General features: G+C 40.3%; 2 protein-coding genes across 2 annotated transcripts in view; both read right to left on the reverse strand.

Annotated features, from left to right (window-relative positions):
- Positions 1–3,240: 3,240 nt before the first annotated feature.
- On the reverse strand, positions 3,241–48,793 carry LOC140544358 (SH3 and cysteine-rich domain-containing protein 2-like). The gene is made up of 12 exons (XM_072667873.1): positions 48,605–48,793; positions 43,993–44,107; positions 31,832–32,210; positions 31,341–31,435; positions 20,463–20,547; positions 19,202–19,314; positions 18,432–18,501; positions 18,171–18,226; positions 16,949–17,037; positions 13,449–13,500; positions 10,728–10,865; positions 3,241–8,648 (listed from the first exon to the last, which is right to left on the reverse strand). Exons 2-12 carry the CDS (start codon positions 44,083–44,085, stop codon positions 8,550–8,552), a joined length of 1,269 nt encoding a protein of 422 aa, XP_072523974.1. The 5' UTR covers positions 44,086–44,107; positions 48,605–48,793; the 3' UTR covers positions 3,241–8,549.
- Positions 48,794–66,568: 17,775 nt separating this feature from the next.
- Positions 66,569–72,089, reverse strand: part of med1 (mediator complex subunit 1) — a 14,574-nt gene continuing 9,053 nt past the window's right edge. Inside the window, exons 14-16 of the mRNA XM_072667664.1 lie at positions 71,947–72,042; positions 71,196–71,301; positions 66,569–71,097 (exon numbers count right to left, since the gene is read on the reverse strand). Coding sequence (XP_072523765.1) covers positions 67,263–71,097; positions 71,196–71,301; positions 71,947–72,042 — 4,037 coding nt within the window. The 3' untranslated portion in view covers positions 66,569–67,262. The remainder of the gene's footprint in view (positions 71,098–71,195; positions 71,302–71,946; positions 72,043–72,089) is intronic.

Raw genomic sequence — 72,089 nt, forward strand, 5'->3', positions numbered from 1 at the left:
CCTGATATGCCACAGCAACCACCTAGAAACACCTAAGCATCACCATAGCATACATTTAGCAACACCTTAGCAACCCTCCGAAATAGCCATAGCAAACCATAGCAAACACTTAACAAAAGTTTTACCATAGTGACAACGTAGAAACAGCAGAACAACTCCTTAGAATGGGAAGCACTTGAACCACTCCACATTTTCTATTCACCATAGCATCCCCATTGCATACATTTAGCAACACCTTAGCAACCACCTGAAATCCCATAGCAACCACTTAATAAAACAGTTTGTCCTTGTTACTCTAGGCAGATTAAGTGACTGGACCTTCCAGACAGTCTCTTTATACTGCACTCCAGTGATTTCCATTTCACTAATTGTGAGACTACTAGCACAAATTGTCTGCTGGACCTCTGTTGAATTAGGTCAGTCACTTCAAAGAGGGTGCATATTTATTCAGTCACAGATTTTATTTGATATATTTGAATTAAATTGACATTACTTTGTAGTTCTGTTTTCATTCTGACATTTTTGTAAATTCTTGTAAAAAATAAATAAATAAAAAAGCCAAATTATTATATTGGCCATGTTTACATTTTTATTTTACTTTCTTTGTTATAAAATGCACAAAAATCTGAAGCAATATTTACGTTGCTTTCCCTACACTACAGTGCTTGTGTTTTAGCTGAGGATGTAATGCGTCTCTGCTTGTTTGCCTGTGTTGTTCATGGAAGTCAAAAGGGTTTTATTTATGAAGCAAGACAGCTCGGGGGTAGAAACTATTTTTGCATCCGGTGGTCAGTGTTTTGATGTTGCGGGTGCCTCTTGTCAGGCCCAGGAGGCTGGAGCTGTTTATGACTGTGGCGGGTGGAGCGTGGTGTTGTTTCCTGATCTCGGATAGCGCTGCTGGAGGTCATGCTGCTTACTAAATATAGATTTTTATCCCCTTTATTACAGACGACACATGGACATTGTTTTATCAGCACAAACAAGGCTAGGTGTTCACCTTTCTAAGGACATCCTATAGGGAAATGTGCATGGAGTGGAGATGCTTGGCTGTGTCCCTTGCTCAAGGACACAATGTCCGTATCCACTGGGCAGAGACCTTTGAGGCCATTCCACTCATGTCACCCTGGACTGGACCAGCAGTCCTGAAAGTGGCAGCCTACAGTATGGAACTAAGGGCATTCTTGTTCTTCAGAGTGGTCTACAGCCTTATGCTTAGTGCATTGGAGAGACAATGCACAAATCTAGGACCATAAAGTAAAAAAAAAAATCCACCCCAGGATTTGCCACTTTTACATTTAGGCATGCCCCTAATTCAGACTAATGGTACAAAATACAGGTAGTCAGGCATATGTCCCGCGTATGGGATCCTATCAGTATGTTAGCACTAAGCTAGACTTTCATCTCGCACCATAAATGTCAAAAAAAAAAAAAAAAAAAAAGATAAGAAATAATCTTGGTTGGACAATTTTCTGTTTATCCTTTCACAAATTTAACCCCTTTGTTGCCAACAACTACATAAATAAATATATATAACCACAAACACCATCCTTATTCTTAAAGGCCTAAAGGGTTCTCCACAGGAAACACATACACAGTTGATATCAGATTTGAAGGGTTTTAACATTACCTGCACTTAGAGTTGATTTTCTGATTCAACACAGATTCAGTTTAGTACTGGGTGGGCTAGACTGCATCCTGAATGAAGACTATGTCTAGTCAAGGAATGAGCTTAATCCTAAGGGCCAGCTTCCAAGACCTAGGTTAAGTGTATTTTTGCAGTGGATGCATATACATGCACTCAAAAATCAGTTCATAATCTGATTTCTGCAGATATCTGCTTATTCAAGTGCTCATGCAAACATCATACAGTGTAAAAAATAAACTCATCAAATTAAGCTTCGTGATTTCAACTGGAGTTTGTGAGCTCTATGTTTCAACACAAGTTTCTGAAATTTGGAAAAGAGTGGAATTATTTTGACACTGTAAATTATGGCTATGGCTGCATGTAGAACTGGACTGAACTATTTTAAATTAGGCAAAAACATTTGTGATAATTGTCCAGATCTTCAACTTATAAATTTGAGTTTAGTCGGTTGCCATTGGTATACTGGGCCTGTTTCCCCCGAATCACTGCCTGTGTGTAGTTGTTCTCTCAAGGCTACCTGACCCTGGGTATTTAGTTCTGTACATATCCTACGTAAAGCTCAACTGCCTGGCTTCAGCGAGTTATTTCTTTTTCTGCTGAGTTTGACTATAAGCTTTACTTATATGTAAAATTTGTATTCATATTTAACATTCCATCCAAGAAGTGAGATGTTGCTTCAGAATTGGCTTTGTTGTTTTAATCATAATCATTTAAATAAAGGTTCAATCAATCATTTCAATAAAATCATGGAAATCAATATATGTTTTACACAATTTTGACTTGAAAAGTAATGTCTAGACTTACTTTAACTAAAATAAGCAAACTAAAGCCAATTAGTGGAACGAGTGAATAAAACTCATAGCAGTAATCTTCATTAAACTTGTACAATATAGTCAAATCAACCTGCAGAGGGGTATCCAAAGACCAACTATATAGTAATTCCGATTTGATTAGACTTTAAACGGCTAGCTTAAGGCAGCTTTTAAACTTTTTGAGTTAAAAAATAATTGATTTTTTTTTTTTTTTACAGCATACTCGATTTACGATTTCTTAGATCAAAATAAGGTCTTGAAATCCAATTAAGAAATCAGACACAGAAAGCTGTTTTTTAACTCCGTAATTGTATTTCTCAGTGCATATAAACTCTTAACTGGAGTATTCTTGTTTTTCTCAGTCTGTGCATGCATGAAAATCGACTGTGGTACAAGAAATAAGCAAGCAGCGTTTAATACATGAGACGGCGACACATTGCTTTTGGAGTGAAGCTGAAACTGAAAGATTTAAATATTCTTCATCTTCTAGATGATGTATGTTTATATTGTGGCTTTGGGTTTTACAAGACATTTATGCCACATCTTATTCTGTGAGATTACTGGATGGTTGCAAAGCAGAAACACAATTACGGCCTGACTCATGTAGACTCTGTGGTTGCTTTTATCTGATTACTCAAGTACATGTGAACACGCTGATCGGATTACTGATTTCTGCAGTTACCGCATTATGAGGTGCATGTAAATGCACTCACTGTGAAGATAAAAAAAAAAAAGAAAAAGAAAAAAAAGACACGTAATCCAGCTTCTTTGCAGTACCTTTATTGAAAGATTTCAGGTGGATTCACATTCGGCATTTACATGCACACAGGGGAAGGTAAGTGCTTGCTGATTTCTGATTAGAATTTGTGATAAATACAGCTTACAGCAAGGTATGAGTATCTTCTGTCCTAAATTTCAGGCCACAGACATGAAGATCAGAAACATCAGCCTTTATCCGTCAAGGTTGTACAGATTCAGCTCAAGCTGTTGCCATGCCTGTTCCATCCCTGTGTGATGCTACATGCTAAAATACTGCAGTTGCATACAGTAAATACATTCTCCTCCAAGCTTAGCAGAAATTCACACAGTGCTTTCCACATGGGAACGTTATATTTGCAGAATCGTGTGCTTTGGAAATTTAAACATCTGTGGCGCAACGGTGTAAAAACCCACAGTGGCTGATTTATTTTTAAAAAGCATTTTTATGCTAGACTGGCTTTTTCCACGACAAGAAATGGATTATTGCTAAGTCTCAGGAAGAGGGCTGTATGCCACTGAGTACAGGTGTGCATTATATATACTGTCGTTTGATAAGAACAAAGGACGCACTTTCGTTTGTCATCCAATCCAAAACAATTCAGTATTTTCTTTGACAGAAAGCTTCATCTTGACTTTCCAGTGATTCAGCCGTTAAAAACCTCCTAATGGCAAGCATTCATTCCTGACATTTGGCAACAGCCTTAAGGCTTTCATAAGCTTGCTGTTAATATGAATTGTGGAGTTTTCATGCTGCGAAGGCCAAAGCCATGCAAGTGCATTTGGCACTACTCATTAAATGTAGATGCAGGAGGTGTCTTCTCTCTCTACAGCTGCATTTCTTTGCTCTCTTTATAGCTACTAAAGTTGCTGGGTACATTTCTCATTTCTCCCGTTGCAGTTCCCGTGTTGTCATCCTTGTGCGAGGTTACGCCATACATATTCAGGCTTTGAGGGATTAATCGTTTTGTTCCCTGCTCCAGCTGCTCAGATACACAGTAATTTGTGCCGACTGCTGCTGAACTGTTCAGACAGCGCTGAAATGTGATAATCCACTGCAAAGTACCAACGAGATCTTCCAGAATTTAAAAGACAAACAGGAGCTCTCATCTACTGATTGATTTTCTAAAAGCTTGCGTTTTCAAATGTATTAACTGCACATCAAACACAGTCTCAGTACTGTAGCCTGACTTAGTACTGTGATTACCAATGGAACAAACGTACATTAGCAACAGTCACAGTTTTAGTATCATAAATTAAATTCTTCATTGGTAACTGTTTGCATTCTGTACTAAAAAGACATTGCAAAAAAGTATGTGTACACGTCTGATATAATCAGTGTGTTAGGGTGGGAGGCCCACTGATACTCTCAGCACACTAAAAAAAATGCACATTAAGGGATTGATAACAGGCTTGTGGATGTGGGGCTTACCGAGGAATGGGTGGGGTAGAACAGAGATAATCAAAGACTGATTTATAAGTCACCGTAGCAACCAATGGGAGCATCAATATTGGAAGATCGCTTCCCACCGCTATGTAAAAGAGGGGGGAATCAGTTGAGGCGGAGTTACAGACGTAGCAGAACTGAATTTTTATTCTCTATGTTTGGAAAAGCAAAATAATTATTTATTTATTAAAATATTATTTTAAATCATTTCAATATTTATTATTAATGATTTAAAATCCATTAACATTACTTTAACATATTTTCGCTGATGCATTTAACCAGAATTACACAAATGGAAGAATGTAGTGTTAGTCCTGCCCAAAGACTCTTACTGGTGTAGTGTTGTGTGCTTGTATAGCTAAGTAATCAAACCTTAGTGTGCCATGGTCAACGCAATGTGGTTAACCACTAAGCTACATCAACCAGACCAAGTTATCTACCTCAATGTTTTGACACATTAAAGAGTTAGATGGAAAACCCTTAACAATGCCAATAGAATGAGTACTAAAGAGCTCAGTGATGTCCAGTGTGGACAGATGTAGCCCTAATCAGCTGTAAGTGCTTTTACTTTAAAGTGCAAACATAACAGAACAGCTGAATGCTGAAGCATACAAAATGTTTGCAAACACAAGAGATGGACTTGATGGGTCTGGTTTCCATGGCTGGAAAGCCAATTCCGAGCCTAACATAATGCGCAATGCATTGGCTGGAGTGGTGTAAAGCACACTGCCACTAGACTCTGGAGCAGTAGAAATGCCTTTTAAGAAGATGGTTAATGGCAACTACAACATTTGGTGGTAGAGGAATACTGGGCTGGGGTAATTTTCCATGGATTTCAAGGGAAATTCTAATGCTACACCTACACTGACAGACAGACATATCTAGTGGAAAGCCTGCCCAGAGAATTGAAGGCTGTTATAGCAGATAACAGGGGGGATCTTTTAATGCCCATTGTTTTTGGGGACAGACTAGAACATATAATTGCATGTTTGGATTTTTAAGACTACATAGAGTGGCACTGAATAAACTGTTTGTATTACTGTAACAAACTGTATAGTTACTTGTAAAACTAGCTGCATTTATCATAATTAGTCACAGTTATGGGGTAATTTGTAATGTTAGGACGCAGTTCGCTTTTGACAGAATTGTTCATAGGTGCTGACAATGAATTACAATTTCTTTTCACACTTTTATTTGTAGTATATACATGTAGGTTATTTGTATAAAATCATTAGAAATCTTGCTGAAATACTTCTACAACTATTTAGCAAAAATCAAAATGGGTTTATGATCAAAAGGCTTAAGATAATATTGAATGGGTCAACCTGTAGCAATTTCCCTTGACTATGTTATTGCACTGTTAAACGCCTACAAAGAGCAGTGAACTGGAGCGCATCTCCAGTGGACAGATCTTATCTAGTTCAGTTGGAACTGTACCCAGCTCCTTCTAGCTCTGATTTGGTCCAACACTTAACTTCAACATTAAAAAAAAACAGTAAAAAGGTCTGACATGTTTTAGAGGTCACTTTGAACGGTAATTGGCTTCAAGAAATGGATCAGATTTAGAGAGCAGGGACCAATAAATAAAGCTGACAGATGAAGAGAGACTCTAATGCAGTGGTAGAAAGATATCTTTGTAATGCTTTTGGGAGAGAACACACTCCAACTAATGCACAGTCAGAACAAAAGCCCCTGTAGGCAGAGCTACATACAGAAAAAGACCTGACTTAACAAGATGAACATGTTTCAAAATTACTGTTTCCAATCCTACAAGTACAACTCATCAAAAGGGGTTATATATAATTTGATGTGCACTGGCAAGCAAAGGTTTGGGCACCCCTGGTGAAAATTTCTGTTACTGTGAATAACTAAATGAGTAGAAGACAAATTGATCTCTAAAGGACAAAGAAACATGCTTTTTAACTTTTAAGCAAGTGTATTATTTTGTTGTGAACAATGTTAAAGAGAAAAATGAAGGAGGCGTCATGCAAAAATTTGGGTACCTCGAGAGATTTGAGCTCTCATGGGTTCAGGCCTGGTCTCAGCTTTTTAGGGCTATGGCTTGTTCACAAGGATCTTAAGATAAACACTAAGAAGTTAATAAGAATGTTCTTAAATGCAATTCTCCAAACAATTTGAAAAAGTTCTTTCTGGAATAAGTTATTTCTTAAGCTGCTTGTCTTCGTTTTCTTTTTTAGGTCTTTTATGCTGTATTTCACAGCTTTAGTAAACAAGAGAAAGAAGTTATTTTTCCTTCTGTACAATAACAGCACTTTAAGAACAAGCTCCACTTTTAATCCAGTTAAATTAAATTCTAGTAATTCATCCATTTAAACTGACGATTTTAGAGGCTGACCTATTAAACTCTTACACACAAGTGTGAGGCCAACGTAAGATTAAGACAATATTAAGAACACAGGCTATAAAAACATGGCAAAGCATTTTCAGTTAGCTGTATCCACAGTCCGTAATGCAATTAAGAAATGGCAGTTAGCATTGGCAATGGTGGAGAAGTTGCCTTCTTAAAGAGAAAGTAAACAATTAAAGGAAACTGCGTGGGATTGAAGGCAAATCAAAAACCCCTTTTGCCTGTTAATAACCTTCAGGAAGATTTAGAAGGCTACAGAATGGTGGTGCACTGTTCGACTGTGCAGCGACTCCTGAACAAATAAGAAAACCTTTTCTATGTCCTCACCACAAATTTCAGTGTTCAGCGTTTTCAAAGGAACATCTGAACAAGCCTGATTCATTTTAGAAACAAGTCCTGTGGATGAACCAGAACCAGAATTAGAACTAGGACTGCAATGAGCAAAGGTATAGCTATCAAACTGTTAAACAGAAGGGTGGATCAATCTTGCTTTGGAGCAAGATTGCAGCCAACGGCACAAGGAACATTTCATTTGTAGAGGGAAGAATTCTATAAATAGGAAAGAATGAAAAGATGATAAGTAGCAAGACGGCCCAAGATCTCACAGAACTTTTCAGAGGAACAATAGCCCCCCCAAGCAAGCACTAAAGTCAGTGCTAAAAAAATTTAAAGGGGTGTTATAAAGTACTGAACATAAGGTGCCAAAACTTTTTTTTGCCCCTTTTGCCTCTGTTTTGAAATTGTAAAAGATGGAAATAAAGTAAAATATTAAAACAAATGTGTCATCTTTAACTTCAAGCCTTTTGCCCAAACCTTTTGCCCCACCCCTCTGTATACTCATCCAAAATTTAGGATCCTCATTTAGAATCATCCAAAAACACTGGTAACAATAAACAAAACCATTATGGACGTGACCTCATGCAAGCCATACCTCCCCAGATTCCTCCAGATCATTTCTTGAAAGCTATGCTAGCTTTTGAAACCAAGTATCCCTTTAATACAGAAGATGGCATAATGAAACAGACATTCGCGCAATTGACGGTGTGACACTGATACTAGAAATCTGGACAAAAGTCATCTACAGTTTGCTATTCTGCTACAATAATGGTTCTCCCAACACAAATACAGCAGATTGGTAGATACAGTGCAATTGGTCCAACAGAGGTCATTCCGTTGGTGAGAGAGGTCAGAGCAGCCGGTCATATATGCCAATACTTCGGCCTCCTGAAAGCCTCATCTGTCTACTTCATCTCTTCACTGCGTCTACAATCCAAATACTCTACACGTCGACTTGAGGCTGAGGTGCATCCTCTACTGAGCAGGATTCATTTGCTCCCTCTCTTCAGTGTATGCGCATTTGTGTGTATGTGTGCACAGGTAATTTGTGTGTATGTGAGTGTGTGTATGTGTGTGTGTGAGTATATGCATGTGTGGTGCGTCCCTGCCGTTGGGGTGTGAGAGGTGAGGAGGTGTGATTTCTCTTGAAGGTCCCCAATCTGGGTAGAGGAAGATAAATATCGTTCATATCTCCACCAAGCACTGCAAGGGCACCAGGCCTCGCTTCTTTCCACTGGTCAGTTTCAGAAAACCGTCCGTCTCGTCTCCTTTGCCGACACAGATCTGAGACGAGGTGGAGAAGAAGAAAGAGAAGATTTAAACGGCTGACGACTTGAACCCATATTTGAACTACTACTTTGCAGTTGCTGTTCCAAGGGGTTGCAAGGGTGTTGGTTAGCAATTGATGTCCTCTTGCTAGGCAGTTGCTATGGTATCCCTGGCGGTCACTACTGAATTGCTGGGTATTCGCTAAGATGGTTGCTGGATTATTACTACATGGTTGCCATATCATCCTAGGTGGCTGCTAGGGTGTCACAAGGTGACTGCTAGATGGCTAGTAGGGTGCTGTGATGGCAAAGTAGCTGTTGTGTCTTGTCTGAAGGTTGCTCTAAGTAGTTGCTGTGGCTTCCCAAGTGGTTGCTAAGGTGTTGCCACATTGTTGCTATATTATCAAGGTAATTGTTAGATGGTTGGAAGGGGAGTGCAAAGCAGTTGCTATAGATTCTTAGCTGGTTAGGTTGATACCACATGGTTGCCATATTTTATACCAGGTGGCTGCAAGGGTGTTGTTTGATGGTTGGCATGATGCTGCAAAGTTGTTGCTATACCTTGTCTGAAGGTTGCTTGGGTGTTTCTAGAATTTGACCGTATGTCAAATCAAAAAGCTGTGTTAAAGCAATGTTCCATGCTGGTTCAGTGTTGATTCCGTACAAACTGGATTAGTAGACAAAAATCCAGCAGAAAAAGAAGACCAATATACTATACTTTTCTTCCCATTCTACAATGACTTATTACAGCAAACTGATTACATGTCAATGTACTGGTTTCCGCCAAACAAGACTGCTTGTTAGGCATGTCCATTCTGATTAAGTTTGATCTTCAAGGATTCAAGGATTCAAGGAGACTTTATTGTCATTCGCATCACATGTGGTACATGGGGTGGAACGAAATTGTGGTACCCAAGGACCCAGTTTTACCCAGACAGCAGTACTTAAATAAATAAAATATACATAAATATATAAAAATATATGTAAAAATGAAAATAAAATTTAATTTTCCATTTTTTAAAGCCGCATCTCCAAGGTCCCCACAGTGTTTAGACATGAAACACCTCCTCTTGCATTTTGTTTAATTATTTCTTGCAGGTAGCAGGGACATTCCTAGTGTTTATCTTGAGTATTTGTAACAGTTAATAGCTTAAATTTGACCACAAGGCAATAAAGGTTAAATAAGAAAAATGTATATGAATATATTTTCCCATTTTTATTATTAAAAAATAAACAAGAGAAATCAGTAGGATTTTGTGTTGGATGAGTAACAGGGACTGTCTCTTCAGATGTGCTAACAGTGCTAACATTTTGCAGGCTCACGAATGAAGTGTTCAGTTTGTTAGTTTGCCTGAGAATACTGAGAGCACTGCTAGTTAGCTTTTCAGAACTTTCCGACTTCTAGTTAGATTTGACACCACGGGTCTCATTTTGTTTCCTGACTTTGTTACTATTTCCTCCACAATCACTTCTAGTACTTTTTACTACATTTTCGCATGCTTCATTTGATTCAGTTTTTTCTTAAAATTTTGTGCAGATTTAACAGAATAATGGAAAATTAGTCATTTATGATCAGCATAAAAGGCCACATTATGTACGGCTACATAACAAAAAAACAACAAGACTTTGGCACTGGGCCTCATTCATCAATAAATTCCTAAGAATGTTCTTAAATTTGTTCCTGCTCTAATAATAAAGGAAAACGGCATATGCAGGTTTTAAAGGGAAATATGTTCTTAAGAGCAGTTGGTGAATAATGCCCATTCTTACAAACTTCCTAGTGTTTATCCTAAGAATCTTTGTAAGTTTTTGTTTTTAGGAAAGCTTTTGTGAATCTAGCCACTGCACTTTTGACAAAATGTCCCTGCTACCTGCAAGAAATAATTAAACAAAATGCAAAAGGAGGTGTTTCATGTCTAAACACTGTGGGGACCTTGGAGATGCGGCTTTAAAAAATGGAAAATTAAATACATCTACTGTTGGTGTATGAGTCTGCATGAGTCAGATTTTAAGTCTGCCTGAGTCAGATGTTCCTGTGTGTGTGTGTGTGTGTGTGTGTGTGTGTGTGTGTGTACGCATCAGTACATCAATATACCTGCAAGTCTTTCACGGTCATTTGACCTTTCTCGCGGCTGCCGTGGTACATCTGAGTGACCCTCCACACTCTCTCTCCGGGACGCACCCTCTGGACGAAGTTTGCTGGGAAAAAGCCAACTTTATCGCGACTCTTTCCCTAAAACATACAGACACAAACACACACACAAACTCATGATAGTTGCCATAGCAACCCCAAACAAAAAGAGGCTTTTCACTCAGGGCTCTGTTGATTTTCGATGACTCACAAACACGCTGTCAAATGAAATATGCAACAAAGGTTCATAGATTAATAATTATATTATATTACATTGTAATTTTTTTTCCATTATCTTCTTGTTTATGTATTTAAGTTGTCTTTAGCTTGTTTAGCACCATGAAAAACGTAGTAAAAAAAGAGTTTTAAGCTCTCAAATAACTTTGACCTTATTTGGCTTGTTAGGACTATGGTCTGGTTCAAATCATTGTTAGGAAAGACCAGGTGATGCAAATTTCAAAGCTTTATAAATGACTCCACAAACCTTGTCTCAACAATCAGCCTCCATCAGCTGCCGAACACTCTGAACTAACAATAACTGATAGCCCACGAAGTAGGATTGATAACAATTGACTCGAACGATTAATGACTTGAAAATTATACTGACCATCATTTTCCTCGACCATTTAGGAAAATCAGGAAATTAAAAAGTGATCTTGCTTTAAATATCAAAGAAATACTTTAACAGGTTGATAAGATGCCCACATATTTTTGCATATTTTGCACCTACAAGCTGTACCTGATTCTGGCATGTTTTCTCCAAACTCACATAAATAATTATTCATTTAAATTACTCTGTGAGTGACTAAGATGTATTAGTAAAGTAAGATGTTAAGTATGAGATTGTACCTAAAATGTGCGAAGAGAGTACAGAACATGGAGAAAGTAAAGGATAGGATAGTGTGTATGTGTGTGTGTGTCCACAAAGCTGCATCACTTATGAGTGCGTGCATTGTCCGTTTTTGTTTATTCCGGAGTGAGTTGGCATTTCGCTTTGCGCTTGTTCAGGGCCTCTCTTCCATTAGGGAAAGGAAAGCTTATTAATTTTTCATTAAACGCTGTTTCCTCCCTGTCAAAGCCGTCCACCACAGCCATTACGCCATTACATATTGTGGATGAGGACTCTATGAATAGCAGTAGCAGCATGTGCTTCAGCTAAAAAAAACGGAGTCTTGTGCCAGTATTAGCTTGCGTTCAATCAGGACTCCAAATGATGGACGTGGAAGGGAAGGTCGTGTGGATAGGAGAAGGGAGGCAGGGACAGAAAAAAAGAATACAGTGATTAACTGACCAAGTGAAATTTAGAGGGTATAGCAATTTTTTGTGAAGTTTATTTAATCCATTCCTTTCCTCCTCACTGAAAGGGAGATGCAGTAGACCTATGCAGTAGGTTTTAATGGCTGATGTCCCTGGGAATGAAGATGTAGAAAGAGTAACAGCCTCCAAAACAGCTGTAGAGACTCCATCAGACTCCATATCTAAAAGATGTTGTAAATTAAAAAAGTATGCCTTCCTCAGCAGGATAATAAGGACTACCTTAAGAATTACCAGTTTTGCCATGGCAAAAATAAACATCATTGGACAGCTGCGGGTAGACCTCAAAAGGCGGTCCAAGAATCTGACAGAACTAGAAGGCGTTTGCAGGAAGAAACAAGAACTGAAATAATCTTAGCTGCTACAAAAAAAGCGCTGACAAGTTGTCATACTTGTCAAACAAGAACATCCTACCATGCAGGTTGTAACAGCTTTCCCCTTTTTTGTTATTTTAAATGGTATAATATAAAAATAAAAAAAGGAGTAGATCTTTGCAGTAAATCTTAATGGGTGATGACCTTGGAAAACAGGGGTGTAGAAATAATTAACAGCCTCTGAAGCCTCTGAAGCAGAGATGCTTTGAGGATCCTGAGACGATGTCATATCTACATGATGTGGAAAAACTGGAATTTCTCAGTACTAGAGCTGTATAAATGTGAAGGTGGTGAATCAAATACATTACATTTGGATGCAGGCTATATATAAAAAATCTCAGTAACAGATCAGTGGTGCAACAGCATCTAAACATTCAGATTATCAAGATACTTTTAATGAAAACGTTGACTGAAATCAGCTGTTCTTCACTTTATTTGGAGAGTCCTAGTTCAGATCTGTATGTTCACCTGAGTCATTTAACAGGTCTAATACACCATCCCAACATTCCCAACAAGCTGCTATAGACCTGCTGCTGACACCAGTCTGGAACTGGAGTTTAACTGGATTAGGATTAAATTAAGGGGCCAAGGTGAGGGTAAGATTAGGTTTTGGGTTGAGGTTAAGGTTGGAATTAGTGTCAAAATGAGGAATAGGATTAGGGTTTGAGCTGAGGTTAAGGTTAGAGTTCGAGTCAGAGTGAGGGTTAGGGTTAGATGTTGAGCTAAGGTTAAGGTTAGGGCCAAGATGAGGGTTAGGATAAGGTTCTGGGTTGAGGTTAAGGTTAAGGTAGAGGGCCAGGGTAAAGATTATGTTTAGGATAAGGCTGAATTATGTTTTGCCTAATGGAAGTCTACTTACAGTAGTTACTGTAAATCTACCCAATTTCAGTACTGCATCAACAGAACACCTTTAAGATATTTACCTCCTGCCTCACCGCTGCTACTGCACTGATAGGCTGTTAATGGTACTCTGTTAACAGTTTATTAATTATCTCACCTTCCACCAGTCTTCATTTGAGTCATCCGTCACCTGCACACGGTCACCTGGCCTGCCGAAAGAGTAAGCACAAAGAGATGAGAGAGCAGTAATAACATCTTCAAACTCATCATAATCAGCTTTAATTACAAACAAATGCATCTGGGAAACTGCACATAACAGCCATTTTGCCAGTTAAAGTTGTAGGGAAAAATGATTTACAGTACAATAAATGTGTGCATTTGATGGGTCTTTTAAAAAAGCTGTAAGTCTAGAATACAGTGCACCTACACGCTTCAAGGTTGGCTGTATTTGAGGGACTACAACCCCGAAATTAATCATGGTGTCTGCATAAATTCACAAGCTTAATTTAACACTGTTCAGAGCCATCCTACAGAGCTGTAAAACAGGCCAATTTTGAAAGCCCCAAAACTGTTATCTAACAGTGTTCATTCATTGAATTCCACTGTAGGTTAAAAGTTAGCCTAGTGGCTTTTACCATCATCCACAGGAGCTACTAGAGCTAAACACACAGAAGGTCCTTAATATTTAACAAAAAGATTCGAGAAAGCCAGACCTGGGAAAGTGAATGGGGCTAAAAAAAAAAAAAAAAAGGCAAAACGCTAACCAACTATGATGTCTAAAACAACTTAAAATTGGCAACTTAATAATTAGTTATGGCCAAAATCTAAAAATTTACTATGATGCACATTTTTTGTCAGTATACCATACATAACATCTTAATTTATTCATATTATTTATTTTTGACAGTTAAATTGATTAAAAATTGACTAATGAATTGGCTTCTTTTTAGCCAGGAATCCTTTCAGAAACAGAAGGCCTATTTTTAGAGGCATACTACAGTGGCATACTACTAATACGCATATTTAACAACTAAAGCTAAATGTGTCTTTTTTGCCTACATTCTGTGACTGTAGTTGTGGATCAAAATCAGTACAGTCCAGTTCTGCCTTGCCGCACACGTTTGGTCTGCAGTACTGCACTGTGCTTTATTGTCCTGTGCTGCTTCACACTGCGGTGCGGACCTTGCTGCATCCGAACAGCATGAAACCCCCCCGCCACCCCCCGCAGCTTCAGCAGATGGTGAAAAGGAGCTTTTTGCCACAATGCTTCTTTGTCTTTATTCCACTCTTCTTCTTTTATCTCTTTCTCTCTGGTAAGGATGATGTGGCCCCCTTGCAACCCCCTCATCCACAGCCTTTCCACAAATCACATATCTGCTCTTCCATTTTTTCTTCTTTACCCTTTATCTTCTCCCCCCCACCATACTGCTTTGCTTCTCTGTCCAGTGTATCCAGTGCAAGGCTGCCTTTTCCATGCATATTAATGCTCTTTTCAGAGACCGTCACATTTCACTTGAGCATACTGGATCTCCCTTCCTGCCTAAACCATTTCAAAACCAGCAGGGGCAAAGCCTGCAAAATAGACAGTAATTAGCAGGGCATTCAGATCACAGCCTTTGAGGACAATGTACTACAGATTTGCTACCCTTTCTTTATTGAAGTCAGGAGTGATGAAAAAGTTACACTAAAAGAAATGCTTCAGCATTTTCCAACCTAATCCCTGTCTCCAGCATCTTTATTGCATGGTCAGTTGCCAATAGTACATTACTGTAGGCACAGAAACGGAAGACCTAAATACTCAACAGGCACGGCAAACTGAAGCCATTGGGCAGCTGCTGGATTACATCCTTAGACACTGATGTAAAGCTCACCCATGGATTCTTCTGTCAAAGACCTTGAATCCAGTTTCCAGTCAATTAACTCAGCTGCTTTAAAGGTGTATTTGTGAGTGCAGACCACACTCTGAGATGGAACAGAAGGGCTTTCATGTATTCTGCGTGAGCAGGCAGACCAACCCCCCCTCCGCTGGTTTGCTGAGTGATAAAATAAAGGGAGAAGGAGGGTGGAAGTGGGTGCGACATTTGTTCAACTCTGAGTTGAACTGAGAAGCGAGGGTATATAAAGGGGCTTGAGGGGCCACAAGGAAGAGTGTGGGGTATGGTCCTTCTCCACTTGTTTCAGTTTTAGAAACAGAATAGGTTTTACACCTGGTCAAATTTTTGTCACTTTGAATACTTTAGCAAGTAAAAGACTGCAAGCCGGTTTTCAACAAGATCAGCCATAACTGGTGACCTGCTGATATGCCACATATAACCGATTCTGCACCAGTCACTGGCACACTAGTGCACCGTTCAAGGGTGCCAACAGCAGCCACAGCTGTCACAGAAATGGCTCCCTATAGACCCTTTCTCACATTCACTGCATTGTCACGTTTAGCTCCAAATAGTAGCACTAACGGACTTCCATCTGCACCATTTAACAGAGCGCTCACCGATGTTTATCCTCTGTTGGAAATATTCATTGGACTTCAACAGCCAACAGGAGGGCAGTCAACATGTCTGAAAGTCCCTCCAAAACATTTGAACTTTGTATGTAGTGTATGAAGTGTATCGCAAGGATCGAGTAATGAGTAATGAGTTTTGCAAAGCAGAGTGCTTATGTTCAACACCACAATCACATGTCTGAATGGACAGACTGAAGAAACTAGCACTTACTGTGCTTCAATCTGAGAGAAGAAACAATCTGGCAGGTTTAATTCCTTCTACTCAGTTCGTGTAAACATTAGCAACATTAGGGAGTTTAGCATTTTTAATCACAAACATGAGAAAATCTCATATAATGCTGTTGACTTCACAACTACCTTAAGCTAATCCACCAAATTTCCGATCTTCTTCCGATCTTTCTTATGTGCACTGTACGGTGTCAATTTGAATTTAACATGCTTAAACGGAATGAAGTGACAAGTGTGTTTGGCTGAGTTATGGGTGTATTTAAAAATGGCCAGTAGCCTCAGCCATTACAATATTAACAGAACAAATATCTAGAAAAATTTCACATTTTTTATGCTTTAAATGTCTTTGCCTAATCTAGAAAAGCTAAAAATGTTTAAACACAAATCCAAATCATTAACAAAAATGAAGGAAATTGAAATTACAAATTGGTGCATCTGTAAATATTAAGATTATGCAGAAAAAATAATTATTTAAACTGCTAAATGAACAACCAGTGATTTTAAAACTTTATCAAGGCACTCAACAGCTAAGAGAAAGTGGCTATTAAAAGTACGCTGGAACTGAACAAGGGCTGCTGTTAATTAAACAGCTTGAATGGCTCCAGCTATCTCTGGAAAACAGTAATTCCAACCAAAGCCCAAGATTGAGTGATCCGATGCTTCTTTGCAGGGAGGCACTGACATTGGACTGCTCTTGAGACACTGGGCATCTGGAAAAGAAACCCGCAGTCTGCTGGGATTAGAGTTTGGTGTCAGTTTCTGCTTCCTCATCAGAATTTCATACCGCAGTGGGAACCGATGATGACTGAGGGAGGAGTGTATGTGTGGGTGTGTGTGTACGAGAAGGTGAATGAGGAAAAAAGTGGCCACAAGGGCATAAGATACAAACACACACACACAAAGAGATGAGAGAGTGTGTCACTTACTGAAGTTCCAAGTCATTTTTCTCCTGAGGGAGGAACTTGTACAGCGCTACGTAAGTGTGAATGGAGTGAACTTCGATGCGTCTGGGGGCCTAAAAACACACACACACACACACACACACACACACACACACACACACACACACGTGTTACAGAGCCTTTTACTGAATAATCTCAATCTGGACAATCTGGAACTGGACAAACACAGAGAAGGTAAGATATTACTTGCTGGATATAAGTGCCAGTGAAATTTCAGACGTCAGATCTCATAATCTGTGAGCAGCAGGTTTTGGCGACATTCCTAGGAGTGATTTCAACAACTATGCAAATTCAAGTCTGTTCAAAAATCTCCTTTTGAGAACATCTATTTCAAACAAAGCTGGCCTAAAAACACTGCCCATCATTTGTGCTCTACTGGTTATGTAATAGTGAAGAGCGCTTGGACCCCAATGATTGCCATTGGCAGTGTAATTTAAAAAAGGACATAATGACTCCCATAGCGTTTAGGACAGTCCATAGAATGGCAATTTCAGGTGAAATCTACATATCAACTTGTGGTCTTGGTTGCCAACAATGATCATTTACAAAAATGAACCTTTTGTCGTCCACCATTTGAAAACCGCAGAAGAAAGAAATCAGAAACACATTATCTTTGTTCTGATTGGCCATAAAAACAATACTACATCTAGGTATTGGGTAAACAGAGCTGCTGCTGTGTTGTTCTTTTTTTAAATGAAATGGGATGTCCAGATCCAGTGGTGCAATATTTTTGTTTGTATAAATAATACAACCACACAATTCAGCTTAGATGAGCTGCTGATTAAGGATGACCTTAATTAAGGTTCAGTAAAATCCTTAATTTATTAGTATCCATTTCTATAATGAGACATTCTGGACTGACTGATTTTGTTTAGTAGAGACTTTTCTTAAAATGTTTTATAGTGTTTAATATCTTTTAATTCAGTCTGACTTTCCTCCCTGACCAATTAGCTCCCAGCTCCTTCACAACACTGCAGTCTAATCACTTCCTGTGTGTGTAGTGTTAGAAACTGAGTGATATGACAAACTGAGTTTAATAAAATGGCCTGTGAGTGGAGGAACAAGGTGGGTGCTTGTAATAAAGTGGCCAGTGAGTTGGTAGCATAAGGTAGTGGTTTCTAATACAGTGGATGAGCATGGAAATCCATTAATAAGTAAAACATGAACAATATCCACAGTCTCTCACCTTTAAACTGACCCTGTCCTCTGTCTCACCCTTTTCACTGTCAGCCAGGGACGCCACTGGGGAGATCAAGGGAGGAAAGATTTTAGCAGCTACAAACAGGCAGAAAGTCAAATTTAAGGTGAGACATAAATTTCTTTCCCAATACATCACATCTTAATTAGAGAAAAAAATGGTTATAATTAAGTATCATACCATAATTCATGGACATGCAATGTTCTTCGAGAATTTCTGTTAGCCCTGAAAAGGGTTAAAACATCTTACCCTCAGACTCAGGAATGGACTCCTCTTCAACAATGGGTTGGCTCTCAAACTTTTCTTCTCCTCCGTTGCTCTTTACAGAAAGAGTAAAAAAAAAAAAAAAAAAAAAGAAACCACATTTATTGCACTTGTACTTTAATCCCTACTTGTATTTTCAGTCACTGGCCACTTTTTGAGCTCCACTTACATTATAGGTCCATATGTGCACAGGCACAGAATTACAGACTGCAATCGATCTTTTACTGCAACGTTTATCTGCTGCCTTTTTACACATTTATCACAAGGTCACTGTTGACAAGATATCATTTGATTGGTGGACTGCCTAGAGCACAGAAATGACACTGACGTGGTAGTGTGTCTCTGTGTGTATGTGTGGTGCTGATGTCAGTGTATTAGGCACAGCAGTGTTGTTGGCATCCACACCTGAAAATATTCAGCCATGAGCAGCTCTGTGGTCAGAAACAAATCACTAATAAAGAATGGCCGACATTAATTGTGCATCAACAGTAGGTATTTCTAATAAAGTGGCAACTATGTAAAGGCACAAGGTAAGGGAATGCTCATCATTCTACATGACTACCCATTTTTTGATCCCTTAACCTCTAGGCTTATTAAGCCAATGTGTCAGTTTTGTAAATATGAGAGTCAGTAATTACATGAGTTACATTAAGCTCCTTGTATTTTAAGTCAGTCTACACTGATATGATAATTAACACAGTTGCAGTATTGTTAAGTAACCACTGTCGTCCTAAGCGAGATTCATGGCGGATTACCTGGTGGCACGGCGATTCCGTGATGCTGCCAAAACTGGAGCGGCTCATGTGTGCAAGAGATGTTCCGTATCGCAAGGCTTCATACACGGGGTCCACCGTCCCTTTCACCTGATCTACACACAAACAATAATGCATTATTATACTGGTGTACAGTGGTGGAATATAAGACTTGATGTAAAACAGAGTAGACAAGGGTCAGGCAAAGGGTCAATACACTGCATGCAGGTTTATCCAGAGCACAATAGAAATCAAGAATACAATCAGGACCATAAACAAAGCATGAAATGTTTTACGTTGCACAGAGCAGATGGCAAGATGTCGCAATGAGCGGAAAGAGAGACGTCCTGGTCACATTTTTCAGTGTACACTGAGCTAGAACCATTATGAACTCACTGCATACCTCAGAGTGCCACCATGCACATGGAATTGTACAGCTGGTTTAACTGTGTTTTAACAAAAGGTGGCAAGCTTAACCAGCGCTGAAACACGATCAGAATGGGCAAGTAACCACTTTAAAGTTCCACTTTAAATGAGTTCCAGCTACTTTTCTTAAGCCCTGAAAACATGCCTCACTGCTGCAGGTTATGGATATGTGTGGGTGTCTGTATACTATAGCCTTTCAGGAATATAAGGCATAATTTCCTGCCGCTGTGGATACATTATTAGAACCCCCTCATTTGTAGATCCTCTTTAATTTGTGTACAGTTCTACACTGCAGCCTATCTGTTGTGGACCTGTGAAATAATAAAGTGGCCAGCAAGTGTAAATAAAAGGCAGGGATTTCTAAACGCTCAGCTAAGAGAGAATGTTACACAAACGTTCAGAAACAATTTTGAAAAGGTTCCAGAAAAGTTAACCTGTAACACTACAGAAATTACATTCTAGGAACGTTCTGAAAACATGTGATTTAATACAGTTGTATATGATGTTTAATGGATGTGACAATGTTTTTTAAACTAAAGAATTGGAGCATATATTTAAACGTACAATATACAAAGAATTTACAATGATAATAAAAAAAAAGGTTGTATGACGAACTTCCATAACTTTGAAATATTTCTACCAAAATGTTAAAAGCCCATAGTCAATTATGAGAATAAATAGATAAATGTTACTGGAACAACCAATAACTGTTAGCCAGGAAAATGGTTGGTAAGTATAGAAGGTTTTAAAGGTACATCAAAGGCTGGTGACTGTTGTAGCCTGCAGGAAATCCATTTTTTCTCTCGTAAAACAACATGAAAGAAACCACAATTCTCACCTTGGGGGGGTGGAGTTTCCTTAACGACCCCCAACAGCTCATTGGTGAGCAGAGGTGAGCTGAAGTTCCGTTTGAAAGCCCCTGACTGGCGAACAACAGAAGACAGGGGAAGAAGAGAAAAGAGGAGGTGGATCGAGAGGGAAAAGGGGGACGAGAAGCAGAGTTATAAGTCACTGTGCACAGCCAAGAATAGCAACGGTAATAACGAGCAGACGGGGAAGAAAAAAACAACACCGAAAAACAGGGAGACTGGGGGAGTGGAAGGAATGACAGACTGATAAAAGGAAGAGAGAGAGAGAGAAAAGAGCAAAGAGGAATTCATAAATAGATGCTTCTTACAATGTCATTGTTACTCCAGCTTTAAGGTGAAAAGTGCTGCTGCAACAGTCTATTTTAAGACCCTTCTACTGAGGATGTGCACAGAATCTCAGCGTTTTAGGTGGCATCTGTTTTTGGCGTGTTCTCTGCATGCTAAATGCTGAGGGGGTCAGGCTGTGTGTGTTTTGCTTTGCTCTTACAACCTGCAATACTGGTTGATGGTAGGTTTTTGTAAGCGCTACATTTAGAAGCAGACGCTGTCCGTTGGCACCTAAACCAGCATGCCACCGCTATTTGTCAATAATTACGTGTACATGTACACAAATATAATTAACTGACTAAAAAAATAAGCATCCTACATGACACATGCATTTCAATTATGTGACTGTAAGAAACTGCATTACTCAGTTACTCAGTTTTCCTGTTGTGTACCAAATATGTACCTCTACTAAAGCTTTGCAACCCACCTATTCACCCACTGAAGACAGACATGGCTTGCTGCTACAGATGTAGTACAAATGTAATACCCAAATATAGTCACAATGTCTGTCGTAGGATTTCCTAGTCAGGCACTTACTGCCTGGGTACACACCTGAATTTTACCAAAAGACGACAGGTTTGATTGTACAGAACACTACATACAACAGACTGGATTGAATTGCTTGTTGTTAGTGTGCTAGCTTGTTCTAGCATGTTAGCCCAAAAACAGACATTTATGGCATTAGTTTACAGTTGGCACATTCATTTTCGAACCTGAGAATAGCATATTAGTTTGCGGATGGTACGTTAAGTTCATGGTTATCCTTAGCTTGTGGTTAGCTTATCTGACAGTCAGTAGAACAGTGGAATGAAAAACAGTAAAATACAGAACAAATGAAAACTCAATACAGTCTTCTGGTTGTTAGTGCCATTCCACAGTATCTAATATTGTACTTTAATAACACTGAAAAAAAATATTAAAATCAAAACATTAACATACCCTTCAGCAAGTTCTACAAGATTCCAATAAAAATCTAACAGCAAATTCAGACTATTACTATGCTATATTACAGGACAGGACATAAATATATTAAGTAATTAAAGTATTATACAAGGCTTATAACGTATTTACAAGGCTCTAATTATAAAGTATTATACAAGGCTCTCAATTTGGACATCGGACATAGGCATAAAAATTTCAACAGTGACATAGGTGACAAGTGTAGAAACCGTCGTTCTGTTCACATGTCTACATCTGGTATTGATCCTACTTATGTGTTGGGAATGGTCCATCAGGGGGGGCTGAGAAGTCTGAGGCTACAGTTTGCAATTGTGTACCAATATAGTGGTGGAAGATAGATCAGCTATGTCAGCATTTAGCCGATCCTGAGAGCTGGTCAGATCATAGGATCCATATTTTGAGAGTTATGCTGCAGTTCCTCATTCAACTGCTAAAAGGAAACAATGAACTGCCTCACACACATATTTGTAGAATGTGTGAAACTAAGTCTGCCTCATGGGGGAAGCAGAGTAAATACTTTGAACACCACTGAACAGATACCCCTTTCGAGAGCACACTCAGCCCACTACAGTGAGTATCAGAACACAGCAGAGCTAGCAAAGATAACTAATGACACTGAGCTCCACAGAGCAATTCTGCAAGAGAATTCAAGGGCTCCCTCAAGGAGTGCTCGGAGTTCGACAGGATTTCAAATGTGGTTGATTCCCAAAAAAAAAAAAAAAAAAGTACATTTCATCTTGAGAAAGAGTGCAGGAACTTGCAGGGCTTTTATAATGGATTACCAAGTTTGCCTGGAAAGCTGAATGTGGCATTCAGCCCTGCCCTCGATTGGCTGATCATACTGGAAGATGATCAGCAATTTGCAATCGGCCCCCAACAGACTGATCGGTCCATCTGTAGTACCAATAAATATGGGCTTGGTGCATTTTTGGATGTCAGCAAGAGGACGTGTATGTGCTATCCCTGTGGCAGTGAATGAACCCTGTGTTCGCTCGCTGGTAATATTAGAGTTGACGTCTGTCATTTGGAGCCTTGTTCTTAAAGGAGGTCTTGAAGAAGATTCATAAAATCACTGCACAGTACCAGTTTTAATTAATAAACCTCTTAGTAATATATCACCATCATCGCAATTATAAACGCTGACTATCACCACATAACACCATTAAGAACATATCCTCCACATCCACAAGAAACCCTAGTGTAGACAGCAGCCGCCTCTCATTTTATGAAGATGTGTGTTAACCATGCTTTATCGCACTGGTTTTCAAACTGTGGGTCGTGTGAGGGCGAGTGGGTTGCAGGGAAGCTGCATCAAGGCACGTCGTTTTTTCCCCCTCAAGCTTGAGAACAGCTAAAAAAAGCACACTTGGATCTAAACCGGTAAAAAGCAACACTGCGTTATAATTATATAGGTGGCAATCACAGCCACATGCATTCAGGGTATTTCGTGGGATTAAAGCTAATTTTCAATACTTCAAGCAGCTTGCCCCTAGAAAAACGTGCAAATACTCCATAACTTTCCTGTATTGCCGCATTGTTTTTGTCAATGTCAGGCAACCTCAGACATGTATGAAAGGCCTCAGACTCTGGAGGGTTAAACAAGCTTGCTTTATCACCCGTAATCAGAGTACAGAATCGAGAGATCAAATTTAAATGAGATGCAGTTAAATATAAAGTAAGCCACAAGTTTAAAAATAAAATAAAATAGAAATAAATAAATAAATAAATAAATAAAATATGATCTGCAATAGTGTAGGCCTATGCCTGCTTTATTACTTTAGTATAGAGTTTGTTGATGTAAAAATGTTATACTGATTATACTGAATGTAAAAGAGAACTTTTTGTGGGTCATGAGACAAAACATCACCTCTACATGTGGTGTTTTGCAAGAAAAGGTTTGGGAACTAGTTGACCATCATCTGGACCTTTTCTCAACTTAGCTGTGACACTAAGGTGTGTAAAAAACAGCAGCAACCATGAGGGTTGTGTAAATACAAAAAAGCCCATTTTTACAGCTGCATATTATATTTTCATATATATATATAAGTATATGACAGTTAGCACCACTTACTATAAAAATTTAAGATACAAAAATTATTTTTTTTGGCTGCGCGGAGACTCTGCCGATGCTCAACACATCAAAGTTGAAAACATTTGAACTGTATATGACCCTGTCTGCTGTTGAGCTGAAGTGTTTTGTCTTCATCGTTCTCTCTGTTAGAATTAGGTTCTTCACTGTTGATGTTATGGTAATGTAACAGGGCATGATGCAAATGTGTTTTCTTCCTGTATGCTTTATGGTTTTGTACGAGGAGAAAATAGCTTAAACCTATAAATCATTATTTATTCTCTTTGCACTACGCTGGTGCATAAATCCATGTTATAGTATATTTATAGTTGTAAGTCTAGTAAAGATATTGATATTGATACTCCATTCAGGTAAAGGGTTGCTATGGCTTAAAACAGAGGTTACTGGAACGCTTGGGGTGAGGAGGCAGAAAGCAAATGCAAATACATCAATGTAAAGCACAAACACCAGAAACACAGGGGTACAACAACACAAGACACAAGGAACACCTGGAGGAATAACGAGAGGGCGGAGGCACAGGTGGCACAAAGGAGGCACAGGTGAGCTGCTTGGAGGGGGGCTAGGGCAAAGACAGGGACAAAACACAGAGTTGCACATGGTAGACCAAAACACAGACACAGAGACCAGGAAGGGAAAACAAAAGAGTGACACAGTCAGAGCTAAACTACCGGTTTACAGGGAGGTATATTTTGTTGTTTTTAAAAGATGATTAATATTTAAATATTAAGAAATATATTATTATTAAATATAATATCACATTACTGATCAATTATTTGTTAGATTAAACAACTAATCAAAAAAAAATCCTATTTTCTTTTCGTTTGCAACACTTTTGTGCCTGTGAAAAAGGAGGGACTGTGTAAAAAAAAAAAAAAAAGTTTCTAAATGGTTAAAACTATAGTTTTGGTAATCTTTTTGAATTAAAGCTGAATGTCTAAACTGCAATGACATGTTTCATGTTCTAATCTGTGTAATCGGAGGCCAAATTACAAAAATTGTGTCATTTATACTTATGGACCTGACTACATGTTTGATGACTGACATGATGACTGGCATTTTCTGGCGTGCCTAATATATACTGCAATATGTATTTTGATGTTAACCCCTTAACACAGAAAGGCACACTAAAGTTTTATTATATTACTTAGTAACTACAGGGACTTCTGTACAAACTGGTGGGGCTATTCTTTGGTAAATTGTAGTAACACTCTCGGCCCACCAGGTTTCACCAGAAGTTAGTAATTAATGGCAGGATATTAATTATGTGCACTGTTTATTCAATACTGGAGAAAAATTTTGGGCAGATATTATTAGAGATATATGCCATGGAAAATGAGAATAGTGTGAAACTTTATGTGAAGACATGCACATGATGCTATGTAACTGTTGAGCATGTGAACATACCGATACTGAAACGTTATATTGTGCAGCCCTAATGCCCAATACAATTGGAGAGTGAGTTTATGTGCCGACCATTTTAAACAGATCTGTTGTGTTTCAGTGCTTCTAAGAAAAGAAGTGGAGAAAACTGCTATTCTGTGACGTGTGATCTATGCTGGCCTAAACCCAGTTGTGATTTGATGGGAGAGGAGCGAGATAATTGCATCACTTTTCATCCACTCATCGCTGCCGCATCTCCCTGCCAAGAGTAGGGGGGTGGTCAATAAATGAAGGCTTTCTATTTCCTGAGCGTGTGCGCGTGTGTGTGAGCTATAGGAGTAATTTCACTGCTCATTACCTCTGCTGAGCGCAGACGATTGAAGCGCACAGCCGTGCTGCTGCCTCCACTCGCTCTACTCACACAGTCTAATGTAATTGCACATATCAGGTCCTGTTGAGTCAAAAACTGTCCACTCACAAGACAATGAGTCAGTTTGAGGTGGACAAACAACACAGAGGGACGTTTTTGTTAACAGCACAAAATGCTTTCGGGTAAAAGTCTATCTATAGATTTCCAGTGATGTTTAGGCTGGGGGACTGTGAGGGCAAAGTTAAAAATACTTTGTCAACTGAAAAGTTACTATTGTGGATGTACATGTTTTTTCTGTAGACAGTGACTGCATGCATCTACATTTAAATGGATTAAAATGTCCAATTTGCTGAGAAAAATGAATCCATACGTAATTCTCCTACATTCTCTCAAGACATTTTTATTCACCAAGTTTTGACTGAGCTCTCTCAGGATATTCCACTCTGAACTTCTCCACTGACCGAATTATTGTAAACTTGCAGTCATTAGATTTATCTGCTCTAAAAGGAGAACGCCACCAATGCACAGAGAGGTCCAAATCCCCAAGTCTCCAAAACGTTCAGACTATCGCTTTAATTACTTAATGCAATGAGAACAATGCTGTCTAAAAACACTTTGCTAACTTCTTATATCCTTCTGCTGCTTTGAGGTAGGTGTGTAACAGTACATCAAAGTCACAAAAGAATCAACAAGACTGTGGTTACCATAGTGATCCTCCACTACAATTCCCTAAAGGCCACACAGATCAAAACTTGACCTGCTAATGACTAACAGCATAAGGAATGGAAGTTGTAAACTTACACGCTTGTGAAATTGTGTTTTCATCCACTGCTTAGCGTGTACTGTGTTTTCTTTCTGTGACTGCAAGCACTGTACCATGACATCCTTACTGTGACAGTTCAGTACAAATACCCATACTGTTATTGCCTTGTTTTAGTAGTAGTGTAGTAGTGTTAGGCAGCTGTTTATAGGAGCCCATGATGGCTGTTGGGACAAAGAAAAATTTGCATCTCTTGCTCTTCCATAAGGAAGCCACAGCCTTAGCAGGCTAATTAAGGAAAAAGTTCTCTGAGAGCTTAAATCTCTTTGGGTGCCCAAACCTGTGCATTTTGTGCCCATTTTCTTATTTTTAAATTTGAAAAATATCTACTGTAATCTTTACAAGCTTGTCTTTTGAAGATACAGTAACTAATTCTGAGGAGTTCAGGTGTACCCACACCTTTGCATTCCACTGTGCATACATACATGTATAGAACTGTATTAAGTATATACATCTATGTTTATTTCTATTAAAATGTGTACATGGATATTTACAATGAATGTATACATAAATATGTAATTAAACAAAAATAAGAATATCACAAAACCTATTAAAACCAGAGGAAAAAAAACAAACAATAAAAACAAATGAGATGATGACCCCTACAGCCAGTCCAGGAGGTCGCTGCTAAAGCTGTCCTCTCCAAACCTCTCGCTTAACAAATGGCCAACTTGGCCATAAGGGACCTGATAAAAAATGCATGGTGTCAAAAGTGGAGGTCAGCAGTATCGGACCCTTGGAACACGAAGGTCTCATAATTGCTGATATTGACAGAAAAGTGGACGACAATGCAGCAGCCGGAGCCCTAGAGAGAGAAATCTTGGCTCTATGATGTGAACTGGAACTTTTTCTTAACTGGCTCATTACATCTCTGACACACACACACACACACACACACACACACACACACACACACACACACACACACACAGGCGTGTGAGAGCGTGTGAACAAGAACAAGCGCAGAATTCACACTGAAAGCTCTAAATAATGGATTCAAATTGGCAGAGAGCGTCATCCTTCTGAGAGAACCAGCCCAACCCATTTTACTCACGCTCCTGCAAAACAAATCACCTAGCCTTTTTATCACTGCCACTTTGAGAGCTGAATATCATCAACCAACCCCAACAACTCACACCCTTCTTTTGTAGCCCCGCATGATGTTGGGCCATTTATCAGTTGTAGCATATTTTTACTCTTCAGCTTTACAGTAAATAAATAAGTAAGTAAGCAAGCAAGTAAATTATATTTGAGCACATTCTAAGACAACTGGAGTTGTCCAAAGTGACAGAACGGAACTAGCAAATTACCTAAAAGACAAGCTAAAGAAAACAGTATGGATGCAGAAAAATTATAAAGGTTATAAGATCAGACCATTTAAAACATTAATTGACATTAAAGAATGAGGAGAAGACTAAACAGGACAAGGACATGCTCCCCACACAGACAATTTAACCACCTTCTACTCACAGTTTGGATCATATCACAGTTCTTAAGTCACAAATCTAATCTTTTTTGGGATCAGCAAAGAAAAGATAAAAAAGAAGACCAATATGACTTTGCCCTCCACTCACACACCAGTGTGATGTCACTTCAAACGTGTAGTCATGTTCGATGTGTTACCATCGTTATAAAGAGAGATGGACCAATGTCTTCTGATCTCTCAGTATTTAGCAGGTCCGTATTTCCATTTAGAGGTTAAACAAGGAACTGCAACTTCCAGGTTCTGCAATCATATGGCAATCATATGTGACACACAACTGCTCAGGCTGCATTGAGACTGAGGGAATTGTTACTGAATTGTTAAAAAGAAACAGTGGCAGTAAAACACTATTTGTATTCCACAGTGTTCTGGTTAAACCTTGGCAATTAATCCACGGTTCATATACATGCCGGACTGGAGGGGGGTAAGCCGTACGAATCACGGATCAACTTCAATTCATTACACCACTACTGAAGACCTGATTCTCCTCCTTTTTACTTAAATGTCATACTCCTACTCATATGGTCTGCATACTTTTTCCAAAAAGTTTTTTAATGTTGGATAAATTTGCTATTTTCACTTTTTGACAAAATGTGAAAACATATTAGACTGTTTGCAATCTGCCAAGCTGGTTGTTAAACGAAATCTTACATAAAGTTATGTTTAGTATGCACTGGGCATTTTTTTCATATTTGCTGTTTTGACTGGAAATGTGTGTTTGTGAGATCCTGCATGGTTTCCTCTGAGCTGTGTAGGATGTGTTTTCACCTTTTTGATAAAGGAAAATGTTCTGTGGCTGTTCCACCTCCTGCAATGCTGTAGCTATGCTTTCTGTGATTGTTTCCATCAGCGTCTCTCAAGGGAACAAAACACGAGATCAGAACCTGACAGTGTAGCGGGAGCTTGGGAAACCAGAGCTAATCTGCTTTCCTAAAAAAAAATCTCTGGTAAAGCTGCAACTTGTTTGACTGAAATGCTGTGAGAATATTGCTGTCCACAATATTCAAATATGAAATAATACCATGGTCAAAACCTTAAGGGCCCTTTATGTGCAAATTTGGACATTAAGGGTTCCATATTCTCTGCTGATATCACTTTATGTATATACAGTTATAATTAATTTTTACATGACCATTTGCCAGCCTCTCTTTGTACGTTTACTTAAACATACCATGCCTTAATATATATAAACATATATATATATATATAAACATATAAACAAGCTTGGTTCAAGTTTAAACACTCCTTTTAAGCTTTTAATTCCCCTGCCACTGTTGGGTCCTTGAGCAAGGCCCTTTACCCTCTCTGCTCCCCGGGCGCTGGAGTTGGCTGCCCACCGCTCTGGGTGTGTGTGTACTCACTGCCCCTAACACATAGGGGTGTGTATGTGTGCGTGTGTGTGTTCACTACCAGATGGGTTAAATGCGGAGGACACATTTCACTGTACAGTGACAAGTACGTGCGCCTTTACCTTTACAAATGTAAATGTGTGAATTTACATTTGCACTTTTTACACCCTACATCCAAAAAGCAGAAGAAAAAGACAATCTATTTCAGCATTTATTTTGTACTTAACTGGAAAATTTGCATGTGTGTGTAATTCATTACCAGGCACAAATGTTTTTATATGGTGTAGCAATTTGAACTGATTTGAGCTAAACTGACCAACACGTTGGTTTATGAAAGCAGTTTGTCCGAGCACGAAGCTCAGCTGCTTCTCTGGACTCTGGCCACGGACGCCTCCTACTCTCCCTGAATTACACGCAGTATTGGACACACACTGTCTGCTCTGACAAGATATTGATTCACATTCTGACTTTTTGCCGTGTGGCAAGGTTGGAGACACAAGGAGAAGAAGAACAGAAAGAGACAGAGAGAAAAAGAAAAGGCTGATAAAAGGCCACTGACAGCAAGACAGACACCAAGGAGGCAGGCTCCTGTTCCTCCATCCCAAATTCAGACTCATCCAGGATCAATTTATCCCTTCTTATCTCCTGCCGTTCTCTTGCTCTTTCCCATCCTCTGCCCTCCCTCTTTCTGCAGAATCTTAATTCATTCCCCTTACTTGAACTCATGCATCCTGATTGCACACTGCAAAGCATGATATCTTAAGCAAAACAGCTAAAAATGTTGTAGGCAATGTTTTCAATTACTCAGAAAAATATTAGGATTACTAAACCAACTTCCAGTTCAGAAAGGTAATCTGAATTCATAAGATCACTTCATAAACGTACAAGTTGCATAACCCAGACATGAACATTTATGAGCAGTGAAAAAGGTGAGAGGTTCAGAAGACAAACCCCTTTAGTAGCTCCACCAGCACCTTTCCTAGAAGAATCCTTAACAGCGATATTAACATGAAAATCCCAGGGCATTCAGACACTGAAACATGAGGGTAAGACAGTCTACGGTCATAGTGCACCTAAAACTCCTCAAATTTATGCAAAAGACACATTAGACACATCCCTCAAAATGTAAATTAAAGTTGACAAGTTTGTATCTGACAATTGTATAAATTGAGTTAAACAACCTCACATTTATTATAACTAAAGGCCAGTCTAAAAAACATTCCTCATCATTTGTGCTTTACTAGCTCCTTAAGGATGATATGTGCTTGGACCCCAATGATTGACACTTGCAAAGTCATTTAAAAGACAAAAAAAAAAGACTCAAAACTAAAACTCCTCAAATCTACTACTTTAACGCAAATGGCACATTCATCATTCAAAATGAACCATTTCACGAAAGTCTACAAGTTTGCTTATATGATAATCATTAATGGTCTACTTGCGCCATAATTGTGTTAAAGTTCTTTGCCCCTGCTGATTGCCACTTGCTATGCAAGTTAGACAGATGATCTAAAATGAAATACTCTCACTAGTAATGTTACCTTACTAATGTTCTCTTAATATTCTTACAACAATCTCATAATGAGAAGTTCAAAAATATAGCCTTATGTGTAAGATGTTTTTACTTGCCTACATATCACTTCTTTTTTTTCTCAGGCTAAAAGCCATCAGCCTTGTTGACCCAGTTTGCTGAAGTGAGATAATGGTGAAGAAGAGGCTGTTCCGTGTGTGAGGACCTAACGCAGGCTCTCCACTGACTCACACACTCATTATTATTATCCCTCTGAGGCAATGTCGGCCTGATGACACCTAAAACACTACTGCGGTCAACTAACAGTGGGTTGTGGAAGGCGGTGACCAGCTGACGGGTGGTATTAATTGGGCTATTTCTAGAGAAGTTGGAATATCAACACAGAGAGCAGGGTGTAAAAATGGGCTTTGTTATTCCTGTATGTGTGTAAAGTCACTTTAATGGATGTTTCGTTTTACTGTGTGTGTATTCAGAAAAGAAGCACCTGATACGGCTAATACGGTGTGTGTGTGAGACAGTGAAAGAGAGAGAGACTTACCTTGCCATTGCAGACTTGCTGGGAAAGCTCAGAAGAACACCAAAGATGAGCTCCTAGTTTACATGTTTTGCAGCGCAAACCCTGTTTTGAGTTCCCTGCAGAAACAAGAGAGCGGGAGAGTAAAAACGTGATGCTAACAGCAGACTCTTTAAGTTCTTTAAGTTGTGAGGCAGGACCTCCATAAGCATCAATAAACCTTGGGCGTCCATGACTCTGTGGCCGGTTCATGGTTTGCCCTTTCTTGGAGCACTTTTGGTAGTTACTGACCACTGCATACTGGGAACACCTTACAAGACCTGCCTGATGTTCTGGAGATATTCTGACCCAGTCACCTAGCAATTACAGTTTGCTTCTTGTCAAAGTCTCTCAAAATCTTACGCTTGCCCATACAGGAAGCGGCTGTTCACTGGCTGCCTAATATATGTGTCCCACCCCTTGACAGGTTTCATTGTAACCAGATAATGAAATGTTGAAATTATACACAGTCATACCTGTGATCACTTGCTTGCACTGCTGGCAGACGGTCGGTCGCCGAAACACATATTCCTGGAAACAGTGTGTTTTCTGTGGGCGTGCCTGTGACTGGGGTGGGGCTTTTGAGTTAATGGAGAGGGAGGGGCTCACTGAGGGAGAACGAGAGGATAGAGAGGGATTTGGGCTGACGGACGGTGACAGAGATGGCGAACGGTCAAAGGTCAATGGTCGTTCCTGAAAGAGGGGAGGAGAGGGGCACTCCATTACAGGGGGTGGAGACTCTGCGATAAGGTCGGGAGGAGGCGCGGCCTCAATGTTTGCACGCTGAAAGAAGTTGTCAACGCTTTTACTTCTCATGACTGACTTGAAGGAAAGGGAGCGCTTCAGTTTCTGCAGCTGGGGAGAAAGAGAGAAAGCACAAAGGGAAAGAGTGAGTTAGTGATCCGTCCAAGCAGCGTTCATCATCCTTATGACCATCTAGGTCTCCTGCACCGAATGGAAGTTTGACCATTGGGCTCTCCAGCTACCCACCTCAGAGCAGCTGCCCACCCTCCAGCTACTGCTACCGGCCTCAGACCTGTGGCTGAGCAATTCTTTACCAACTACACTTAAACATGCCTGGACTCTAAAAGTTGCATTTAGTATTAGAACCATTAACCACCATCACTGCTTTTATTATTCTTACCATCACTACTATTGACTTGCGTGTTGATACGGTGACACAATTTCATGAGTAGATTTGAAAGATGGGGGCCCTCTTGGGGCCTTCCAAGGGTTCTTCATCTAGTTTTTCCTTGCAACTGTTGCCTTTGGCTTGTTTACCAGGAGTTTTATTGCTTTGTTGATCTTTTGTTTCATTACTGGATTACTGATAAGCTGCTTTGCAGCAAAATCAGTTGTAAAAAAAAAACAAAAAAAACTATGCAAATAAATTTGAGTTGACTTGGTTAGATTTGATTCATAGGCCTCTCTGCTCACCACTAGTCGACATGTCTGAAAAATAATGAGGGAGAAGAACAAGAACCATATGGAACACGTCTGGGAGAGTAAACACCAATTAAACTGACAATTATCTAATCAAATGTCTTCCTACAAAACCTTCACTCAACAGTCCTGTGAAAAAGCCAGGACATATGAACTATTTAAAACTTTCAAGTATCTGTTGTTACTACAATACTTTTAATTAAATTTAAATTATACTATATAATTATTTTAAAAGTTAATTTTAATTAATTAATCATCTACAATTGGTGGATCTCCTAATCTCTATGGGAATGGCAAAAAAACAAACAAACAAAAAACAACAAGGCCATAAGAAGCATAGCCAATGTACAATGCAGCAAAATGGAATGAAACTGATTTACTAAATTTATTAAATTTAGTAAATTATTTTTTATTAAATTATTAATGTGATTCTCATCTCATCTTTTATATGAGTTTACTGTACAAAATCTCTGAAGTTGCCCCATTGCAGCTTCAATTGCATTGCATCCCACTCCATCCCCTGCCTCCCGCAAGCCTTGCTGTTTCTAAGAAATTGGCCTTGTCATCAACATAATTCTTTTTTTACTACAGACATTTGACCATATCAATTATTTAGTGCTCCCCATTCCTGCCAAGTACACATAATTCTGAATACACAACTAATAAGCTGCATAAATGTCTTAACAGTGAATAGCTATAAATATCTTTACACGCCCACCACTGAACAGGCCAAAAGTAATGAATTTCACTCTGTCACCAGTTTATCCTGATAGTGTGACATGCAGAAGGCACCAAAGATAAAATGCCTTATTATCCAAAGCAGCATTTTATACAAATAATAATAAATGGGCTCCCAGGTTGCACAACTGTCTACTGCCTTGGTCCTTTTATCATGATCACAAGTTTGATTCCTGGGGATGCCACAGATAAATGCAAAAGTCTATAATGCACTTAATATCACATAATTGGGAGTTAGCATTCTCCTCCAAGTGTGTAGAGAGGTCTTAATTATGCTGCCTTTTAAATTAAACAGAGGCATTTTAAGTAACTTAGAGAAAGCACATGCTAGCCTTTATGCTCCCAGTCCCAGTGGTAATGGAAAGTAAAGCAGAAAAAAAAAACAAGAAGAAATAGTAATTAGTAGCAAACATGCTGTGCATAAACAAAGATTCATACATTCAGTCACACCAATTCATATATGCACAATACACAGATGTATCGCTATTCTAAACATAGTGTTGACAGGATATTCATAGTTATTTTACTGGAAAAAAAACATGCAATAAATGTTTTATTTCAGGAAGTCTTTGTTTTGCATTCTGTCACACTGACCGAGCTAGACTGGCATGCATGGAAACGAGGGACCGGTGGAGAGAGTGAGTGTGTGAAACGAGGTAACATCCTCAAAGAGAATTCTGGAGAAGACAAAGTCCAGGGGGATATGGATTCTGACTGGCTGCCATCCTACACCCGTGCCTGTGTGTCCTACTGGTGGCTATTATTAGACAATGAGCCAAGGACCTCTCTTAAAGAGCGAAAACAAAGGACTGACAGGGTGAGAGAGGAGAGAGAGAATCAGAGATAAGCTGAAAGCATCTCCTTGCAGACAGCGTACTAGCATGTGGGTACATGAACCCAATGGTACGTCCACACACACACACACACACACACACACACACACACACACACACACACACACACACACACCACACAGATGTGGAGGCCTTGTTACAGCAGCGTTTGAAGATGTGTCTAAAAATAGCACACCGAGATGCACAGATAAATTAATGATAAACGTAGAAGCTTCCACTTGTGTGTTTTTTTGGAATAGGCAGTCAGTAATCGATGCATAATCAGCTGAAATGAACTGAAGCTTCCTGTAATCCTCTTTACGTCTCGCCTGCTGTGATCCTGCCGTGACATAAACAACAACTCCGCTGTAAACACAGACGTGCCACCTGGAGGAGCATTATGAATGCGTGCATGATCTGGTGGATAACAGCTTCACTAATATGAATAAGGTTTGAACAATATATCAGCGGCCAATGTTGGACTGTTACTGAAAATATGATTGAGAATTCCGACAGAAAATTACAGACTGAAACTGGTTAATCAGCCTAGGCATATTTGGTGCCTGTAGTGCATTGATTTTGTTTAAAATGGAAAATGCTAGGCTAAAGGTGCCAACAAACACTGGATTTAGATTGTCACCAATCTCCATCATTTCTAAAATATAAAAAGGCTTGAGGGCCAGAAGAAGGAGTTTGGGGCTGGGTACTGCTCCCAAAGTATAATTTGTCTCTCAAAATGCATCTTTGTTTGTTTGGTGCAGACAAATGGATGTGGTTTAGAAGCCAATGTGACTTACAAAAATAAACTGAATGGTGGAGAATCCTTCCACACACATTGGCAGCTTAGCTTAAAAGCAGAATTGTACTACAAGGACATTAAGATGATGTTGTAGTTCCAATTTAGCTTAGATGTTTTAATAAGGTATATCCCATACTGATTAGCAAAATACATTTTTGTAAACATTTTTCTTTACACACATGGTAGATCTTTGAAGCGGATAAATGGAGATTAAGTGAGTCCAGCGTCTGTTAGCAACATTAGCCTAGCTTCTCCGATTGTAACCACATGTGTTGGCTGAGCTAATCTAAAAAGTGTAGCTGTTTAATTCAATTTCCCATTTTGTATTTTCAACTACCTACTTTTGAGAATGGCTTTAGATAAGAGATCTCATAAATAATGTAAAATATGTACATAAAGAAAGGAACAGCATTCCAAGAATAAACTGAAAAACAAATGTATAGAAATTTCTGGTTCATGATCTCAGTATCAGCCATGATTAATCATTGTTATTATATCAGCCCAGACTCTATCGGTGCTTCTATATAATATAATAGTAATCAATTTGAATGCATTTCAGTAACTTCACTAGGTTGTGCTAGCATTAGGCAAGCCTCACAATTAAGCTGCAGGAAATTGGGCTGTAAAAATACATTGATGCACTACAGTGTATTGATCTGAAGGTGCTAATCGAAGTAGCCACTCTAGAGGCTAATCAATTAAATGGGAAAATAGCTGGTAACGACCCCTTGTGATTGATTGGTTGGCTTGACAGCACTTACACCTCCCATCTAGCTTTACTTCAGGTAATTAAAGAAAACTGCAAGGATGCACAATGATATTAAAAACTGCATGTTGGAATCACAGTGGTAAAAAGTACCATCCGGCTATGCATATGTTCTGCGGTCTACTTGCTCAATATGAGCCAAAATTCTGTTTGGTTCTTGTACGGTGCAAAGCAGTGCCTTCATTTTTCTTTCTCTCTTGCTTGTTATGCTTCCTCTCTTCATTTATCCCAAGACTCCAGCTTGACTGAAAGGTCAGCATCAGTTACATTCATTCGGGCTGGCAAGAGGAAAGTGTGCATGTGTTTGTGGAAGGATTACAAATGATGAGATGAAAATGGGCGGGCCCCTCTGGGACATACGCCACTTACAGCACTCTCACATTTTCTCCTATTCAGTTAATGTTTGTTTAAGGCCATGGTTCTTTATTGTGTAACTGCACCTTTTATCTATGAGATGAAAATCAAGAAAAGACTTAAAACAGAAAAAACATCTGGGCAAAACTTAAATTTACTAGAGAACACCTAGACAATGACCAGGATTTTGGGAACAATGTTCCTCCTTACACTTCGCTCATGAAAAACTTATTTGGTCTCAATCTGATGGTAGATGCTGTAGTTTGTATCTGGAGGCCCCATGGTCACATTGTAGGATTGTTGGAGACTTCTTTACTCCTGTGGTCTGCTCTTAAGGCTGAACTCACTAGGATGGTCTAAACTGGCCATGCTGGTAGTTGTTGCACTTGTAACCTATTCAACCTATTCAAATTCTGGCCATGGTGGATCCACTCACTTTACCAATCAAGGGCAAACCAAACGAAATGTCTGAGGTTTAATTAAGACAGGTTCCTCCAGAATCCTCTCTAAGTTCTAATCGTTTGCAGCTGATGTGCTGCACCTGATTCTAATTTTTGTAATTTTATGTCGAAATAAATGTGGGGGTCCTTGCACAAGAAAACTGCATTTTACAAATTATTTTTTAAAGACATTTGTTCAGTTGCATGTGTTGGGTTATATTACCTCCATCTCTCAGCACTGTCCAAATGAAAATCAAATGTCCACATGTTTATATATGTTTTAAAAAATTTCATCACACGACTGCAGATATACAGTGGCACGTATGAAGCTCACATCAGCAACCTGCAAAGCATTCCATTTGCAGAGCCACTCGACAGTCTCCCTGGAGCGCTTAGTCTAATCCCTTCTCCGCCATTGCAATCAGATTCCCTGAAAGAGGAAGAGTGTGAAATGGAGGGAAAATAGGGAACAAAAGAAAAGCAGATGAAATGTCACATGGCTGGAGGAGGAGAAGAAGGTGGTGATGAGTCTCTCTCCGCTCACATCCTTTTATTGTCCTGAGTGCTGCTAAAGCCACCTGGACATTCAAAAACGCCAGCACAGCGCCAAGGCCACAGCGACTCAATGGCTTTTTAAAGACTATTCTTCACCATTTCATCTCTGCCAAGAGCATTCGGTTTTACTACCAAAAACCTTCCAGCTACTACAAGAAGCCCTTTAACACAGAGATAACTGCGCTATTTTCATCGCTATTCTTTGGCAGCACGAAACTGATCATGGCCCAGGTGTTTTATATGCAGCATTTTTGTTTTCCTATTATCAATGAAGAATAAAAAAAAAAAACTCTGAGCTGAGGAGACAGAAGGCAAAGTGGCTTTTGAAATGTGATTTAGTCGTGTGCTCGAAGTAAATAATGGGAGCTCTTTATGTGTGCACCACTAGATCAATCTTTTTAAAGATCCAAAGTTTTTAATTAATTTTAATTAAAAGTTTCAGATATAACGCAAGTAAACACCAGCCGAGTAAATCCAACAAAGGACTCCACCAATTCAAGGTCAAGCTCCAATATGAGGCAGTGTGTAAAAGCCATTGGCTTGCTCACTGGAGGTCTTGGATTTTTATGTTCTTGATTTCTTTTCCTGTCTTTTACTAATTGCTCATTGTATAAAGCTGCTTTGTGACGACAACAGTAAAAAGCGCTATACAAATTTGATTTGAAATATAAAAATGCTTGAATACCCTACATAAATAAAACAAACAAAATAAAACAAAACTCACTATTCAGAACAGATCATGGTTTTTGAGTCAAGAATCGGATCATTTTTCAGATCATTGTCATATAAAGATTGATCTTTTGAGCTGTTAGTGGTGTTTGCTAGTGCTACTGTGCTCTGATCCTGGTCTGAGTGATGTACTCTCAGTGTGTATCCATTTAGTGGTGTTCAAGTCTTAACTCTGTTTCTCTGCTTAACAGAGGCTCATTAGTTTTACACATTTTACAGTAGCCTTGAATCAAACATGCAGCAAAATCAAACATGGTGGATCTGCAGCCGTGTGCAAGGTTTGTGTATTGCTTGAATAAACGGTGTGAAGGACTATAGCAGCAGTACAACTGTTTTACACACAATTGTCAGTTCCACAGTTCACATGCATGCCGATTCACTCTTTGTGTACGGAGGCACCACTACTGATGCACTGCTCACAGCACACTCTGCACTCAGACTGGCTAAAATCAACGTCTGTGCTAAAATACATGCACGTAAATTTATCTCACATTTAACTCCTCTTTTAATTACCATTCAAATAAATTACCAATCCTGTGCAAAAGTGTAAGTGCTCTCATTCAAGCTGGGTAAAATATTAGTAGGGGAAACACTGAAGACCGTGACTATATTTACTTTATCCTCCAAGAACTTTACCATCACTCATAATTGGTCACCTGCTACATAATACAAAACATGCAAATGTGTGACTTCAGTCTGCCTATGAACAATCAAATTAGTGTTTGCATTTATTCATCAACAGGTGTTACTCTCGGACTAGACTGCAATCAGCACAGGCTAAATCATTTTCAGGCTAAACCATGTCCAGCATTCTGCAGTTTCTTGCACCATCAGTCCGAGCGGTTGCCAAATTCCCTTTCTCACCTCAGGGTGAATTTCCTGCTGGTGCGCTGGAAGACACAGACGGTGTCAGAACAGAGATTTCTCACTGAATTTCTCACAGCTGTAGCTTGTACTGCCCATGTGCTCTTGTTTTGTTGTTACTTGTGTGTAGCTGGGCTTGATAGTCTATAAAATGTCTGTTGTCCTACATGTGCAGGTTAGTTCCCTGTATGTTTAACACTTTTGAAGGTTTCTGCCTAATCACTGGTTAATTGTGCATCTGCCTCACTGTATTCGGGCTTAGTTATTATCTAATTAATTAGATTAGATAATGGTATCTCCTCTGCCACTTCCTTAATTACCTAAGTGCTTAATGTGTCAAAGCTCTAATGATGGACAAAGGCATTGGGCACCTCAGATTATAAAGGCATTGAGCATGATCGGTAGACAAGTACTCCCTGTTCCTCTACAAGCTTTTATAAAAGAGCAGTAAGAACAGTACCAGTAAGAGCCTTACTGGTACTGTTCTTTAACATTTTGATGGCAGAGCAAAATTTACACTTTTTAATCTACTCTTCTCCTTTACTAACGTTTATGTTATCACATTTGTGAAGAATGGGTGTTTTAAATGCAACTTCACAGAGAGATGCACTAAATATTGTTAAATATCCAGTTGGAATTTTGGGTTAGCATAGCTAGCTTTATTATCAGTGTCCACAGCTTTACACTGCATTCACTTTGAAAATTATACGGTCAAAGTTTTAAAGGCATACCACAGCATCACTCATGCAACAGGGGCAACGGGCACCTGAAGAGAAAACACACAGGCATCCCCAGGCAGACTGATTTCATGCCTTAAAAACAGCAGGAAACAGACAAACATCCATGCAAGTCACTTGCTTATGCAATAATGCAATGACGCAGTGGCAACACAGCTCTACCCAGCACACACTGATCAAAGAAACACTGATTCACATCAGTTCAGCTGGTCTATCAGTTTCTACACAGTCTAAAACCTTTGCTAAGTTTGTGTTTCTTCTGTAGGTGTTCTGGCTCGACGTTGTTTCTCCAAGAGTAAGTGTGTATTAACACATCTTATAGGTAATATATCTACTCTACAGGTAAGGGTAGCAGCTGGTCACCCAAACAACTGTCAAATATCTGACCTGGTTGCATGACTATCCGAATCTGAAGATGTCTCCCAAAATTGCTCAAAAACACATTACGTACTACATACTTTCAAACTGATAAGTTACTATAGCCTTATAGTGCTCACTGCCCAAAAAGCAATCACAACAGAAAGAAATAGTGTTTTAGTGGCCTTTCGTCAAAGATTTAGAAAAACGTTCCTCCAGACTGTCAGCAGGAGTTCAGCGGGAGATGTGTTAGCCTGCCTGTTGAGGGGACCTGCAAGAAGACAAGGCCTGTGTTTTATATTGGCTTGTCTGCTGCTTTCCAAGTGTCAGAGTTATAGCACAGCCGCTGGGAAGAGCGGCACAGCATCTGTTACCTGATAGAGTCATCCATCTTCTGAACTGCACACACACATAGATTCACACAGACAGATACACAAATGAATGCACAGACACAACAACATCGCAATCAGTTAGGCAAGATTAACACACTCCACCATAACTAAAAGACAAACACAGCTAATTACAGACACAACAAACACATTTTAAACTTTCTGAACCTGTTTTGAAGCCCATTACTTCTGTAAATGCCAGCTGATAGTGCCAGCTGTTCACATTCAGAGAAATGTGAACATGACGGCTGGGCAATATGGTCATATTTATCAATATACAGGGTCAACTGATCACGGGCTGGGACTGATATTTGTCATTTTACCATCACTTGGCACTTAACATCTGTAAAGCAACAACGACTGACAGAAACTCTCCTTGCTCAAAGTCCCACCCACAAATATAGCGGACTGGTCCAAATAAGTGTGACGTAACAAAGTCCACTAAACCAAGCTTCAGTAGCCCCAGTGTCCCACACAGAGCGTTAAGGATTTCCAGCTGGCGACAGACATTGTTATCTGGTTGAATGTTAGTCGTGACAGTGGGTGACAAAAGTTCAATGTTGGGACAACATCTAATGCCAATGTCAATTTAACATAGAATAGTGACAACAGCTAATGTTGATATTTCGTTGGTTTAAAGTTGTGATGCTTTTCCTTATTTGAGTTGTGAGTAGAGATGGAAGGATTGATGGGATATATATTCGTATCAGCAGATTTCTATCCCAAATATGCTACCAATGAGGATAAATTAGTCGATCCTGAGAGCTGTTGAGAATATATGATCCATATTTTGCAAGTTTATGCAGCGCTTTGCAAGGTCACTCGACCTTGCATTCGCTGCAGCTCCTCATTCAACCACTGCATGGCAATTTGGACCTCTTTTATAGCTGTAGAAACCCGGTGATATGTACTGATGTTTTTGGATGATGTATTTTTCCATGAATATTTATATCATGTATATATTTTATTTTAAGATCACTGATATAATGATAACATAATAGTATAACAATGCAATTACACATTTTTAAAGAGAAGTCACAGATCAGGTCATTAGCAAAAAAGAACTGACACACACCAGAGTGATGTCACTTATATCTGTGACCATGCTTGATGTGTTCATATAAAGATCCAAAGACCAATTGCCCTTTGTCCTGCTAGTGGGGTTTTCTAGTTCTGCCGTGCTCCGATACTCACTATACTGAGTTACGTACCCTGTACCTACGTACGTGTGTTTCTGATTAGTGGTTTAAAACTCTTTACTTTGTTTTTCCAATAGACAATTGGCATTGACGTCACATTCCCGCTGGAACTAACTGAGAACACACGTAATGTAAATGGTCTTAGGAGACTGATACAGGTTTGCTTTCTCTTTTAATCATACTTAGCATGCTGCTACATTTACAACTGGGCTTATTTTTAACAGTTCTTTGTGTTTTAGAGACAGTCACACTGAACACTAACACTGATATGCAGAGTTTGAGTCAGATGGTAAAAAACTGACAGACTGGCGATATATTTTGTATTAGAATGCGCAGTAACAGCCATGATGCTTATTTCACACCAAACACATCATACATCTATCACAAGGCAAAAATGGTTTCTATTTGTCTTGCAATGGAATGTAAGCTATAAATGTCAGCACATCAACATCAGGAATACAACATTATTCCACACTTTTATAGCTAACCATTGGGAATTAGTCCCTGGTTCACATGAGTGCTGATCCGTACCTGCTGCAGTCCATTCGATTTGAACATTTTTGATGCACTGCTTATTGTACTCTTTTCCTACACAATAGATGTCACTGTCTGCTTATAGACTCAACCTCGCCTCCAACAGAGAGCAGACAAGAGAACAAGGCAACAGGCTAAAATCAACATCTCTGATAAAATACACACAAGAAAATGGACAATATTAAGGTCAGCAAAAATGATTGATGTCATGTCTATATATTATACATCAATAATGCAATAATCATGACAGGCCTAGATACGCCCAGTACTTAAACTCGTACCAGTTCAACACCCAATAAAATATCTCATGTTAATGCTACTGCTGTGCCGACAATGGTCCAGCAGCCAAATGATTATCAAATGGTCAACTGTAGACCCTTTCCAGTCATGAGCTGAATCAGAGCTCAGAAAATGTGCACATATAAAGTGCACTGCTAGGTGATATAACAGCCAATGGGTCTAGGTACAAGATATACAACTCACTGTATATTTAAAGCAGTGCAGCTTATATACTTAGACTTCCCTCCTCCCTGCATCTTCCCATGATCAACAGCTTTTATGTAATATGCCTAGTGGGATAAGAGCATTCTGGTCTTCCAGTGCTACAGGCTGATAAAACTGACCTTCAATCTTCTACCTTAAATTATTGGACCTGTATGACAGAGTAACAAACTGAAACCTCATTCACTCTGACTTTTTGTGGTTACACTGAACTCTGTTCTAGGGAGGCACCGATTCAATACTAGGATCGGATATCGGTCCTGATACTAAAAAAATTAGCTGGATGGGGATCGGATCATTAGGCAGATCGATGGGACCCCCGGTATTCAGACAAAACAGATCAAATCCACACACCTGGCCTTCAGCAGCCTGCTCTGTTTACTCAAGAGCAGAGCAGGGAGGAGGGGCGAGCAGGGGATCTCTCACACACAGGCACACATGCAGGCAGGCAGACACGGCCAAACAGTTACATGTTTTTGTCACTAAATATCAGAATAGTCCACATAATCCACCATCGTTTTTTTATTAAAAGCCACAGCCTTTTGCCGTTTCTGCCATTTTCAGCGATAGAGAGACACTAGAACTGAACTGTTTGGTTGAAGACTTGCACCTGTAATGGAGGACAGCTGAGACTGCCACAGCTGGTCTATCATTAAAAAGGACCGAAATGGGAGGATCTGTTAGCTCTCTTTTGGTCCCAAAAACTTCTAATTTCAGTCAGTCCTGACGCTTTAAATATCTCCCACATGGTGAAGTTCGGATTAGTATCGGGTATCGTCCGATACGCAAAGTTTATGTATTCTTAAAAACACATGGACTACACATCTACAACTACATATCTTACTCAATGGTGCTAATAACTCTGGAAGGCCATGTATTCTACAGTGATCCACTCTACTCGTATACTCCTATAATAGTATATTCTGTTCTATAGTTTCATATAAATAATACATATCTGCTCCACTTCACTCTGCACCAGTATTACATAACAAGGTCTACTTATTCAACACAAGCAATATCGTCAGTATGAAATGATATCACTTTAAAATTCAGTCCCTGCTTTTTAGACACACAAGTTTTACCAGTGACTGTTTAGATACGCAGAGTAACGCTGCATAACTGCTGGAAAAGGAAATTGAGTAGGGAATTACACTTTCCGCAGGTAGAGGTAGTCCATGAGCAAAAAAACACCACTTCTCACATAATGCTGCTTTAATCCTCATTTGTCCGATTATCCCATTTCATAACATTTGCTTTGTTTGCAAGTTATCATGCCAAACATTTATTAGTGCCTCAGAGTAACCAACTGGTATAAAACAGAAGATTTTGACACCACCGCTCTCAGTTTGTCGACAGTGTACTCTGAAAGCCGGACAACTCCAGCTCCCCTGCAGCTTACCTTAGACTCAGGCTGTCCGGTGACTGTCCCCGGAGAGCGCTGGAAGTCCCGCTGGTTCTGTGGCTCATTCTCCTTCTCACTGATTTCCGTCATCTTCTCCTCAAAGACAGACAAGCTGTGTTTGATAAAGAACCACATGCACGGTCACTTCACCAACAGTTGACTGTAAACCTTACCTCAGCAACAGTTATATTTACATTTTACATTTTAGACTTTACATTTACCTCATCAACGGTTAGTCAATTCAGCTTTTAAGAAAACTGCTTAGACCAGTTTTGAAATCAGTGCTGATCTGGTGCTGGTTAAGCTCATCACCCAGCATAGTTTGTTGACCAACATACACACAACATATGCTGGTCTCACGAGTGTGTGTGTTTTTAGCATGGTCACCAAATGTAATTACTTTAACTGTGACCTAACATTTGCTCTGCTCAACATTTACCTCAATAGCTGCTTCAATAATTACCTTCCCAAAATTGACCTTTATCAGCATTTAGCTACCTTACTAAAATGTACCTTATCAACATACTGTATTTACCATATATGTTACCTTACTGTTCCCACACCAACATTTACTCCTTTTACCAGTTCCCTCACCAACATTTACTCCATTAACCAGTTCCCTCACCAACATTTACTCCATTTAACATTTACTTAATTTCCCTCACCGACATTTACTGCATTAAACATTTACCTCACCAACATTTACATTATTAAACATTCACCTCACCAACATTTACTGCATTAAACATTCACCTCACCAACATTTACATTATTAAACATTCACCTCACCAACATTTACTCCATTAAACATTTACTCCATTAAACATTCACCTCACCAACATTTACTCCATTAAACATTCACCTCACCAACATTTACTCCATTAAACATTCACCTCACCAACATTTACTCCATTAAACATTCACCTCACCAACATTTACATTATTAAACATTCACCTCACCAACATTTACTCCATTAAACATTCACCTCACCAACATTTACTCCATTAAACATTCACCTCACCAACATTTACATTATTAAACATTTACCTCACCAACATTTACTCCATTAAACATTTACCTCACCAACATTTACATTATTAAACATTCACCTCACCAACATTTACTCCATTAAACATTCACCTCACCAACATTTACTCCATTAAACATTTACCTCACCAACATTTACATTATTAAACATTTACCTCACCAACATTTACATTATTAAACATTTACCTCACCAACATTTACATTATTAAACATTTACCTCACCAACATTTACTCCATTAAACATTTACCTCACCAACATTTACTCCATTAAACATTCACCTCACCAACATTTACATTATTAAACATTCACCTCACCAACATTTACATTATTAAACATTTACCTCACCAACATTTACATTATTAAACATTTACCTCACCAACATTTACTCCATTAAACATTTACCTCACCAACATTTACATTATTAAACATTCACCTCACCAACATTTACATTATTAAACATTTACCTCACCAACATTTACATTATTAAACATTCACCTCACCAACATTTACATTATTAAACATTCACCTCACCAACATTTACTCCATTAAACATTCACCTCACCAACATTTACTCCATTAAACATTCACCTCACCAACATTTACATTATTAAACATTCACCTCACCAACATTTACATTATTAAACATTCACCTCACCAACATTTACTCCATTAAACATTTACCTCACCAACATTTACATTATTAAACATTTACCTCACCAACATTTACTCCATTAAACATTCACCTCACCAACATTTACTCCATTAAACATTTACCTCACCAACATTTACATTATTAAACATTTACCTCACCAACATTTACTCCATTAAACATTTACCTCACCAACATTTACATTATTAAACATTCACCTCACCAACATTTACTCCATTAAACATTTACCTCACCAACATTTACATTATTAAACATTTACCTCACCAACATTTACTCCATTAAACATTCACCTCACCAACATTTACATTATTAAACATTTACCTCACCAACATTTACTCCATTAAACATTCACCTCACCAACATTTACATTATTAAACATTTACCTCACCAACATTTACTCCATTAAACATTCACCTCACCAACATTTACATTATTAAACATTCACCTCACCAACATTTACTCCATTAAACATTTACCTCACCAACATTTACTCCATTAAACATTTACCTCACCAACATTTACTCCATTAAACATTCACCTCACCAACATTTACTCCATTAAACATTTACCTCACCAACATTTACTCCATTAAACATTTACCTCACCAACATTTACTCCATTAAACATTTACCTCACCAACATTTACATTATTAAACATTCACCTCACCAACATTTACTCCATTAAACATTTACCTCACCAACATTTACTCCATTAAACATTTACCTCACCAACATTTACATTATTAAACATTCACCTCACCAACATTTACTCCATTAAACATTTACCTCACCAACATTTACATTATTAAACATTTACCTCACCAACATTTACTCCATTAAACATTCACCTCACCAACATTTACATTATTAAACATTTACCTCACCAACATTTACTCCATTAAACATTCACCTCACCAACATTTACATTATTAAACATTTACCTCACCAACATTTACTCCATTAAACATTCACCTCACCAACATTTACATTATTAAACATTCACCTCACCAACATTTACATTATTAAACATTTACCTCACCAACATTTACATTATTAAACATTTACCTCACCAACATTTACTCCATTAAACATTCACCTCTCCAACATTTACATTATTAAACATTCACCTCACCAACATTTACATTATTAAACATTCACCTCTCCAACATTTACATTATTAAACATTTACCTCACCAACATTTACTCCATTAAACATTCACCTCTCCAACATTTACATTATTAAACATTCACCTCACCAACATTTACATTATTAAACATTTACCTCACCAACATTTACTCCATTAAACATTTACCTCACCAACATTTACTCCATTAAACATTCACCTCACCAACATTTACTCCATTAAACATTCACCTCACCAACATTTACATTATTAAACATTCACCTCACCAACATTTACATTATTAAACATTTACCTCACCAACATTTACTCCATTAAACATTCACCTCACCAACATTTACATTATTAAACATTCACCTCACCAACATTTACATTATTAAACATTTACCTCACCAACATTTACTCCATTAAACATTCACCTCACCAACATTTACATTATTAAACATTCACCTCACCAACATTTACATTATTAAACATTTACCTCACCAACATTTACTCCATTAAACATTCACCTCTCCAACATTTACATTATTAAACATTCACCTCACCAACATTTACATTATTAAACATTTACCTCACCAACATTTACTCCATTAAACATTTACCTCACCAACATTTACTCCATTAAACATTTACCTCACCAACATTTACTCCATTAAACATTCACCTCACCAACATTTACTCCATTAAACATTCACCTCACCAACATTTACATTATTAAACATTCACCTCACCAACATTTACATTATTAAACATTCACCTCACCAACATTTACTCCATTAAACATTCACCTCACCAACATTTACATTATTAAACATTCACCTCACCAACATTTACATTATTAAACATTTACCTCACCAACATTTACATTATTAAACATTTACCTCACCAACATTTACTCCATTAAACATTCACCTCACCAACATTTACATTATTAAACATTTACCTCACCAACATTTACTCCATTAAACATTTACCTCACCAACATTTACTCCATTAAACATTCACCTCACCAACATTTACTCCATTAAACATTCACCTCACCAACATTTACATTATTAAACATTTACCTCACCAACATTTACTCCATTAAACATTCACCTCACCAACATTTACTCCATTAAACATTCACCTCACCAACATTTACTCCATTAAACATTCACCTCACCAACATTTACTCCATTAAACATTTACCTCACCAACATTTACTCCATTAAACATTTACCTCACCAACATTTACATTATTAAACATTTACCTCACCAACATTTACTCCATTAAACATTTACCTCACCAACATTTACATTATTAAACATTTACCTCACCAACATTTACTCCATTAAACATTTACCTCATCAACATTTACTCCATCTGAGTGCTGCTTTATCAACATTTACCTCAGCCTTGTTTAGCTAGCTAGCTACATTTCACAGTCAGCGCTGGCTAGTGCTAGCACTACCTCAACTGTTTATAGGTAGCTATATTTATATTTACTCCACTTTTCCTCACCAATATTTAGCTAACTACTCTTTTCCTCCTTCACCTCATAAACAACCCATCAACGCTTACTTCATCACTGGATATCCCACTCATATTTACTCAGTGTAGATAAGTACAGTCTAACGCCGTCCTCACCAGCGCTTACTCAAGCTAGGTCAATATTTACCTCACCAACATCAAACACTAGTTATCTGGCTAACGTCACTCCATCCACTCCGACATCCACCTTAAGCACCTCACCATCATTTACCTCACTAACGGCCACCGCACCGGCTCGCGTGTCCAACGTTGAGGCGAAAACGTCCTTTTAAAAGGTCAAAAATGGCTTAATCCTAAAGTCCGGTTCTCCGGTTCACCGTCAGCCTCGCCGAAACCTTAAGCGGTCGCTCGAGCTCATCCATTTAAACGTTACGCATCCGTTACACGTTACAGCGCGCGCTCTCAGCCAGGCTGCAGCACCACACTGCCTCGCTCTCGCGCTCTCAGAACTTTGATTTGTCCACACCGCCCGTTCTGATTGGACAGAGCTCCGCCTCGCTGTCAGGGCGTGGCCACCGGATTGGTCCAGATCGCTGACGTATGAACAGTGGGCGGGAACATGGCGGTCCTCTGTTTTAGGATCAGGCGAGAGGAATCAGTTAGCAACGGCTGCTTGTGTTTAAGAGGACGTGTGAGGTTGATTAGGTAACACTTCAGCTCCGAGCTTATTTCCTTATACTTTACTCTCTGTTTTCTCCTTTTCTAACAGATCTTCAGACATCTTAATGACTGAGTAGCCAAAAACACCTACAGTAATATCTACAGGACTCAAAATACTGTGGATTGCTATGGGATAGGCCACACTATAGGCCACACTATAAGTATTACACACGTAATGTAAACATTACTTTTCAGTACTGGAGATAAGCATTACTTTGGATGATTTGAACATTGCTTAAATTTTCAATATTAGTTTAGTATTTTAGGACACTAAATTAAAGTATCTACATACACAAACTGGACCCTCACTCACTACAATACACCACCATGGCTCACGGAAAACACACTACGAACAATAACGAAAATATTTCTTTTTAACTCACACATACACTCACATACAGATAAATATGTACATATGCATACATATATATATACACACACACACACACACAGACACGCGCTATTTCATCTGTGTATATATATTTGTATATTTGTATTTTGTTTTTTTTTGCTTATATTTCTATATTTTCATATTTTTATATTTTATTCTTTAACTTAAATGTAACTTATTCTATTTTTATTTTTTTATTTATTTATTTATTTTATTTTTCTTTTGCACTTTTGCACTTCATTAAGTTAAGGTTTAGTTAAGTTTAAATGTAGATTTTTATTGTATAGCTTGATGTGGGCAGACTGTCATAAAAGCATTTCACTGCAAGTTATACTGTGTATGACTATGTATGTGACAAATAAAATTTGATTTGATTTGATTTGAGTATTAGTTTAATATTAGTATTTTTTTACCTGAGTCCAGGAGAGGTTTCTACCTCCTCAAGCCAAAACCAAATTAATATCAGTGTCAAATGCTCAAAATTACACTGATCAATCAGGAAAACCTGACCAGGTTGTCCAGGAGAAAACACATCCCACACTGGTGGACCACCATATAGGGTATGTTTTCATTTGAGCTCGATGGTTTAGCTGGTCTACCAATATGGTTGTCATGCTAGACAAGTTTGGTCAATCTGGTTGGTGCTAGTTTCCCCCCCCTCTAGTGTCGGGGGGCATTGCTTTGGGGAGTTCACATGAATGGGGATTGGGTAATTGGCCATCGAAATTGGGTAGAAAATGGGGTAAAATTAGAAAGAAATTATAATAAATAATTAATAGTCATGCTGGTGATGAAACCACCTTTATCACCTTAGTTATACTGGTCGATCAGCTAGCTTGGTCATGTCGGTCAGTATTGGAACTGAAGTTTTATTGGAGCTATTCTTCTCTTTTTTGGATCTTTTTGGCCTTAAGTAAAATGCTAAAGTTTCAAAGTGAGAGGTGTGGGCAAGGAATAGTACTCTTTGTGAAGGGAGCTGTGTTTGGATTTGCTGTAGTGAATGCAGATCAGGCGCCTGACTAATCAGATATAGGACTTTCCCCAGAGTGCTGTGCATGGTTCGGCTTAACCTGGGATTACAAAAGATCAAGAGTGTGTAGTTCCCAATATAGATACCAGCACTGCTACTGTCACCTGTCCTCCTCGTCGGCAAGTGTACCAAGCTAATTTTGCAACAAACTGTTTGTTCTTGCAGCATGCAGTCGACATGGTGCATGGATTTATAATTCAGATCTCACGTATTGATCTTTGCCCTTTGCTGATAAAGAAAGAAAGAATTGGTGCTTTGTGTCTCCAGAGAGAAGCTCTTTTGATTTTTGCAATGATAAAAAACTGCTGTTTATTTACAGGTTCCTCCGATCCATTCTGGCATGGACTGATGCCTGGACTGATGGTGAATGGTGTTCTTACACCATGATGGCTAATCTTACAGCAGGTCAGTGCAGTCTAGGTGAAAGGTCAGGTAGGGTTGATCTACAAGAGAGCTGAGTAGTCAATTTGATGATTTTACATGTTACTGTCCTCATGTCAACAGTCTTGACCAATGACCAATGATGTTTTTCATGTCAAGTTGATGTTATTCAGTGTGTGAAATACCCCTTGGAAAATGGGGAGGTTCTTGCTGGTGATAATGGTCAACGGTGATAATTTCATGGTGGTTATGCCGGTAAGTTAGCTTGGCCATGTTGATGATGCTAGTCAACCAGCTTTGTCATGTCCGTTGTGCTGGTCAACCAGCCTGGTCATGTTGATGATGCCGGCCAATTAGTTTGGTCATGCTGATGATGCTAGTCAACTAGCTTTGTCATATTCGTTGTGCTGGTCAACCAGTTTAGTCATGTTGATGATGCTAGTCAGCTTGCCTTGTCATCTTGGTTGTGCTGGTCAACCAGCTTGGTGATGTTAATTATGATGCCTGATCGTTAATCTTACAGGCAGCTCAGTCTTGTTGGTTAAGTTTGGATTGTTGGCTAATCTCACTGCAAGTTATAACATTATACTGTTAGGATAATGTCAAATATAATGTGAAATACCCTTCACTAATGGAGGAGGTGTTAGTGGCCTGCTGGTGTCTGGATGCCAAATCAATCAGTATCAATTGTGGCGCTAATGCTAACTTCAACAGCAGCTAGTTGCTCTGTTAGAACATACACTGCAAAAAAAGTCACATTCACTATTCCACAAGGGAAATTGGTCATTTTGCCACCAGTCTGGGAGCAGCTAGACATCACCAGCAGAGCAGCACTACTTGCCGGCTGACAGTGTGATTCTGCAATTGCTTAGCTGTTATGAGTTCCACCAAATCAAATTTCTTAGTTTAGCCAAATGTTGTCCTAACTCACATGTCCAGCACTGCACTATTCATAAGGTTTGTGTCAGATTTTATCAATGACTTCAGATGTGGTGTTGCAAAAATGGCTGCAGAGTGAACAGACTTGCCTATACGAACATTGGAAATTCTAGCGCACATCATCTGTAAACTACCCTGCTGAAAAAAACAGCCTGGCCAACTCAAGCTGGTCAAGCTGGTTAAGCTCTAAGAGCTTTGCTCTTGACCAGCACAGGGTATGTTTTTAAGTTTGATGGCTTAGCTGGTCTACAAACCTGACCTTACTGGTTGGCCAGCATGACCAAAATCAACATACACTATGCTGATCAAGAGCTGGGTATGTTCTCGACTGAATGACCAGCTTTTCAACCACTTTGACCATCAAGGAACTTACACCATCAGAAAATTGCTGGAAAAGCTTGTCTTGAGCTGGATTTTGCATCATGGGTGTTCGATAGGGAACTATATAGGGAGTGAAATGTTCTGTTGATATTTCAAACATTACAAATAGCTTACACACTATATAGTTCACCATATCTATGGGGAATAGGGAGCGATTCTAAGCATGACGTTTGATATTTCATTAGCATCCCTTTGAGACTGGACTCTGAACATTGCCCAACTCAAGCAATTTTCATTTGACCATACAGACTCTCTTTCTCTAAGCTCAGATAGAGAAAGGGCTACTTATTTGTCAAGCACATATACAAGAGTGTGAGTTTGTGCATCTGTAAGAGGACATTATGGCAATATGAGTGTGTGTGTGTGTGTGTGTGTAGTAAAAGATGCAGGATTACACTCTCAGCTCACGGAGCCTGAGCATCCTGCTGAACCTTTGAAAACACCTGATCCTCTTCCCTGCTGAATTTGCATACATCCTTCTCTCTCTTGCTCGCTCGCCTTCGTCTTTCACTCACTCACTCACTCGTATTCTTTACTCCTTTCACTCTGCTCCTCTTCCATCGCAGGCGTCCTCGTCATGGTTTTGTTTGGTTTCTGTCTGCTTTCCATATTTATTTTTTACCTTTCTCCATCTCCACCATTTTGTCTCCCCTCTGCCCCAGTTCCCTTTTTTATCTCTCCTTTATCTCGAAACCTCTATTACCTAATGGTCTTTTATACCCGAATCACTTGAATTAATGCACCGTCTGCATCCGCATTGTTCCTCCCCCCACATTTACAATCCTGCAGCTAGCTCAGACTACTCCACCTTCCTTTTGAGAATATGCGCATTATTATTGTTTCTCTCTTATCAGCCTAACATAAGCACCACCTGCCTAATATTGAGTAGGTCCACATTAATTTCAACAACTAACTAATCACTTGCTGCCTAATATATCCACACCTTGGAAGGTTCCACTGGAACCAGATCATCAATATTATTCCTGTCACCTGCCAGTGTTTTTCCCTAAAGGATGGATGGGTTAGGAACGATGCTAAAGCCCTGTGACTGACAGGGGCCCGAAAAAAGTTACTAGTTGATTATTTTCATAGAATTGTTAGCGTTGACTCGACTGGTTTCCTAGTATTCACCCTAGGCAGATATGTATCAAGTAGCATGTCGGAGACAGCTGCAATAAGCTATAGCTTATAGCTTAGCTGAAGCTTAAAGCAGAACAGTGGATGAAGTCTACTATTGATACCCATTCAATTAAATATATTATTTTCTTGTTTAAGCTGTAGATGAGGCCACATGAGCCTTGTCATCCCATAATGTTATATAGCTGTTCAAGAACTGGCAGTACTTCTCTTCAGGGACTACATAAGCTGTGTGTGCGTGCATTGGCCCATGTGTGTCAGCAAGGAGTGCAGCTTAAAGCTGCCCTGACCATGCATGTTATAAATACATAAATACCTGCAAGATGTGTGCCGGGACTCATACTTTGAGAAGAGTGCAGAACAGTGTAGTGAGTGTCCTGCTGCATGCATGGAAAATGGGTCGCAAAGCAGATGTTAATGATTGGCATGCTTGTGTTTGGGCATGCCAAAAAACATAGTGGGAAGGAGGTAGCTGAATCTGCAGGTTTATGGAAGCATACAGTCATACGGGTCTACCAGAAGTGGCAGAAAGACAAAATTGACAGACAGGGACTGCCTGAACCATGGTCACATGAATTTTTATAGTGGTAAGCTAAGCTGCCATTGTGGGCCCTCAACCCTCTCTGTTCTAGGGGTGCTGCGGCATAGATGACCCTGGCTATTTCAAGCTGGGCTATGCAAAGAGAGCAATTGTGTTGTACTGTCCGAGTATAAAGGTAATTAAATCAAAATGATGAGTAAGCTATGGCTACGCTCAAGGTTTACTGCCTGTATGTGTGTTTGTGTGTGTGTGTGTGTGTGTGTGTACCAACACCAGTATTAAACTGTTAATCTGCCTGTGTTCCTCCTGTGCAAACTGAGCCTTACTAAATTATAGTATGTTATGAAGGGACATGATCAGGGCTTTTCTATCACCTGTAGCTGAAATAATGTGTCTGTTGGCTTAACCTGAACTACATGCCCCCAATTTCCCCACCAGCAAAAACATTAAAGCTGCGTGTCGAGGAACCACAGAGGAGCCAAACCAAAAGCATCGCCTAGAACTGGGTTCTGCCTCGTCGGATTTGTCATTAAATCTGCGTGTGCTGAGTAATTGGCTTCTCCCTGGTCAATTCAGTTCGTTCCAGTACATGAAAGAAAAGTGCGAAAAAGCACTCAAGCCTCATTTATAAAACAACGCGCTTTACAAAACAGCGGAGCGTGCAGATTTCTTTACTCACAGCTTTGAAGAATTCTTCATCTTCTGCCGTCATGGGACCATGTGGCCCACTTCTGCTGTTAACGTGCTGCAGTTAGTGTGCTGAAAACGCTGGTTTTGTGTATGTGAGAAGATTATACCATACCATACATGGCTTACAAGGCCTATCTATTAGAATGTATCATGTTTAATTAAGGGCACAGCAAGTTTGAAAATGGTTGAGAAACTACAGGGACTACTGTACAAACTGGTGGAGCTATTATTTTATGGAACGCAGTTTGGTCCATAACCTCTAGTACTGTGTCTGTGTTAACACATCACATAACACATTTGTATGTCAGATATGACAGATATTGGCCTGTTAAAATAAATTTTCCAATTTCTGTCATGCTAACACAGACACATTACTAGAGGTTATGGACCAAATGGCTGTTTAATGGGTTAATAAATATGGAAATCTGGTACATGCATATATACAGTGCATTCAGAAAGTGTTCAGACCATTTCACTTCTCACATTCTGTCGTGTTGCAGCAAAGTTTCCACCCATCTATGTGTCTTACCCTGGAATAGAAAACTTAAATACTGCTTTGACAATCAGCTGCTTTACTCAGTACTTAAATGAAGCACCTTGGGTACCCAAACCCTTAGTTATGATGCCACAAGGTTTGCACACCTGGATTTGTGGATTTTAGGGATACCATTCTTCTCTGCAGACCCTTTCAAACTCTGTCAGGTTGGATGGGGATTGTGGATGGACAGCTTTTTTTCAGGTCTCTCCAGAGATGTTTCATTGGGTTCAAGTCAGGGCTCTGGGCCACTGAAGGACATTCACAGAGAGCTCCACAAATATATTTTTTTCCAAATTTGTAAAACACCATTATAGGGTACTAAGAGCAGATTGATGGGGCCAAACTTCTATTTTAGCACACAGCCTCAACATAAGAAAATGTGAAATGGTCTAAAGACTTTCAGAATGTATATACAGAAAGCTTTCCAGGAAAGACTTTTTTACTTTCTACTAGATTTGGGAGCATTTGTGAGGTTAGGATGTTGGATAGTCACCAATCTCATCCTAAATCCCCAACTCATCCCAAAAGTATTGGATGGAGCACCATCCATCATTCCAGAGAACACAACTAGTTCCACTGCTCCACAGCTCAATACTAAAGACTTTATATCTATCTAGCCCACCCCTGGCATTAGACATTGTGCCAATAGGTTTGTCTTTATCTGCTTCAGAGAGTCCTATTGTATTGGCAGTGCTTTTCTACAGGAACTAGACTGTGAACTAAGCTGTGAGTGTGCATTCTGTATGTCTGTTAATGTAATAAATACAACATATCTGCATTTCAAATTAAATGCACACACTATACATTATGCACATATGTCCAATAAAGGATACTTACATATATGGTCATATATCAGATTTCCTTATAGGGGACCTTAACAACCTCAACCACAAATAGACCTCCAATGAAGAACTCCAGAAGAAACAAAAATGATTTGTCTGTAGAGTTCATATCTAAGGTTAAATGTGCCATCAGAATCACAGCTTTACGCTTCACTTCGGCCACTCTGCTTCTATTTTAAACCCTATTTCACGCGCTTTTAGCAAAAGGTGTGAGCTGTGGGAGTGATTTTCATCACCGCCCCCAGTAAAAGGTCCTTCATGTCTGAAAGTGACTGCCGACAACAGCCAAATACTATAGATCCTTGACGCGGCTGATTGTAGTGTTGACGGCGAGTATGTGGGGAATTCACAGTTTTCTTATAGACGGTGAAGAACGAAGAGTCAGCTTTTAATGCAGAATGATGATAAACAAGTATGGTTATAAAAGGCACATATGAAAACCTCAACTACGCTGGTACACAGTGTTGCGGTGACAATGTGCTACGCTGGTCCACAGTGTTGCGGTGGCAAAGTGCTATGCTGGTCCACAGTGTTGCGGTGGCAAAGTGCTATGCTGGTCCACAGTGTTGCGGTGGCAAAGTGCTATGCTGGTCCACAGTGTTACAATGACAGCGTGGTTTTGTTTTGTAGTTTTGTGGATCACAGACAGACCATCCCAGGTCAGATGGTTAGTCGACCAAGTTGGAGCATCTCTGAAACAGACAGTCCCAGGTGAACAAGTGATGGGGTGTTGGGCACTCAAAGCTCAGCAATGATCAAACCCTAGCTGCAGGCTGGTCAGAATGCCCATGCTAACCGCTGTCCACTTTCAAAAGTGCCTGCAATGGAAGGAAAGGTCAACTGGTCTACAGAGTCCCATTTTCTTTTACATTAAGTGATACTCGTCGACCAGCAGCTTGGTCTTGCTGGTCATGCTGGGCAACCAGCATAGTCAAGCTTTGTCAGGTTGTTCATGCTTGTAGACCAGCTAAACCGTCAAACTCAAACCAGAACAGTTGGCAGCGCTCTCTCCCATCACCACTCTTAAGTGACGTTGGCCAGGACAGGGGTCTATTAGCTGGTGTGGTAGACCTGGGGACCTGGTGCTTTCCTCCAGGTATGTTGGTTGCCCGGTGATGCCACATTGGCGGCAGTTCGGAAAAAAAGAGGTGGTGGTGGACTTTTCATATATGTGTTAAGACCTCACCTTCCAAGTGTTGGGAGCTCTGATAGTGCTAGGGGGGGCTACGAAGGGGTGGGTTAACTGGCAGTACCAAATAAAATGGTAAACAAATTTATTAAAAAACATAAAGAGATGGATGTTGTAGGTCATTGTACCCCCCCCAAAAAATCATAGAACTCATTTGAAATCATTGAAAGTCCAATAATTACCATGATAACCATGTCTATGAGGAGTGTATGTAAGCAAGTGTATCTAAGGATCTAGGAAACGGGTTACGCTTAAATTCTCAAATAAAGGCTTGCTATTAAATGTCACCCTAATAAACTGGCAACTCAGCATTTGTGTGTGCTCAGGCGTCAAATGTCTAAAGATGGCTTTGCAACGCAAGGACAAAAATACCATCCTTTTCCTTCTCCCTAAAGGCACAACCTAAAGCGTACCTGGCAGTCTCCTTGCTTATTTCCTCTCCAAGCCAGCAGTGTGTGCAGAAGTTATTTCCGTACCAAACAGCTCATTAGCGACAGGCTGCAGAGCCACAGTGAAGCGTTTGAAAGGCGCATGTTTAGCTCACGCAGGTTAATCTGGCTGTGTAGCAAGCCTTTGCTGTCGAGCTGATCTCTCGTAGGAAACGGTATGCTGTTTTAATGCACTTCAGCAGTTTATGTGACAGGCAAATCAGCTTCTCCAGTGCTTCCGTTAGCGAGATTGTTTTTAGGCCCACATCGCTGACACAACCTAACTGACTCACTGTAATTGACCCATCCAAGCTCCGCCAACAAATTCCTTCCTTTGTGACAACAGCTGCTAGCAAAGCAAAAATCTTATTTACCATAATGAGAACCTGTAGTGCACAGCCCAGGTTTGTCTAAATACTTTATTTCAGGTGCAATTTATAATTTGTATCTATGCATTGAAAAAAAGCCTCAAACTGGTCAGTCCAGGTTTGCATTCCATGTGTTTAGCTGGTCTACTAGCACTACCAACCTCACCAAGCTTGTCAACCAGCTTGGTCAAAGTGGTCAAGCTAATAGACCAGGTAGTCCATCAGCTAGTACACTCACAGGTACACATACACAAAACTGACCAAAAGCTAAATTGGTTAACCAGCTAGTTTACCAGCCTAGGCCATGTGTTCACCTGTAAGTCCAGCTTTTCAACCGCACTGACCATCAAACATCAGATTAGACCATCTCCACAAAAAGCTACCACATTAGGTAACCCTAGTAACCCTATTAGGTAAGGTTAGCCAAATTTAGCTTGCGATATACCAGTTAGCTAGGGTTAATGTGCAATAATAGGCGGACAGTGTAAGAATCTGGGCTATTCTGACAAGAGCTAATCTGTAATGGCTAAATGATGGCATCTCATCATCATCAAATGACATCTCCAAACCATCAGGCAGGTCTTGTGTCAATTGTCTTGTGTCAATATCATGGGGACCCAAGGCTCACTGATGCGATCCATGGAGGCCCCACCTCACCTCATTTACAGGATGTTTTGCTAACTTCTTTTAGCTAGATTAGCTAGATTTAGCTTGTGACATATCAATTAGCTAGGATTGACATGCAATAGCATAAGATAAATCGGTTAGCCAGAGGTGAGTTAGTAGCTGGACCTATCACCATGTTAGCCCTGTTGGCCTGCATTAAGCCTGTTAGCACTGCATTAGCAAGACCAACCAAGTTAGCATGTTGATTGGCTGAAGAAGAATAGGGTTCAGACATCTCATGGTCTTCAATATTGAAAGTTAAGGCCAATTTAGGCTTTTTCTGTAAATCTACGCTGTACCTTATGCTGTAGCCTGATATGCACCTCCCTAAAAATGTAACTACACATTGTGGTGGCACATACCACAATAACTGTGGTTGGTCCGCCATTTCAATTCAGTTGCATGAACATTACCCAGAAATATGAACATCTGTTCAACAGCTTTTTGGACAATTATTAAATATAGACTTTATTTTGATTATGGAAATGTCCCTTTGGGCTAACTTAACCATGCTACAGAGGCGTGGTGAAGTGTTGTACATGATGATGTTAGCCAGCTAGCAAAGCTGTATCAGTTTAACTAATGGCTAAGGGCTCAGAGGTTCTTTACCAATTCACTAAAACTGTTCCTCATGGAACAGAAAGTTCCATTGCATCGCTCAGAGAACATATTGTAGTATCGTTATTTTTAAGAGTATAGGTTCAATAGTTCAGTATTGTTTCACTAGCGTTCTGTGAAGCTTGCCCAGCCTCACTACAGCTGTTTTAAAAGACCAGAATGGATAATCTGATGGAACACTTTTAAATGTGTACCTTTAAATGGTGGTTAAAAGCTTATATGAGCAGCCGATGCTGCCTTATCAGGCCGTCGGGACTATTTGATTAGCTAAATACAATTCAGGTGTCGAGACAACATGGTCACGTCATAATTCTCTATCTGGGAGTGGTTTTTGATGGGCTGGAGTATACAGAGGGAAACACACGGAAATGAGATTTAAAGGCCAAGTAAGGATGGCTGTGGGCTCTGCCAGGCCTTTGCTGGGATTGAGGACAGAGTGGCTTATCAAAACTCCAGCAGACAAGGAGTCGGTCCCATTCAACCAGCCCCAGGCTCTGCAAATGTAGCAGGGCGAGAGAAAGCAGCCACCCAGAGAAGAAGAGCCACGGAGAGCAAGGAGGGAGGGAAGTACATAGGAGGATAGAGGAAGGTGAGAACTAATTAAATGAGTGGACCAAAGCCAGAAGATGGCCGCAAGTGACAGGTGTGAACTAAGGTTAAGAGTTTAGTGAAGGGCAAAGGAGCCAAAAGGGGGTGACCCATGAATGTTATACCTAGGCCTTTGGTACAAAAAAACTGAAATATTGAACTTACACTCAAGGCTACAAAAGGTTCTTTATTGGTACATAGTCTGGAGAACCAGGCCTTTAAATGCTGCTCAATATAAGTGTTCTAGCCTACAAACTCATTTGCTATGCTGTTGTGTGACACAAATAAAACCTAATAAAATTCCTATGGCATGTTCTGCAGGATATCCAATGCACAAAACATATTTTTACACAGTTTCTTAAAAAACTACACTTTATCTACTGTAACAAATGTACCAACCGGACCTCAAATCTGGACTGTCTGCTCCAAAAGTGGACACCTGGCAATCTAACCCTGATCTGCATCACTTGCTGCCTTCAAATTCCAGACTCCGTCCACAAACTGACAAGCCAAAGTCATGTCATTTGTAAAATCTGCCATTTCCTCAGAGGAAAATCCAGCTTTTGCTGGTGGCTGGTTACAGATTCTCAAAGATGGTATTCAATGGTCAAGGTGATTGAAAAGCTGCTCATGCTGGTGGTTAGCCAACTGGGCAACCAGATCTTGATCAGCATGAATCTTGAAATCAATGAAAGCATATTTGATTTTGATAAACCAGCTTGATCCAGCTGATTATCAATGCTAGTCGTCTAGCTTGACCAGGTTAGTCATGCTTTTAGGGCAAGTAAACCATAATATACCCTATGCTGATCGAGCGCTAAGCTGGTCAACCAGCTTTACGAGGTACTGACGAGGTAATGGGCACCGTGACCTTGTGTGTAAATAAAGAACTGCTAAGCTAATGGCACCAGATGAGCCGGTTCTACACAGCCTCAGAAGCATCCCCTGACTGTTTAACAACAGTAGCTCAAGAGGGAGAAAAAAAAAGCCTGGGTAGAGAGACGACAAAGAAGAAGATGCATGGCTTGCTGTCGGACGGCATTCTTTGATCACATCGCAGTTTGACAGCGGGTGAAAACAACTGTGACACAGATTAGCCTCCAGACTGCAGTGCAGAAAGTGACAGTACAGCGGCACCGTCTCGGTTGTGTATGTGCGTGAGTCAGTGTTCCTACGCACTTAATACCGTTATACAGATAAACTAAGTGACAAAAACAGTGCTACGTGAAATTAGCCATGTCAAGACTACCGTCACTCAGGGTAGCTGCCATAATGTCTCTGCTGTAGCCTTGCCAAACGTAGCTATTACCACGTAGACCACAATTTGATTCTCACTACCATTTCAATTTAAAAGGACGGATTACCTGCGAGGGCTACTGGGCACCTGGCCAATGAGGGGGCCCGTGAATGTGATATTGTTTTGAAGTTCATCATTAGTATCCAAATGAGCTCTGGGCCTGAGGCCCTGTTTCTCTCTGTCTCCAGCAGTGTTTCTGAACATCATTCTGAAGTGAATACAAACCTGGCCCTAAAATGCTGACATGAGCATACCAACCCAGCACGGGGTGCTATCATCTCACAAAGTTTGATGTCAAATTCAACAAGGAGCAAGCGTAATGGCCAAAACAGACCTAAATACAGTGCCAAGCTGAAGCATTCTTCAGAAGTTTTCTAGGATGTTCTCACTGTGTTCCAACAGCAGAGCTCCATAACTCAGAGATTTAAAACATGAGTTTGAATCATGATCCTAAAGTCACAATCATGCTTTGCCACAATTGACTATTCTCTCTCATCACTCCCATTGTGATGAGGAGCTGGCACAGGCGCCTGTTGGCTAATGTATCAAAGATGGGGATCCGGTGCTTTCCTCCGAATGCGTTTGCTGCCTAGTGATGCTGCATTCGTGGCAGTTTGCATGTATCAAAGGAGGCATGTACTTGTCCTCACCATCATAGTGTTGGGAGCATTGCAAGTGATGGGGGCATCCTAGAGGAGTAATGAGTGGGTAGGTTATTTACCTCAGCTAAATTAATTAGAAAATTGGGTGAAAATAATAAATAAAAAAATAGTATAGATATACTGTTGAAACCAGTTTACATGAAAAACTTTTCCCATTTTAGATCAATTAGGATTACCAAAATTATTTCTAATTGCTTAATGCCACAATAATGGGAGAGAGCTTTGATTGCCCTTAAACTGTATGGGTCAAACTTCGGTCAAATGTTTTGGACATCCTTTCACAAGCTTCTCACAATAGTTGGCAGGAATTTTGGGTCATTCCTCCTGACAGAACTGGTGTAACTGAGCCCTGTTTGTAGGCCCCTTGCTTGCACATGCCTTTTCAGCTTTTCAGCTATAAATCTTCAATAGGATCGACATTGTCTTTGATATCCTTAAGCCACTTGGAAGACCCATTTGCACCCAAGCTTTAACTTCCTGGCTGATGTCTTGAGATGTTGCTTCAGTATTTCCACATTATGTTCTTTCCTCATGATGCCATCTATTTTCTGCAGCAAAACAACCCCACAACATGATGCTGCCACCTCTGTGTTTCACAGTTGGGATGTTTTTCTCAGGTTAAATTTTAGTTTCGTCAGACCACAGGACATGTCTCCAAAAATGAAGGTCTTTGTCCTTGTGTGCATTGGCAAACATTCATCTGGCTTTTGTTTTTTTTTATTTGGAGTAATGGCTTCTTCCTGGCAGAGTAGCCTTTCAGCCCATGTGGATACAGTACTCGTTTCACTGTGGATAATGACACTCTTACCAGCTTCAGCCAGCATCTCCACAAGGTCTTTAGCTTTTGCTCTTAGGTCGTTTTGGGCACATTTTGGACCAAAGCACGTTCATCTCTGTGACAAAGAACCTGTCAATTACTCTTGGCACGTGTGCTCACTGTTAGTGTGTGTTCACTGCACGGATTGGTTAAAGATGGAGGTCAGGTTCCATTTGTGTCCAACAGAAAATAGGGAAGCAAGGCTAAAAGCTAATGCTAGGCCAATCAAGCACAACTTGGAGTAGTAGCACTGCCGTGGATATCCAGCAAGTGCTAAACGCATCAACTGGACGCCTAGTGGACCCACAGAAAACAGCAACACTATCCGGCAAGACTCAATAGTGGCTGGGCTAGGCTGTGCTCCTGTAGGCTAAAACAAACGGAACAAAATATGGGGGCGAATTCGCAACACCATGCTGAAAAACTTCTAAATACGTCAAAGAAAAGTGTTTAATAACAAGTTGTTTAGCAGACCGATCAGAATGGCCGTGCTGACCCCTGTCTACCATCAAAAGCACCTACAGTGGACACATGAGCATCAGAACTGGACCTTTAAGCAACAGAAGAAGGTTGTCTGCTCTCATGACTGCTGTTTTCTATTACATCACGTGAACAGCCTGGAGTGCTGGTGGAGGGAATGTAATACTGGGCAATGTTCTGCTGGCAAATCCTGTGTCCGGGCCTTTAATGCTGGCAATAGTTCTCCCTGATGGAAGTGAACTATTTCAGCAGGATGATCCAGGCACATCCTGCCACACTGTACACATTGTTCTGGAACGATTTAAGGAACAAGACAACCAGCTCAAGGTGTCACGTTGGCCTCCAAATTTGCCAGATTTCAATCCGATCCATAATCTGTGGGATGTGCTGGAACAAGAAGTCCAAAGTGGTTTGATCCTAACCTTTTCTGATGAGAGCTTGAGTGGACTGATTAGTTTGGCAGGCATTGATAACCATAAATCCATGTAATGGCTTAATAAAAACAGCAACGCTCCTGTGAGATGGCATAGTGTGGACTTCTCCTTCATGTTATAAGCTAACTGTGGTATGACCACTTAAACTTTAGGCTCTTCTGAACAAGTGGGCACAGTAGTGTGAGCCAGACTCATCAAGGCTAATGCTGTGTAGGGTGAAAAAGCTAATTGTAAGAGTCAGGTTACATCTGTCAGTTAGATGGCCATGGGCCAGAACTCTGTCCTAGGATGTACTTGTTCTACACTTAGCTTTCCCTGTAGGGACAATGAAGAACTATGAAGACATCAGGGTTTACGAAACTGCATGGGGTGGATGCTGTTACAATGTCCATACAGTTAGATAAAGAGTAATACTGAAGGTGGAGCGTTGACATTAGGCCTAACTGTACTGTGCACCACAGATAAATGTACATTTACATTTAACTGCCAGGCCTTGCAGGTTTTAAGCTTCTTGGGATCATGGCAATCAAAGCAAAATTAAAATTTTTCCAAAAAAATTCATTCAAGTTTGGACTATTTTATATTCCATTATTGCCCTCTATCTGTAATTTACCAGTTTTGTTGATGTTTATTGGAGATGGGCTCACATTTTCCCTCAAACGCCCTCTAAAACAAAGAATTCATAATAGGTTCTATGATGGAGAGCTTATTAGGCCCTGCTGCAGCAGAGTAGCCCCTACCTCACAGTTCACTTCACAAAGTCTTCTGTCACTGTGTCCAAATAATTCAACCTTGTTCTTGACAAAACTAACTCAAGTCTGAAGTCTTTTTCTCCAAATTTGGTATCGCCAATTAAGCCTTAGATAGCTCCCCCTAGGCACAGGCAATTGTGCCCTCTTGGACTCTGGCCACTGATGTCAAAGCAGCATGGCTTGGGATTTAAACTTAGTGGTAGGGTATTAGACTGCTGAGCCAGTCGGGGGCTGTGATCAACTGTGACGAGAGGTTCAGTGATAACGTTTCAGGATGGAGACTTCTTTATGCCTCTTTCGGTCTGCCCTTGACATAAACTTGCTCGGATGGCTTGACCTGGCCATGCTGGCAGTTGAAAGTATACATGAAAATTATACATGATATTACCTCCATCTCTCAATACATTTAAATTGTTTTCACAGTGTCCTGATTTTTACCTATGACCGTGAGAAACGGGCCCCAGAACTGCATCTTCCAATGAGATCTCAACATGAATCCAGTTGTGGGATGCATTTGGATATTCTGTTAAACAGTCTTTCAGGGGTGTAAGACGTGTCATGGCTGTGCCAAGCATAGCAGAGGCTAACATTTTTGAAAACTGCAGTTAGAGGGAAGTAAATGCAAATTGAGTGAACAGGCTGATGGACACAAGTCTGCAGAGCTTTGGCATTTTTATGACAGTTTAAGAGAAGCAATTATCCAAAAATCTGGAAAATGATGGACAGGACCATAATTGTCATTTCTGCCTGTAGCGTCTTGCCTTAAATGAGGACCCATCATCTGCTTCTCATGTTCCATCATGCCTCTGTGCACCAAATTACAAATGACTGGAGAATGCCCACCTCATAAATTATAGCATAGCAGCAGGATGCTCTTAAGTTTCAGACAGAATCTACAATATCTGAGACATTAAGTTAACTGATTTAGAGGGGAAATTTGTTATTTTACAGCCTCACTGAAGGAGCTACAACAGGTTCTTTGAGCACTGCTGTGGAACTCGGGTCATCAAATCTGGATCCTGAATCCAGTTTCCAGTCCTGGATTTAGTAATCACTGGAAATTAAAGGAACAGCTGATTTATTTGATTAGTCATGTAGTGTCTCATCTACCAAAGATCATCAAGTCCGGGAATGGAAACTGGATCTAAGGTCCAGATTTGAAGACTAGATTTTTTAAATCTGCCACAGAGGAGATGAGTGTGGACTCCAAGTGGCTGAGTAGTTTATTGCACAATGGCCCAGGGGTCGCGAGTTTGAATCCCGAGCCATGCCGCTGGCGACCTGTCCCTTCCACCTTTTTTTTTTTTTATCAATTTAAAGCTTCTTCACACTGAACTCTTTTATAAACATGGTTCTGTATGGAACCACATTACTTTATTCATTTAGTTAGTCAGTAGAGTGAACCTCTTAATGCCTTGTCCGGTCGCCAACTCGCATCTCCTACCGCTAGGCTACTAACCGCAGTATTGATCAGACAACAGTTTTGCACTCATTTTCCCCACAGGTTGAGCAGCAGATTGTGATTAGACAGGAACAAGACTTTACTGACATGTACACAACAACCCCAAAAGCGTTCTAAAAATAAAATCTCACTGCGAGACGGTCAGCCCTTGTTCTCTGTGGAGTTGTCACGTGTTAAAAATAACTTATTTTTATAAGCTTTGCACAAAGTCGTCAAAAAACACAAGCAGGCATGAAAGAAACAGGACGGCTCTAAAAACAGGCCTCGTTTGATCCAAAAAAAGCTTCAGACATGAAAACATTGCATGCGATGGCTACATGAAGTAAAATAAAAGGTCTAAATCAATGGTTATAAAACCTTCATCTGATCTTTACATCAAGTTCTTTCAGAAGGTTCTTCACACTGCGCATTTCACTTACAAGAATGGTTATCCATTGAAAGACCTCCAGAAGGTCCAGACTTTGGCTCCAACCCTACAAAATATAAAAGGTAGAGCAAAGCTGTGGGCCGTCTAGTAACCCCTGATGGCCAGCATGAGAACCTGTTCCCTAACTGTTATAGCGCATCTTCTACAGAATTGCATACAAAAGCCTTTTGGGCTCAGTTATTGTTTACTAGTCTAAAGTCACATGTTTGTGAATGTCACTTAAAGACAAATAAACTGACCATGGAATTAATTCATGAATGAGATTATAATGGCAGAAGAAATTTCAGCCCTGCTCAGGGATGTATGATATCTACAAGCTCCTATCTCCAGGCTAATGGGTCATCAGAACACATTTTTCCCCCCCAGTGATTCAACAGCGACACCTTCTGGTAGAATATGTGCAGTAAAGGACTACAAAAATAAAAATAAAATAAAAATACAACATTTTTGGCAATGAAAGGTTTATTTGATTCCTGTAAAATTACCTGCATATTTACATATGAAAAATGATCATCTAAATGCATTAAGCTCCTCTAAATGGCTAAAGCTACATGTAAAATGACACTTAAATAAAACATGATGAAATGAATAAAGAATGTATTAAAATATTTCACAAATTAAGGCAATTAGGCCCAATGCTATAAAAGAAATGGTTTTGACAGTTGGAGAGGCAGCGTCTGTACAGTTCATCTTTTAAAAAATACAGTAGACTTTCTTCTTCTGATAAAAATACTAGTTGAACAACATGAGAACTAGTCATTACAAATAATTTCCTTAATTTTAGACAGACATCCTAATTGGGTTGCATTTCACAGTGTATGTTTTCCTTAACATCATTTTAGGGCTTTCATTCCAACTTCGAAGATACAGTCTGAAAAAAAAAAAAAGTGTAATGTGACATCAACCTAAAATCTTGCATCATATTTTCCAGTGGTTTTCAATTCCTTTCCATTTCAGAACATTACAGACATAAAGAACATTAAAGTCCAGTCTTTTTAAAACGGACAGCCTGCGGACATGACATCTCTGTAAAAAGAGGCTTGTGTAACATTAAAATCTTCCCAGTTGCAGAAATACCGTATTTTCATTGCAAAAACATACAAAAATAACACAATGGTGGTTAACATTCACCATCTCGGTAACAGTTTTGTCTATTTGAATGGTTCTAGGTTGCCAGTCAGAGCTGAATCCATGAGATCATCATCCTCTGTGTGCATATACATAGGGCTAGGTCGCGAGGGGCGCTCAGAGCTAAGCATAGACATGGAGGGTTCTGAGGAGGACATTGGCGACCTGGACCAACTATCTGCCTTCATTGGGTGAGAGGAGGGAGCGCAGGACATTGACGACTTCTTCTTCTCTTTCTCTCGATCCCGATCTCTGTCTCTGTCCCGATCCCTGTCCCTGTCCCGCTCCCGGTCTTTCTGCTTCTTCTTCTCTTTTTTGTGCTTCTTGTGTTTCTCACCCAAGCTGACGGACATGGAGCTCATGTAGTCTTGCGGTGGCTGGAGTGGCCTCATGGTCTGATCGTCGTCGGAGCTGGGGCTGTTCTGATGAGACTTCTCTGCAACCGAACTGCTACCAGATTCACTTTCACTGTCTTGGTTCAGAGGGGTGTACCCTGGGGAGCGACTATGGCTGGGGGAACTACGGTCGTGCTTTGGGGTCGAACCACTAAAAAGAGGAGATGCTTTTAGGCCTGAGTGCTGGGACCGCATAGAGCCATCTCCTGCCCCTTCCCCAGGCTTCTGCAGGGTTACTTTGGACTTGATGCTTGGAGAACCTCCGTCTGGCTTGCTGATGATAATCTTAGCCACACCGGTGCTACTCACCCCACCACTCTTTGGGTCCATCATCTTTTTGTCACCCGAGTTGCCCCCTGAAACAGAGACTTTGGATTTACCTTCTTTTTCGACCTTGTCTCGCTTGCTTAGGTAGTCACCTCCCTGGGAGGAGACCCCTTGCTTGGAGGACACGTGGCCAACATTCGGAGGTACTCCCCCACCTCCGCTTCCAGCATTACCGCCGTTGCCGCCACATCCTCCGCCGCCCTCTCCCTCTTCCCCTCCGATGCCACCGCTGCCGACACTTTTCAGCTTGTCTATGACCGCTGTCAAGGAAGGCTTTTTATTTCGACTCGGGGACTTGCCCTTGGCATTAGGATTGTTCCCGCCGCCTCCTCCTCCACCACTTCCTCCACCCCCTCCACTACCTGAACTTCCCCCATACTGCGACTGGCCACTAGAGGAAAAAGACATGGAGCCTGAGGAAGAGGAACTAGCAGAAGAGTTGGAGGATGAGGAAGAGCCAGAGGAAGAGCCACTTCCCAACTGCTTTTGAGAACTCATTCCACCACTAGAAGAGGATTTGGACCCCCCTAAGCTCCCACTTCCGGAACCAATCGGAGACTTTGCTTTTGAAGATGGTGGTGTCCCAGGAACCTGACCCTGCTGATGTTTCATTGGAGAAGATAGTTTGTCAGAACTACCAGAGCGAGAGTGTGAAGGAGAGATGTTAGGCTTAATATTTGGGTTCATCATTGATCCCGGTGGCTTTCCTCCTTGGGGTTTTATTTTGTTACCAGTAACTCCACCACTACTACCACTACCTGACCCCGACATGCCATGCTTGGTGACTGGAGATGAGCCTGGTTTGCCTGAACCCATGCCCAGGGATGAGCTTTTCGACTGAGAAGGCATGCCACTCCCACTGCCTCCTGTACTTGTTGGCTTGGAACTATTGCCTTGTCCCATGGATCCTTCCATCTTGCTGCTCTTTATCTTCCCAGAGGACGAGGAGTGAGAATGGTGGCTTTTACTACTGCCAGTGCCACTGGTACCACTCGTACTTCCACTGGTTGAGCTGCTTGATGTATAACCCCCATGAGAAGATGTTTTCCCCACTGTCCTGGGGATCTGTATTGTGATTTTAGGTATAGGTGGAGTGGCACCTCCTGGTGGAGTCTGAGAACGACCTGAGCTTCCGGGTGATTTGGATCCTCCTCCACTCATTGATCCCCCAGAACTGGCACTCCCACTAGGAGGTGTATAGGGTCTGCCTCCTGAGCTGTGTGAGGGAGACTTGCCATCAGGATCCAGCTTCTTCCGTTTGGGCGGCTTTTCTTTTGATTTTCCTTCACTAGAAGGGGTGCGGCTACGCTTCATCTGTTTCCCTTCTGAAGAGCCTGATCCTCCCATCACCATCCCAGAGTTTCCGCCCCCATTATCTTCCTTTGGCCTCATCTGCTGTTTCACTTTTACTTCACTGCTCTTGAAGTCACTGCTCACCCCTCCCATGCTCATCATCAGTGGACTTTGCCCACCACCCCCATGAGTTGGATGTGTATCTCCCAAATCTGGTGCTGGGCCCAGCAGTGGCTTTCCTCCTCCGCTATTGCCACTGAAAACCATGCCCAAGTCAAAAGGGTCCTTTAAGGAGGCATCAGGTGTACTTCGGCCATGCGAGGTGGGGTTTTGAGGGGTGCCTGAAGGGGTGTTCTGTTGACTTCCCCCACTGAAGCCCTTGACAAGGTCAAGATCTGGATCTGGGCTGGGTGAACTGTCCTCAAAGTAGCTCTGTGCAAAGGTTCCCTGTCCAGGAAGCAGTTCCGGGTTAAAGTCTGTGTCTGGGAAGAAGTTACTTGAAGATGCATCACTATTAGGTGTTGCCGCAGTTGTGGCCTCTGCGATTAGATCTGCCGGATCAGCAAAAGGATTCTCATTGCTGTTGGCATTAAATAAGTCGGCCTCAAATACTGCGCTGCCCTGACCCGAACTGGACGAGTCCCGTAAAGGAGTGCCCAAGGAACCTCCCTCTTCCCCACCCATGTGATGCTGCCCATGGCTGCCACTGCTTCCTTTGGTGGCCTGGTCAGGAATATCAGAAAGAATATCATTAATGTCAGGCCCAATACTGTCTGAGCTAGAGAGGCGTACCATACGAGGTAAAGAACCTGGCTGGGACTGAGGTTGTGTCTGAGCTTGGACATGTGACTGTGGGTGATATGACATTCCAGGACCTGAGGGTGGGGTCCCACATTGGCTTGGGGCTGGTGTAATACTGTGTGGAGTGTCTAGTCCATCGCCAGGAAGATTGACATCAAAGATGGGATTTTGAGAGGCATCAACATCCATGGAGAAGAGCTCACGATGAAAGTCATCTTCAGTAGGGTGGTGTGTGTGATGGTGCTGTTGAGCCATACCGCCCATCTGTGGTTGCTGCGATTGTTGTTTCATCCCTATACCCCCACCTGCTCCTATCACACCTTTGTCCGATGCCCTTGGACGCTTCTTCTTGCCTTTTGGGCCTCCTGCTGAACAAGGCTGACCTTGGCTGTCTGTTCGGGGAGACCCAGAGGAGTTCTGCCTCTCCAGGGGGCTACTACCATACAGCGCGGCAAAGTCCTGAGAGGGGTTGTCCTTCAACAAGTTCATCAGCATGGGATGATTTTTGGTGTTGCTAGCTGGTGAGGTGGTGGGGGGAGGTGTCTGGTGTGGCTGCGAACCTGCAGGGGCCTGGGGAGTGGGACTAGAGCCCACACTTCCTGTTATTTGCAACAGGCTGGTCAATATTGGGTTCTGAGTCACTTTGCTGAAGTCATCCACACCATGGCTGTGCTGTGACTGCTGCTGCTGCATCTGCTGCTGTTGACTTCCCACTTGTCCTATGTTATCCACAACAGAACTTACCTGACGGCCCATGTTAAACAGTGAGGTAATTGGGCCTTGGAATGCCCCACCTGTGCCCATGCCCCCAGCACTGCTGCCTCCTGTAGGTGTGGTACCTCCAACACCAGGGAGGCCCATGGGATTGTTCCCGTCAGGTCCTGGTCCCATTCCCATGTAACCTGGGCTGCCTGTTGGGGGCAAGTTCTTCTTGACCATGATCTCCACCGTTTCAGCTATCAGGGACAAAGCTGGAGTGTCTGCCTGAATCGTCTCTGCCTTGCGTCGGATAGCTCGCATTGTCACCGGAATGGACATGCATCTGCGGAGAAGAGAAGAAGGAAATAGTCTCTAAAAATGATAACCCATGGGTGTCATTTTTGTGCTCAGCATTACTCTGGTATAACACAGTAGGCTTACCTCTGCACCACCTTGGTGATGAATTCATCTGTACAGATCAAAGCATCCGACGGGCCCTTATACAGCTTACAGGCCACCTGCCTAGAGTCAATCACTTCCATCACCACTGAGATTGAGGGGAAAGAGGAAGAAAAGACCACAATATTAACTACAGATAAAATTAAATCATAATTAATTATATTATTCTTATTCTTGAAACAAAAATAAACTGCAAACCTATAGAAATAATCAATAATTTAAAATTTTTGGAAATGACAATTTAGAATTAACATCTCGTTAATGTACAAGCTCATATCTCAGGAATAACAGACCTACAAAAAACTGAAAATTTGGCACAAATTAATCACTGAAAAATCACAGGACACTCGAATAGCTAAAAAATGCAAGTTAAAAAATGAGTATTACAAGCACCTCTTCCTTTTATAATGTTTGTGACTTGTAGGGAGTAGAGGCTTCAGTTTGTCAGAACACTGGCATGAGCATAGGGACAGCTAATGCTCACTGACTGTACAGCTGCAGAGTCATTATAATCACAATGATGTGCTTTCATGGAAAGCAAAGTCAGATCTAATCCATTTTAGGCAAAATTAGACAAATTCTTTTATATTTGTTTTGTTTTGTTTTAAGACCAATAAAAAAATCTATATTAATAAGTCACTTCTTTCAAACCTAGTCAGCCAACCAGATGTACCACTTCTACCACTAATTTTGTCTGGACATGGAAACTGAGTCGATTAAAATATGTTCTCACCACAAACAAGGGACTCATTCACAGGGTGCTGGAAGGATACACTGAAACTGGAGTCTGTCAGTGGGCACACCTCAAACTGCAGCAGTCCAGGAGTATCTACACAAAACAGCAGGAAAACATTACACACACTACCACATAAACAT

The sequence above is a fragment of the Salminus brasiliensis genome, chromosome 22 (assembly GCF_030463535.1).
Source record: "Salminus brasiliensis chromosome 22, fSalBra1.hap2, whole genome shotgun sequence".
NCBI classification, from domain to species: domain Eukaryota; kingdom Metazoa; phylum Chordata; class Actinopteri; order Characiformes; family Bryconidae; genus Salminus; species Salminus brasiliensis.

Excerpts from the sequence above, each read along its gene's own strand:
- LOC140544358 (XM_072667873.1), bottom strand. The coding sequence starts at position 44,085 with ATGACGGAAATCAGTGAGAAGGAGAATGAGCCACAGAACCAGCGGGAC. Across the intron at positions 18,502-19,201 it reads CGGAATCGCCGTGCCACCAG|AGCAACGGAGGAGAAGAAAA; the intron begins GTAATCCGCCAT and ends CTTTCTGTAAAG. Across the intron at positions 10,866-13,448 it reads CAAATGAAGACTGGTGGAAG|GGAAAGAGTCGCGATAAAGT; the intron begins GTGAGATAATTA and ends TGTATGTTTTAG.